General features: G+C 35.5%; 1 protein-coding gene, 1 long non-coding RNA gene and 2 pseudogenes across 2 annotated transcripts; 1 reads left to right on the forward strand and 3 right to left on the reverse strand.

Annotated features, from left to right (window-relative positions):
* The first annotated feature begins 10935 nt into the window (after positions 1–10935).
* LOC116017802 (proteasome subunit beta type-5-B-like) lies at positions 10936–15360 on the forward strand. Its single transcript, XM_031258439.1, has 7 exons — positions 10936–11191; positions 11325–11454; positions 12001–12107; positions 13171–13305; positions 13389–13492; positions 14328–14428; positions 14594–15360. The coding sequence occupies exons 1-7, from the start codon at positions 11075–11077 to the stop codon at positions 14707–14709; spliced, it is 810 nt and encodes a 269-aa protein (XP_031114299.1). The 5' UTR covers positions 10936–11074; the 3' UTR covers positions 14710–15360.
* Positions 15361–21152: 5792 nt separating this feature from the next.
* LOC116017177 lies at positions 21153–22933 on the reverse strand. Its single transcript, XR_004097854.1, has 2 exons — positions 22640–22933; positions 21153–22286 (listed from the first exon to the last, which is right to left on the reverse strand). It is a non-coding gene; the product is annotated as an uncharacterized LOC116017177 (long non-coding RNA).
* Positions 22934–26871: 3938 nt separating this feature from the next.
* LOC116015984 lies at positions 26872–49170 on the reverse strand (annotated as a pseudogene).
* LOC116017175 lies at positions 31207–32104 on the reverse strand (annotated as a pseudogene).
* Positions 49171–72089: the final 22919 nt, after the last annotated feature.

Raw genomic sequence — 72089 nt, forward strand, 5'->3', positions numbered from 1 at the left:
CTTAAAGCAATGACATTTTTTTGAAAACCTTGAAGCAATGACATGTAAGTTTAATTTTGTCTCTGCTCTTCTTTTTAAGTTCCACATATCCCAAGACTCTCTTTTCCTTTCACTTGCGTGTGAACATATACATATATGTATGGTTATTGAGCTTCCACGCGTCCCTTTGCATGTGCATATGTACGTACATATATCAGACAATATATATGCATCAAAGAGGAAGTTTTGATAACATATACGGAGTATGTAAGTACGTACATACAGCGTGGCCCATCATCGTTCTTCTAACTCACTTCTTGTGTGTATGTAATATATATATATATATATATATATATATATATATATATATATATATAGCCCATTAATCCATGTGAGGATATATATACATATATATGTATATGTACTCCACTGGTTTGAATTGAAATTGATGATGGGTAACATATATATATATATATATATATATATAGTAATTCACTAGTTAATTACTTGTGTATTACGTGAATATATATATACACTATAAACACAAGCATGTAATTAGCTCTCCGATTTTATTCCCACATATTATGCACACGCATATAAAATATATATGGTGTATATATATGCGTGGTATATGTATACATATAACATATACGAAGTATTATATAATCGAATGGGGTAGCTCAAGTGGCAGGTGAGTTTTCTTTGTGAGGAAAAATTTTGGGAGATCTTGGGTTCAATTCCCACAAGTGACGTTTCCCCTTGGGCTAGCTCCCGTGTACATGCGAAATATTTTTCATGGCAGTTTTCTTTCGAGCCTTAGCCTTAGAACTTTTTCCAAGCCTTATATTTCCTTCACAAACTTTCTGACTTGAATGTCCACTCCTCAATTGGATCTAACAAGGACACCCATAGTGTCGAGCGATGAGGCTGGAAAAGAGTGTCACGCTAAGAACCCCAGTCACGACATTGCCATTTGAGTAAAAATTGGACTTGACATTGAAACTCAGTCGTCAAAGACATGGGTTCTACGACCTGACCTACACCATGTGAAATGTTCAGGCATACTCCCAAATTTACGGAGATTCTTGAAGGTGAAACCTCATGTAACCAGTACCCTTGCTTTAAGAGTGAGTTTAACTCCATCAAGTGATACTGAGAATGGATTGAGGTTGTACTCAGTATACGTACTGTAAGGAAGCCTCGACACTACAATTAGTTTTTAACTCGTGCTAATGAGTTTTGAATAATACATGGAAATTTTGACTCATGCCCGGGAATATCCTTTAACTTCCTTTAAAATTTCACAAAGGGTTTGCCCCTTTATCAACTTACGGGTCGAAAACGCATGTGATTGTATCGCTGAGGCTATTGAAAATTTAGTCAAGACTGAGACTGCAGTTTCAAATGCCGAGGTAGAAGTCTCTCGCACTCAAGAGCTGACTGTGTTGACGCCTGAAGATGAAGAGAGCCTGAGCTAGGCGAAGGGGAGCTTAGAACCATGTAGAGATGACATGCTTAGTTTTAGGCTTTTGTTGACTGATGTTCTGTTCCTTTGGTAGCAAGACTTTAGCCGTTTTTTTCAAACTCTTATAGTTCAATGCTTCTCATTTGTGAGCTTTTCCTTTAGTAACAACTCATACATCTTTGCCTTGATCCATTGGATGACTGTCTTGATATACCACACTTGCAACATGAATTGGATTTGTTTTTGTTATGACTGAACTTAGATAATTTGATTTCTAAGCTGCCTACGTACTCCTATGAAGGAGATCAAGTCAAACGTAGTTCATATGATTTTTTTTAAAGTAAAGCCGGTCACAGTTTAAACTCGTGCGGGCCAAGAGCGCCTATGATTTGTGCCCACCCATAGACAAAGCGAGATGCATTAGCAGTTTAACCACGTGCTGCATTTTTGGTGGATGAGTCATTCATTAACTTTCTATGACTCGCGTCGAGATACAATTGCTCGCAGCCCTGTTTATAAATATTCGCACAGGTTTAGGGGTGACATAACCCAACCCTTTGCGTACATGGGGCTCTTGTTGATTTGCCTTGCCTCTGCCACCGGCTTCGGGGATAAGCGTTCCTAACTTCCAAGGCTCATAAGGATTATAGCCAGCTTTAGCTAGAAGCTTATAAGCATTAGGGTCAAAACCCTCAGTACGCTTGGTGGGCAAGACTTGGTTCGCTTCATCTATTTTAAGTGTGTCAATTCTTGCAAGCGGGAAGATGAGCTTTGTAGTGTGTTGATCCACTTCCACAACTTCCTTTCCCTTTGACTTTAGTTGGGAATGCGGGTTGTCATTGCTTTTCTGGGCATCTTCCACAAAAACCTGTTTCCTTATGTAGAACTTTGCATCCGCAAAGTAAGACTCAGCCTCTGCGAACGGGCTTTCATCGGCGACTACCTTTTCAATCACACCGTTCTTTTCATACATAAAGCATTGATGCCAAGACGAGGGAACCACCCCATTTTCATGTATCCAAGGCCTTCCGAGTAACAAGTTATAAGATGTCCTTGCATCTATAACATGGCAGACGACACTTGAACTTAGGCCTCCAACTCTTAAGTCGAGGTTGATGACGCCGATTGCTCTCTGCCCTCCTTGGTTAAAGCCTTGTATCATTAGACGGCTTTGGACGATATCATCTGTAGATCCACCAAGGTCTTTTAGGGCTCGAAGGGATAAGATGTTGACTGCTGAGCCTTGATCCACTAGAATTCTTTTGAGCTTTTGCCCCCGTGTGTAGCCTTCAACAAACAGTGGGCGATTGTGTGGCGCACCTCCAAGTAACAAATCTTCATCCTTGAAGGTAATTTCTGCGGAGTAGGAAGCTGCCCTATGCATTTGCACTTCCTCGTTTTCGGTGTGTTTAGGAGATGAACATTCTCCTACATCCACTTGCCTGTCATTAGTATTTAGGCAGGAGCTAATATTGCCTGCCCCTTGTAGATTAAATCCCTTAGGCATATATTGAGCCAAAGGAACTAGTGCTCGTGGCTGCTTGACATGCCCCTTCATCTTTGATCTACGGGCATGACCATTTGTTGACTTTTTTGCAACCCAATTATTCACTGTGTGCCTTGGATATCTCACAGGCCTCACAGGCTCACTTTTCTTCTTTCTATGAGTGACAATCACCCATTTTCCTTCATATGTGCTATCATTTTGCTGTGGTTTTGAACTTTGACCAACAACACGTTTAACCGTGAACGGGAGTGGGCGCTTTCGTTGCCCTCCATGTTCCTTCTCAGTACACAAAGGAGCAAATCGTCCAAGTGTAATTGAGATTTGATTCGTGCTTGCGTCGGCATCAGCAAGCTCAATTTTCCCATCTCTGGCCAACGCCATAACATTATCCTTGAAGATGAAACACTGCTCAATCGGATGACCCAGAACGCGGTGATACTTGTAGTAATTTGGGTCATTCGCCCTTGAAGCCTCATTAGGGCGTCTCATCTCGGGCAATTCAATGAGCCTAAGTTTGAGTAGCTCATCGAACATGGGAGATACATCAGAATCCAAGAAAGGATATGTTTTCTCCTATCTTTCTTCAAGAGTTGGCCTCCTACCTCCCCTTGACAGGCCAGAAGATGATCTCGGCCTAGGCCTTTCATTTGCTTTAGTGAAGACTGTCATTGGTGTAGCCTTCACAGTCATTGCTTTCTTTTTCTTGTTTTGGAAAGGGTTTATTACCTCTCTTGAATTCTTGATTTGTAGGAGCTTTGGAGGAGTTTGGCAAGTTTAACACATTGAGCCTTCCTCTAGCTTCGATGCTCAACTCCATGTCGTGAGCACGACTGGATAACTCCTCGAAGGACTTTGGCTTGATCCCTTGCAGGATATAGGAGAGTCCGAAGTGCATGCCTTGGATGCACATCTCTATTGCAGAACTTTGGGATATCCTCTCCTTGTAGTTTAGGCACAATTCCCTCCACCTTTCAATGTAAGCACTCGCACATTCGCCTTCCAACTGGACAGTGGTGGTGAGTTCCAAGAAGCTGACCGTTCTCCTTGTACTATAGAAGCGGGTTAAGAACTCACGCTCCATATCGTGCCAATTATCAATGCAGCCGGGCTCGAGGTCAGTGTACCAATCAAAAGCAGTTCCCTTTAAGGAACGGACAAACTGCTTTACCAACAGGTCGCCATAAGTCCCTGCATCATTGCATGTTTCCACAAAGTGGGTAATGTGCTGTCGAGGATTTCCCTTACCATCAAACTACTGGAACTTAGGAGGTTGATAACCAAAAGGCATTTTCAACTCCTCAATCCTTTGCATGTAGGGCTTAGCATAGGAATATGAGGCTTGGCCTCCATCTAACTTGCCTTTGATAGCTCCCATTATGTAGTCGTTCAACTGATCCACCGGTATCATCCCTTCGGTGATTGGTATAGTTTTCTCAGTTGCAGGCAAGTGAGAAGTAGTTTCTCCCACTGCAGGGCTGACATGAGGTTGTGATTGCTGAACAACCTCTTCTTGCCCCTCGGGCTGCTTTCCAGGAGCTCGACTTCTCTGTCCCTCCATGATGTTCCCTACCCTATCATCAAGGGTGTTGATTCTTTTATCGGTGTTAGTTGCCATGGCAGGCATGACATTGTAGACATGCGTCCATTCGGGCGCAGCCTTCCATAATTGTGACACCCCGGGTTGATCAACCTTACAACCGGGAGCATCACCGCCACACCTAGGTCGAACCCAGCTAGCCTTTAGCGGTTCATCACTAGGTGCACAGGCTAATTTTCATTACCTGACTCGACAACAGTTGAGGTATAAGTTAAACATTCCAAACATACACATACTTATATATATATATAAGTTCATAGGTGTGATAACGACATCCTTAGAACCCCAAAACATAAGTTAGATATATATACATAATCACAATGCCAAGTTTGGCAATTGATCTACTAAGACTACTGCAGAGTATGTACACAAAAAGAGAGTTTTAGACTACCCCGACTTGACCTCCACTACCTATCAGATCATACGATACACTGGGATCTCAAACTCTCCCCAAACTAGATGCCATTCGCCCTCCAACCACATAAGGTGATCCAAGGAGCGATCAGTGACAATGACCATAGACCATTCTCCCTCGGGAGGAGTGGGATCCCAGAGATATGGGTAATGTACAATGAACTCTAGGGGGTTGCTACCCGGTAAAACTTCTATTGGGTAGTAGCCTCACCGAGCCGGATGAGCATCTACCAGAGACACAAGAGAGCTGGATAGTGAGAAGGAACCGTCAGGAGCTAGCAGAGTGTGGCCGGGTACGTAGGGGTCCTCCCCTATCATATGCTGTACATAGACTCCATATCCAAAAACTGAGCCATTATAGTTCGGTGAAGTTACCGAACTATACGACTCATTGCTGGAGGACATTTGTTAAAGGGCAACAATGAAGCACCCATTAGCACGACGGCTAAGTAAGAACCTGTAAGCCTCTCATTTATAGGTAAAGATGATTTAACTTACCAAATGACTATAGCATAGAATTTCCTAATGACTGATATGCTTTCATGCTTGTAAATTGCGATAATATAAACAAATAAGCATAAATTTAATCATATTCACATTACACACACGAATTTCCACAACCATACCTAACAACTTCACTATATCCCAATTCTCAGACATCAAACGTCTAGCTTCTTGGAGCTAGCATCACCCATCTCATCATAGACATTGATTCAACCATTACTTATGAAAACTCGACTTAGTTTCATTTCAAAGTATGAGGCCTTATAGGAAATGTTGAATATTCCTTGTCGGTTGACCGAATGAACCTGGAACTTGGGCTTGCGATCATTACCCAAATTCTCTTCTCGGTCCCTTGGACGAAGGTTCATTAGAATGGCCCCTAGTGTGGCCCCGCCTAGGTCCATTAAAATGACACCAACCCGGAGACGACGGAGTCAATACGCTTAAGTGTGCACACCCCCACAGTCTAGCCATACATGAGTGACGTAGAGACTCGGCGAATAGACTTCGCCAAAGTACGAATACAACCGTACATATATCAATGACGACCTTCGGTAATTATAGCCCGAGGTAAAAAGACAACAAGGTCCTCGTAACTTCTTGAAACTAAGGTTTTATTCATTTTAGACATTAACTACTCTTGTTCCGACAATACGCTCACCTTCCCTACTCATACACTCTTCAACATGTAGTACATAAGTTCACATATCACGACAACAACCAACATGGCATGATTACACTATCAAATTCTTTCCTATGCTTACCACGCACTTTATTAACTCATTCACGTTCACAACACATAGTTCACATACACTACCTATACCTATACATATATAACATTAACATACCTATACTCATATATATCATATATATACGGTATATAATATAATATATATCGATAGCATGTAATTGGTAATATAACATATAATATAGGTATACAAAAGGTATATGGTACATGATATGATGTATATGGATAATACATATATTTTACAACATAATATATATATGTATTACGATATATATATATATATATATATATATATATATATATATATATATATCATCATATATATATATTATACCACACCATAACAACACACAGTGATATATATATATAATACACAATATGTAATATATATATATAACCCACACACACATAATATATATATAATACACACACACAGTACATAATATATATATATAGATATATATATCACACACTACACATAATATATATAATACACACACATACTAATTATATAATACACACACACACATAATATATATATACTACCCACACTACATAATATAATACTACACACACACGTATATATATATATAATAATATCACACACACTACTATATTCTATGTCACACACACATACACATACATATCACATCATACATATATATATACTAATTTATGTGTACAACATGTCCAATACACAAAATATTCACAAATTACATACAACTTCATGGATTGGAAATTAATTCACCAATTACCTACTTTGAGTAGCTATAATTCCAACTTGAGGGGTAACTTACCTCAATCTCACTACGAACACAAGAAATTCGAAGATTGAAGCTCGGGATTCAACCTTTGCTCTTAAAATCCTAACATAGAACACAATAATACAAATATGATTCAACAATTCTACCCAAAACTATGAACTAGGAGTAAAAATATAACCTTTAACCGATTAAATATAAATTTTACCGAACAAATCGCGATCAAAGCTTGGAAACTCTCTCTCTCTCTCTCTCTCTCTCTCTCTCTCTCTCTCTCTCNACATAATATATATATGTATTACGATATATTATATATATATATAATATATTATATATATATATATATATCATCATATATATATATTATACCACCCACACACGTAATGTATATATATATATTACACACCCCCGTAACATATATATATGTATGTCACACACACATGTAATATATATACATAACACACACACACGTGATATATATATAATATACACATATGTAATATATGTATATAACCCACACACACATAATATATATATAATACACACACACACGTACATAATATATATTATATAGATATATATATCACACACACATACACATAATATATATAATACACACACATACGTAATATATATAATACACACACACACATAATATATATATACTACCCACACTCACATAATATATATACTACACACACACGTATATAATATATATAAATATCACACACATACACCATATATATATATCTATCACGTCACACACACATACACAATACATATACACACATACACAATATATTTATATATACTACTAATTTATGTGTACAACATGTCCAATACACAAAATATTCACAAATTACATACAACTTCATGGATTGGAAATTAATTCACCAATTACCTACTTTGAGTAGCTATAATTCCAACTTGAGGGGTAACTTACCTCAATCTCACTACGAACACAAGAAATTCGAAGATTGAAGCTCGGGATTCAACCTTTGCTCTTAAAATCCTAACATAGAACACAATAATACAAATATGATTCAACAATTCTACCCAAAACTATGAACTAGGAGTAAAAATATAACCTTTAACCGATTAAATATAAATTTTACCGAACAAATCGCGATCAAAGCTTGGAACTCTCTCTCTCTCTCTCTTCTCTCTCTCTCTCTCTCTCTCTCTCTCTCTCTCTCTCTCTCTCTCTCTCCCTCCCTCCCTCTCTCTCTCTCTCTCTCTCTCTCACGGCAATTAGGGATGAAGATGAATAAATGGAGTTAATCCTCATCTTATCACATTATATTATATATATATATATATATATATATATATACGAAATAGGATATATAATAATAATAATAATAATAATAATAATAATAATAATAATATAATATATGGATACTTATCCATCCAAATCTATATAATAATATAATATATGGATACTTATCCATAATTATATATAATAATAATATTACTAATAATAATAATAAAATATGGATGAATCTTATCTCATAAACTTGGTACCAAAAATATTAATATTAATATTTTGCACAAAATAATCCTTTGAGATAAAAATTTTACAATAGGTTAATTTCAAACAACATCTGGACCCCTTTTAAAACAATAACTTGATTTGAAATACGTTGGTCCAGAGTTCGCGAAACAACCTTTGTTTTGAAAGGTACATAATTATAACGAAATATTCTTGAAAATGTTTGGATTTAATAATAAATCCGAGATAATCTTAATAAAAAGAAATTTTTGGGTTTAAAATTTCGGGGTATTACAATAATGGATGTGGTGGAGATACGGGGGAAGTACTCCCACTACTAGCGTTCCCCTGCATAGAAGTTGGACTACCACCAGCGGTAGCTCCCTTAAGAGAGGGCGGACTCCCAACATAAGTAGTTGCCTTTGGGGCAGCTGGGGCATTGTCGATTCTCCGAACCACTCTTCGAGCCATGTCAAGAGGTTCGAGCAGTTGGACCCCCGAGCTCTTGACACGGTTCCTGGTCAGCGGACATTGCGCCTTCTGAGCAGCGCTAGAGTCGGCTAGAGGCGTAGACTTAGAATGGGTAGCCTGGGCATCTCCTGAACATGGGGTTGTTCGATGCCATTGAAAAGGTAGCGGGTAGAGGTAGTTTAGTAGTAGAGAGATGAGAGGAAGAGCTGTCCCACTGGGCGTGCCAAAATATGTAAACGCGAAAAACTTGAATTGTATATATTCAAAATTCAAAGTATGTCGGTTACAATGAAGTATATGTATCAAACGAAAAAGGGGTACAATCTCTGTATAGAAGTCCTCTGATTCTCTACTAGAAGTATGCTGATCGGAAGTATGCCTAGTTCAGAATATGTTGAACTGGAAGTATGCCGATTGGAACTGTACTGAATTCGGAATATGCCGAATTAGAAGTGTGCTGAGTTGGAAGTATGCCAACTAGAAGTGTACCGAGTTCAGAGTATGCTGAACTGGAAGGGTGCGGAGTTGGAGTATGCCGAGTTGAAAGTATGCCAGCTGGAAGGGTGCCGAGTTGGAAGTATGCCAACTAGAAGTGTACCGAGTTCAGAGTATGCTGAACTAGAAGTATGCTGAGTTGGAAGTATGCCAACTGGAAGTGTACCGAGTTTGAAGTATGCCAACTGGAAGTGTTACTTTGTGCAAATAAATTGCAAGCGTACCCCTCGGTGCAAATACATTGCAAGCGTGTTACAAACAATATTCTGGCAAGATTTCGGCAGAGCTTCGGTATGCAAATATTTAGAGCTCCATTTCTTGAAAATGAAACCACTATTTATAGTGGTGAGTTGGTAGGAAAAATCTAACCAACTCTATCCATTTGGATAATTCTCAATTTAATTTAATTATTTGAATTAAATATGAGAATGTATCGGGACACTATCACGTCCAGATTCATGATTTTATATTTTTTGAACCAATTTATAACATCCACAATTTCTTCAAAATTATATAATCCACATATAATTCTTGATGGGCCAAACCAAGTCAAAACCCGCTAATTTAAGCGGCCCAATTAATCCAATTAGCCTGGTCCAACTCAATTAAATATATCCATCAACTTAGGCTGAACAACCCAACATCCAATTACTTTTAATTAATTAATTAGACCAATTAATTATTTAATGGATCATTTAATTAACCCAATTAAATAAATATCAGCCCAATTTAATTAATTAAAGCAAATAATTTAATAAGTGATTATCTGTCACGGCCCGATAACACACAAATTAGTCCATTTAATTTTCATTGCTAACAACCGCCTCAATTTCTTCTAACCGCCTTAACTCTACAATTAAGTTTGTTTCCCAATAACTCTTTTGGTACAATCTCAATTTTACAAAATATATTTACATATAAATTTCAACAACAAGTAATTTCTACTAAAAAAATTGAAATGTTAAATTTACTTAACTTATTACTGTATAAGTAACATTCGTGCATCGCACGGGTACAATACTAGTTTTATATATAGAGAAGAGATTTATTTAACTTATAATCCCTCCGTACTATTTTATTGTGTCAGAATAATGAAGTTTGATCGAAATTATTTTTAATTTATTTTTTCATAATGTTAAGTTTTGTATTTGTATACAAAATTTATATATTTATAAACTACACTAAAAATATTATTAAATATAAAATTAAATCTAACAATAATTTAAAAATACTAAAGAAAATTAACAAGAAAGAAATATTCCTAATCCTCGTTCCCGTCGAGACGAAAATAAAAAATTCTATCGAGAACGGGACAAATTACCATCCTTAAATTAAACAGATGGGTTCACTCGTTTTGATAGCTCTAATCATTAATTCATTCTCAGAGTGTAGTGCAAAAAACCTCTTGTTCATATTCTCACATTGTCTCTTAGGTTGAGTCGAGACCTTCATTTCATTAAAACTCTATACTTTATTAGTTTTAAGATTTCTACTCCATTTTAAAATATTATTGTAACTTTATTTTCTTAAACTAAAACTCTCTCCTCTCGTACGTTTTATTCTCGATATCCTTGATTCTTGTACCGTGAGTGTGCAAAATTGTTTCAATTCAATTCTTAGATTCTGTAAAAGGTCGTAACAATGGCGAGAATTGATTTTAGTGGGCTTGAATCAACTGCCCCGATTCGCGGGGAGAGTTCCGCGTTGTTTGATAGGATTCCCAGGGCCCCATCTTTTCAGATTCCAAATATTACAGATGTGAGTTGGATTTTAGCTTTATTTTTATGTTTCAGTTGCATTTTCTTGGGATAGAACTAAATTAATAGGAATGTTTCCAGTTTGTTGTAGCTGTAGTGTGATATACCTTTCCTTTCTTCTGGTGTTGTTTTAGTTTGATGGATTTCAGAAGAAAGCGATCCAAATGGTGAAGCCAGCTAAGGGAACCACCACTTTAGCTTTTATTTTTAAGGAGGGTGTGATGGTGGCAGCAGATTCTCGTGCCAGCATGGGAGGGTATATATGTGAGTGCTCTTTCATCTTTGTTTATAATTCTTTTTGGATAGGTAATTTGTTTCTTTCTGGTTTTTTCACCAAATTGCCTATAGCCTGGATAAGTGAGTTAGAAACATTGGATATATTCTAGTGCAAATTTGTATTAGTGAACTTTTGGTTTGGCACCATAACCACATCTTGCTCTGTAGGCATGAAATTTGAAAATTGTTGTATGCTAAGATTTGTGGATCTTTGTCATTATGCTACAATTTGGGAGCCTTTTTTTTTTTGGATAGTTTGTGCTTTTTACCTAAGGGTTTTGAGCAACAGGACTGAACACATAAACATGTTCTCTATATATAGTTTCCATGTATTGAATGAAAGAATGGAATATGGTTCCTTTTTTGGATATGAGCACATGAATGCCAATGTTATTACTGTATTTTGTATTTTTTATATAGCATCATCAGGTTGAACGTATCGGGTAACTATGAGTTCCGATAGTCACCAAGTTATTATTTCCCATCCATTTCAATTTACTATTCTGCTGGTTCACTGAGAATGTTATTTTGCAGCATCACAGTCTGTGAAGAAGATAATTGAAATAAATCCCTATATGCTTGGTACAATGGCAGGAGGGGCAGCTGATTGCCAGTTCTGGCACAGGAATCTTGGTGTAAAGGTATTTTATTATTTATATATGCAGGGATGCTCTTAATCTGTGTTCACTACTTTCCAGCACATTAGAGTAGCATTCCTTTGAACATGTATTGCTGTCAAACCAAGTTGTTGTAGTTTCATTATTTTTTGGATGACAAGGGAAACCCACAACCCTTTTGGGCATAGGTAAACCCCGGCATGTGATCCTAGTCGACAAAGGATCACATGAAAGTAAATCAGCCTAAGTTACCCATAGCTAACCGGCTCAAGCCAAGGGGGCAAGGATTCTAACTCGTGACCTTGTAGTTACAAGTGAGGATCTCTTGCCATCTTGGCTGGGGTTACATTGTAGTTTCATTCTTTTTCCTAATAAAGTTTTGGGTCCTTGGTAACCATTTAGGGGTTCGCATCAATTTGAGGTGCTTGGTTCAACTCAACTGGAAAATACTTGAGCTCGAATAGAGCGTGCTTAATTAAAAATTCGCTGGCCTATCCTATGACACAGGATCAATGGCTTAGTGTAAAGAAAAAGGAGGCATTTCCTAAAATACATTATATGCATCAATTACTTACAACAAGTTTTTAATTAAAGTTGTATGTTCTCATATGCATCAATATGTACTCACTGAAAGTGACACTATTTGAAGAGTGCATGTGCATGCACCTAAGATTAGAGAATGAAGTGAGAGTGTAGCTTAGCTAACCCTGCTACACTATTGCCAATTGGATTAGAATGCAATTTATATCCCCATTCCCAACTTGTTTATATGGTTTGAAAAACAAGGTTTTGACTCAACTCGTTTTCAACTTGATTGCTTATACACGTATAATTTTGTTTTTGTTAGCAAATAAACTTAAGATATTTAGAATTTATATTAAAAGTTCTATCAAAATGAAAAATAGAATTTAAAATTATCAAAGAAAGAAAAAGTTAAATAAAGAAGAATTGGTTTTTACTCAAAAAGTAAACTAGATAAATAAAATGAGATAGAGGAGTGTACTTTTTTCCTCTTAAAGAAACATTGCATTATCTGGATTAATATTTTAGAAAAGGAGCTGCTGAATGTTGGTCCTGATTGGTGTAGTGTCGTCTCCATGAACTGGCAAATAAAAGAAGAATTTCAGTTGCTGGAGCTTCCAAGTTGTTGGCAAACATTCTATATTCTTACCGCGGAATGGGCTTGTCTGTTGGAACTATGATTGCTGGCTGGGATGAAACGGTATGATAAATGAACCAAAATACGTGTGCTAGAATTCCTATTTTAGTTTGACTATTCTAAAAATTATTGCATGATGGGTGTAGGGTCCAGGACTCTATTACGTGGATAGTGAAGGTGGGCGTCTAAAGGGAAACAGATTCTCTGTGGGATCTGGTTCTCCATATGCTTATGGAGTTCTTGATAATGGGTATGTTGCTTTCCCACTCTTCTAGGATTATTATTGTTTACACCTTTTTTTGTTGTTCAGCTGTAGCATTAATGATTTCTTAAGTGATAGTCTAGTTTTCTGCTGTTAGATAATATAATATAATAAATTACTCTGCAATATTAACTCTTCGAATTCTTTTTGTCTGAAACTTCTAGACAACATTTTCCCTTCTAGTAATTATTCCATTTCTTTTTCTCTTCCTTTTATTGGCGTCACTGCTTTATTTTTCCTTCTATCTTCTTTCTTTTCTGCTTTTTTACTGAGTCAATAAATTGTCTACTAAACTTATAGCTTGGAAAAGAGCTCATACAGCCATGATGTCACTACACAGTTTGTTTAAAAGTTTCCAATGAAACTGAAGCAAGAACTGAACCCTACTGTTGAAAAGTTTTACTTTATAGACAGATTAGATTAAACTACAAAATGGGTTATGAAATGGTTCAATGATATATTGAATAACTTAAGTTTCTTTTGCAAATCAGCATATGTTGTTGGCTAGGAGGAACATAAAAAGGCAAGAAAATTTAATCAATTGGAATCATATGAAAATCATGTAATTCATGCATGTTACATCCAACTGGAACCCTTACATATATGAAACTGGGCGTTTTGTAGTTACAGTAAACAAATATATTGAGGACCTGCTTTCATTCATCCATTATCGGTCTTTGTTTCAGGCTACCTAGCCAGCCGCATTTCCCCTTTTTCAACCACAACTTTTATACTGAAGTCTTTAACATTTGAAGAGAAACTTGATTGCTTCCTATTTGTGTTTATAACCAGTACATTTTCTTTTGTTTTTTAACTTGAGTAGGTACCAGTTTGATTTGTCTGTTGAAGAAGCTGCAGAGTTGGCTAGGCGGTCTATCTATCATGCAACGTTTCGTGATGGAGCCAGTGGAGGTGTTGCCAGTGGTATGATTCTCCTCCCTTTTCTCCGTAACTTAAAACATGTGCACGCACAGCATAGAAGGACAAAACTTATTTTTTGCTAAAATCGGGGTAACTTCTGAATTGGCATTTGTGAATTTTGTGGTTGTAGTGCCTTATTGTGATAGTGTGATCTTGTGCTTCTTTCAGTTTACCATGTTGGGCCAAATGGATGGAAGAAACTGTCAGGTGATGATGTTGGAGAGCTTCACTACCATTACTACCCAGTTGAAGCAGCATCAGTGGAGCATGAAATGATCGACTGATCCTATTTGCTAAATGCCTTGCTTTCATCGCCTTATTTTCCTGTTTATGGGTGCGTGCACATTTTAGTTTAGTTGAGATGATATTAGTTGTGCTTCTTCGTTTTCCTTTCTTCACTAACCACATTTTAGCTGAGATCATATTAGTTGTGCTTCTTCGTTTTCCTTTCTTCACTAAGCACATTTTAGCTGAGATCATATTAGTTGTGCTTCTTCGTTTTCCTTTCTTCACTAAGCACATTTTAGCTGAGATCATATTAGTTGTGCTTCTTCGTTTTCCTTTCTTCACTAAGCACATTTTAGCTGAGATCATATTAGTTGTGCTTCTTCGTTTTCCTTTCTTCACTAAGCACATTTTAGCTGAGATCATATTAGTTGTGCTTCTTCGTTTTCCTTTCTTCACTAAGCACATTTTAGCTGAGATCATATTAGTTGTGCTTCTTCGTTTTCCTTTCTTCACTAAGCACATTTTAGCTGAGATCATATTAGTTGTGCTTCTTCGTTTTCCTTTCTTCACTAAGCACATTTTAGCTGAGATCATATTAGTTGTGCTTCTTCGTTTTCCTTTCTTCACTAAGCACATTTTAGCTGAGATCATATTAGTTGTGCTTCTTCGTTTTCCTTTCTTCACTAAGCACATTTTAGCTGAGATCATATTAGTTGTGCTTCTTCGTTTTCCTTTCTTCACTAAGCACATTTTAGCTGAGATCATATTAGTTGTGCTTCTTCGTTTTCCTTTCTTCACTAAGCACATTTTAGCTGAGATCATATTAGTTGTGCTTCTTCGTTTTCCTTTCTTCACTAAGCACATTTTAGCTGAGATCATATTAGTTGTGCTTCTTCGTTTTCCTTTCTTCACTAAGCACATTTTAGCTGAGATCATATTAGTTGTGCTTCTTCGTTTTCCTTTCTTCACTAAGCACATTTTAGCTGAGATCATATTAGTTGTGCTTCTTCGTTTTCCTTTCTTCACTAAGCACATTTTAGCTGAGATCATATTAGTTGTGCTTCTTCGTTTTCCTTTCTTCACTAAGCACATTTTAGCTGAGATCATATTAGTTGTGCTTCTTCGTTTTCCTTTCTTCACTAAGCACATTTTAGCTGAGATCATATTAGTTGTGCTTCTTCGTTTTCCTTTCTTCACTAAGCACATTTTAGCTGAGATCATATTAGTTGTGCTTCTTCGTTTTCCTTTCTTCACTAAGCACATTTTAGCTGAGATCATATTAGTTGTGCTTCTTCGTTTTCCTTTCTTCACTAAGCACATTTTAGCTGAGATCATATTAGTTGTGCTTCTTCGTTTTCCTTTCTTCACTAAGCACATTTTAGCTGAGATCATATTAGTTGTGCTTCTTCGTTTTCCTTTCTTCACTAAGCACATTTTAGCTGAGATCATATTAGTTGTGCTTCTTCGTTTTCCTTTCTTCACTAAGCACATTTTAGCTGAGATCATATTAGTTGTGCTTCTTCGTTTTCCTTTCTTCACTAAGCACATTTTAGCTGAGATCATATTAGTTGTGCTTCTTCGTTTTCCTTTCTTCACTAAGCACATTTTAGCTGAGATCATATTAGTTGTGCTTCTTCGTTTTCCTTTCTTCATTATAATTTTAAACTAATCATTACATAAAAAAAAATGAACCTATAAATTAAATAATCAAGAATATAATCCGTTTATAATTTTCTACTGTATCATAAGTTGTAAAAAAAAAACTGAATCATTTTAAATAATCAAAAATATAATTAAATCGGTTTTCTTCAATAAGAAAGAATATAAAGGATCATGGGCTAGGGTTAGTCAACCAAGCAGTCAGCTCAATAGTAGATGATGGGTAGTTTAGACCGTGCTCAGACTAGGCATTCGGTCTCAGCCTCGAGACCTGACCAGTCAATTGTGACGACGTGGAAGAAGGAATTAAATAGTGATCATAAGATTATAGAAGAGTGGTCAAGTCAACCTATGAACTACTTTTCTAAATATCATTTTATTCCTTAAATCACCTATACATTCCAAATTAAAATATTTCACTCTACCATAAATACCCGATTATCATAAGGCTATTCTTATCCCTGCAAATATCTCTCACTTTTTAAAATGGGTCTTACTTTCACTTCATCAAATTTGCAAATTCTCTAATATTTATTCTACATCTCTGCAAATCTTTCTCGCTCTAAAAAATGGATCCCACTTTCATATTATACTATAAATATAATAATATAAATGTAATAATAAAAACTCAACGGGATAGCTCAAGTAGTAAGTGAGCTCTCTTTGTGGGGAGGAATTTCGGGAGAACCTGGGTTCAATTCCCATAAGTGATGATTCCCCCTGTGCCTCTTGACCGTTAAACGGACATATAATAATAAAATAATATTAAAAGAAATAAAAGCTACCAAATTACTTCTCTCTTGCCACATCATTTGGCAAGGCATTCATTTTCCAGGGTGGGGTTAGTCTAAGACTCTATTATGTTCATATTATACTTCTTCTACTATAAAAGGCCATAGTCTATGACTAAGAAAGGGGGAATAGAGCACACAATTGTACATATATAAAATTACTTACAAAGATAGTGAATTTTTACTTATACCGTTGAAAAAGTTTAGTGATTTTTTCCATTTGTTGTCTACATTAAAGTTATTGTGTCTATTTATTTTTCTCTCAATTAGAGTATGTTAGCCTAATGACTAGACCTAGCAATTATAGACAGGACCTGTTAACACGACACGAAACTGGATAAAAAATAACGGGTTAGTGTTTAGCCTTAAGATGTCTTGGGTCGTTAATGGGCTGACCCGTTAAGGATTCGTTATGTTTCGTATCTTAATTGGTCAACCCGTTAAACCTATTAAGAACCCGTTTAACCCGTTAATATTATCGTGTTAACCTGTTTACACGAACCCGTTTACACAAACTTGATTATAACCCGCTAAGAACTACTATCATGTAGGTAAGAACCATTGTCATGAATGAGATTACAAAAGATATCATGAACATGACTAAGGATGAATTTACTATATTAGGACAAGATCCTACACCAATTATTAATTTTCAACAATATGAAATTTGAATTTTATTGTGTTCAATTTTATTGTAAAAACTAGTATGAACTTCTTTAATTATGATTTTTAGATGTTATTTTATCATTTTATGAATGTTATAAATTGAAATTTTTTTAGTTTATTTAATGGATTGAATTGTAGATTTTATTTATTTATTTTTTATATAAGTTAACTTTAAATTTTAGTTTTTAAATATATTAATTGGTTTAGCGGGTTTAAATGGATTTCGTGTCATATTTTGTCGACACGATCCAAAACTTGTTAACAAAACATGTCTATCGTGTCAACCCGTTTAACCCGTTAACAAATCTTGATGAATGTATTGTGTATATCATTAGAATAGGAATACAGTAAGTACATAAATACAAATAGAATAACACAAGAACCATAAGTCTAGGAAGACTAAACTACGAGAGTCTTGTTACACCCCCTCAAGTTTAAGGTGGTAAACACACAACATTAAGCTTGACCCGAAGCAACTCAAACCGCTTAACAGATAATAGTTTGGTAAAGATGTCAGCAATCTGATCCTGCGTAGAAACAAAATGAACCTTAAGGTCACTAGAAGCAACTTTATCCCGCACAAAGTGATAACCCACTTCAACAAGTTTCGTTCACACATGAAACACCGGATTGGCACAAAGATACATAGCTCCCAGATTGTCACACCATAAGGTGGGCGGAGTAGATAACGGCAGCCCAATCTCATTCAGAAGTGACACAACCCAAGTAACCTCAGCCGCAACATCAGCAAGACTTTTATACTCAGCCTCTGTCAACGATCGGGCCACTGTCCGCTGTTTCCTACAGACCCATAAAACCAAATTGTCACACAGATAGACAACAAACCCACTGGTAGACTTTCGATCAAGCACATCACCAACCCATTTCGAATTAGAATAACCATGCAAAATCGAGGCCAGAAAAGGACGCAAACGCAAGCCGAACTGAAGCGTAGCCTTGACATACCTCAACACTCGATTCAACATGACCCAATGCGAAATAGAAGACGAGTTGATGGACAATTTTAATTATCCTCGCAAGTGCACGAGTCAATTGTAGTGATAGTGTGCTTTAGCAAGGGTCGATCCCATAGGGAATTGAAACAATGCAATTTAAAGACTTAAAATTAAAAGAGTTTTTTTCCCAAAATGGTCCCTCGACTATTGCTCATTCTCAATTTTGCATTTTGACTTTCAATTGCACCTAATGTGGTCCCTTGACTTTCAAAACTCACCCAATTTGGTCCTCCGTTACATATTCCGTCAAATCAGTGTTAAAATGGAGGGCATTTTCGTCCATTTACCTATTGTTAGCCTAATAAACATTGAGAAATAGTTGAGGGACCGTTTTGAGAATAGTCAAGGGACCATTTTGGGAAAAACTATTTTATTTATTTCATTTTTGTTTATTTTTATTTTTTAGACTCTATAAAATTAGAATTTCTATACATTTTTTTTCTTACAAATATAAATACTTAAAATCGTGCAATCCATCCTAAAAATTTTTAACTTTTTTTACAGACTTTTTCCCTCTATCTAAATATACAAACTATTCCTATGCAGATTTACAATAAGTTTCGTAAATTTTATAAATACTCATTTTTTAAGCATCGATTAAAATAATTCTTAGTCACATCCGTAATACTAAATATATTACTTTGGATTTTTTATAAATAAGATATAATATTATTAAACTCAAATAATTAAAAATAATGTGCGCACATCACAAAAGATTTTATGATTGACTTAAAAATTAACTATAAATTTTATTGTTGAATACAAATTGACAATTATTAAACATTATTTTTAATAATTATTGTGTCCCGTGTAATATACTAAAATTATTAGGTAGGATTTTTATAATTAAGGTATAATTTAATTAAATCAAAATTTTTAAAAATAATGTGTCCACATTACAAAATAAATTATACTTGCCTTAATAATTAATAATTAATAAAAAAAAATAAGAAGAGGAAAACATATAAAAGATGTCATACAATATCTTAAATAATGTAAAATAATATAAAATTTAATAATTACTTCGAAATCAAATACAGAAAATATTGCAGGAAACATTGACGAGATTTTACTTTCGGCTCACCTGAGAAGTTTACTAGAAAAATTTACCTTTTGGTCCAATATTTTCCCTACATTTTACACTATTTGGGTGTCTACGCTTGAAAAAAAATATTAATTTTCAATGGTAAAAATAATATTTAATGTGATACATAGTGATTGATTGTCTATGAACATAAAAAATTAAAAAAAAAGAAGAAGTATATGAGTATTTATGAAATTTACGAAACTTATAGTAAAACTTCATAGGAATAGTTTGTATATTTAGAGGGGAAAAGTCTTAAAGAAAGTTAAAAATTTTGAGGTTGGATTGCGCGATTTTAACTATTTATATTTGTAAGAAAAAACTGTATAGAAATTCTATTTTTATAGAGTGTAAAAAATGAAAATAAACAAAAATGAAATAAATAAAATAGTTTTTCCCAAAATGGTCCCTCAACTATTTCTCAATGTTTATTAGGCTAACAATAGGTAAATGGACGAAAATACCCTCCATTTTAACACTGATTTGACGGAATATGTAACGGAAGACCAAATTGGGTGAGTTTTTGAAAGTTGAGGGACCACATTAGGTGCAATTGAAAGTCGAAATGCAAAATTGAGAATGAGCAATAGTTGAGGGACCATTTTGGGAAAAAACTCAAATTAAAATAACAAACTTAACAGTTTAAAGTGAAGCCGAACTAATAAAATAGCTTGGAGAAATAAAAAACCAACAAGAACGAGATAGCAGGTAAGTAACTAGCAGGGAAAACAATAAAATAACAACGAAGCAAGAGAGCGGCTAATAAAAGAATAAAGGCTAGGAACATGAATCAATTACCACTACTAATTATGCATTTTAAGTCTACTATTGCCAACCAATTAATGGTTCGTTCTAACTGCTATATGACTACTACGTATGGCGTTCAAAGCAAGTCACGTGCTTTAATCACCCATATGCTTAAGACATTTATTCGAATGATTAAAACCCATTAAGCATGGAAGAACTTACGGAATACCCGGGTTATGAACCAATCAAACAGTTCAATAAGACAACTAAACTATTTATCTTTTTATCCTATAGAGCTTGGAATTAATAGGCATGTGATAGCGTAAATAGAACCGGGGGTTACGATTACACTACGAATACGTACGTTTGTGAATAAGCGGGAGAGCGCTCGTAGCTCAGCCGGTCGGTCAATCGTAGGGCGACCGGGCAGTCCGAGGTTGAGTGGTATCCCGAGTGATAAGTAGTTACGAGCGGGTCGCTTAGAACAACGCGGGTTGCTATTGTAGGGCGATCAGGTTGCAATTACAGAGTGGGAGTTACGAGTGAACGGTTATACGGGGTGTAGACCGTGATATAGATTGACGTTGTAGGGTGAGATTACAAGTAGTGAGTAGTAGTAGTTACAATCAGATAGAGATGAGAAGTGAGGGGGAGACCCCTTCTATTTATACTAATCAAGCCGGTCTACGCATTTAATGCACCGGCTGTAAGTGGCTTGACGTGGCGTCCTCTTGTTGGCTTGGTCAGGCGGTCACTCTGCAGGCTACGGGTAGGTTGACTGGTCAAGGTTGCAGCGCCGCAAGTTGTCAATCGCCGGCCTGCAGGCGCAAGTTGGACTGCTTTACTTGTTGTGTAAGATAAGGTTTCAGCTTGTAGGTTGCGTCACATTGTTGACCAACCGGTCATCCTTTGGTAGATCGATCATCCTATGGTAGACCGGTCGGGTGTGTTTCCATCGGGGCGACTCCAAGGGTGATCCGAGAGCATTTTTGTCACAAGGCCTATCGATACGGGCGGTACGGTTGATCACAAGTGATTTATTCCGGTCGGGTTGATGGATATGACGGACTAGTCGGGTGACTTCTTGTCGGAGCGGCTATACAGGTTAGTCTTTTATGCGTATTTACCCATCACGAGTCCCCCACTTCTTGAATCCACGAGAATCGTTGGGTTCGAGAAGTGAGAATAATTTCCTTGTAATTTGTTCCAATTAGCTTGTCACGAACAAAGTTCCACTCGGTCGGTCTACCGTAGTCTTCCCAGTCGGTCTACAGTAGTGTTCCCAGATGGTCTACAGTAGTGTTCCAGATGGTCTACAGTATTATTCCCGGTCGTTCGTCATCCAGCTGGTAATTCCAGCTTCCAATAGCATGTTGAAAATTTTTGATCGGACAATTTTTTCCTTTCATTTTCTTGTTGCTCCGTCCTTGCAACCTCGATTGGCCAACCGCACATCTGCCCATCGGCCAATGACTTTGTCTTGATTACAAGAAGTCTCTGTTGACCCCTTCACGTGTCGCTGGGTGGGAATAACGCCATGGTTTTATCTCGAGCGTAGTCTGGTGGACCGCCTCCTGTATTTATTCCGGTCGGGTTGATGGATATGACGGACTGGTCGGGTGACTTCTTGTCGGAGCGGCTATATGGGTCAGTCCTTTGTGCGTATTTACCTATCAGCATGGTATATACTCAATTAATTTTCTCATAGATTAACCTGTGCTAAAATTGGCCAGATTAAAGCACAATTAATCACAATACAAAATTATAGGATAAAACATAATTGATTTGGCAACATTAAAAACCTAAACTACTGCAAAACTTTCATAGTACATATATTATTCACGTCCCTAGAAGTAAATAAACTAACAACACATTCTAGAGATAAGATCCACAATTAAAATTCATTTATTTAAGCAAATTAGCCAAATATATAGCAATTGAAAGGTTGAAAAGAATGAAATACTAGCAATAACAAAGGATAGAAAAGAAGAAATTATTATGCCAATTGCCTATGGATATTTACGCCATCTTCAATCTCCCACCGCTGCGACCAAAGTACCAAACAAAGAATCTGCTAGGAATTTGCTGCTTGCCAAAACAATCTTGCAACGCCGACTGAAATTTACCCAAAGCAGAATTGTTGTTACCAGACGCCAAACCGCCAGAACGACCGCCGCCTCCGGAATTGCTCCCGGTGAACTGATGTTGTCTTCTACAATTTGGCCGCAATTTATACTACTCAGCTCCACGCAACCGTCACCGCTGATGAGTCGGATCTCCCAAAGACCGGGTTTGTTGCCGTTTGTAGCTCCTTCGATTTCGCTAGTCTCTCGACCGGTTATTGACAGGCTATTATTTGCGATTGACTAACATATTTTATTATTAACTAAACTAACCTACTACTAATAATAATAATAATAATAATAATAATAATAATAATAATAATAATAATAATAATAAAAGCCCAAACTTAATTTAACACCAGAACTTATTAATAATAAGAGAAAAATACACAATTAACTAAATATTATCTTATTAATTCTAACAAAGTTATATTAAAAATAATAAAATAAATAATGTTTATCACGAGTGCATGTGTTGACACAAATAATTGATCGCATAAGAGAGATCAGGCTTCGTCACAGTCAAATATTGCAAAGCACCATCAAGGCTCCTGTACTGAGTAGGATTATCAAACAGAGCATTAGACATCTCAGTTAAGCGAGCTGTAGAAACAAGTGTAGCAAGAGACTTACAGTTTACTATTCCAGCACGATTGAGAATATTAGCCATGTACCTGCGCTGAGAGAGAATAAAACCACCATCAATTCCAAGAAAGAAATTCGGAGTATCAAGGTCACATATCTTAAACGTAGAGGTCAAACGCTACAAAAGCTCAGAAACAAGTGACGAGTCACTACCTATCACGAGAATGTCATCAACATAAACAAGAATAAACAGTTGAGACCTAGCAACAGACCGATGAAACAAAGAAATATCGGTCTTAGAGGCCTTGAACCCAACCGAAAGCAGAAAGTCATGTAAGCGCTTGAACCAAGGCCGTGGGGCCTGCTTCCGACCATAGAGAAAGCGCTGAAGAAGACACACATGATCGGGAAAACGAGGATCAATATACCCAGGCGGCTGCTCATATATACGGTGTCCACCAAGCGCTCGTTCAAGAAAGCGTTGTGAACATCCAGCTGACGGAGAGTTCACCCACGAGATAATGCCAAAGAGAGAAGAACGAGAACCGTGGTAAGCTTAACCACCGGGCTAAAAGTATCGAAAAAATCTTCACCTGTAACCTGATTAAAACCCTTCGCGACCAACCCCGCCTTAAACCGCTCAATAGACCCGTTGGCCTTTCTCTTTGTACGGAACACCACTTACAACCCACAATGTTCATATCCGGTGTGGCCGGGACCAACCGCCAAGTCTGATTGTGAAGAAGCGCATTGAACTCCTCATCCATGGCAGTATGCCACTCAGGGTAAAGAACCGCCTGAGAATAACAAGTAGGACCCTCACTAGCAGCCAACAACGCCCGTAAAGGCGAAGAATGCTCCATGTGACGTAGACGACATAGGATCGAAGAACCAGCAGCCCAGGGCTCAATAGAGGTCGTAGGAGGCATAGGCAAAGACGCAGTCACGGGTGAAACAACCAAAGAACCAGCACCCTAGGCTCAATAGGCTGACCATGGAAATCCTGCACAACAGAAATACTAGCCAAAGGAAACACATTCTCGTCAAAGTGGACATGCCGACAAATAAAGAACTTATCCATATTAAGGTCCATGCATCGATACCCACAAAAATACAAGGGGTAACCTAGAAATACACACACACAGAAGACTAGAAAGCAAACTTGTGTCGATTGTATGGCCGGAGGTAAGGAAAACACAAACACCTAAAAATCCGGAGGTGAGAATAAGACGGGACAGATTGAAACAATTTTTGAAAAGGACTGTCCATTTGAATAGCAGAGGACGACAAATGATTAACCAAGTATACAACAGTTTCAAAAGCATAGTTTCAATACTTTAACGGAACAGACCCTTGAGAAAGAAGAGCAGGCCAGTCTCTACAATGTGCCTGTGTCACCGCTCAACTAGCCGAACTAACACGGGGTAAAGCAAAACGGGAAGATTTCCCTAACTGACAGAACGCACATAAATGAGACGAACTAACATCAAATTTATTAACTGAGCAACTATGTAACACTTTATGCAATACCCAAAGATTCAGGTGCCCCAGACGATAATGCCAGACACTAAATGGAGCACGGGCGGATAGAAATGCAGTAGGCGGCGACGAAGACACAGGAAGACGTAGTGTGTATAAGCCCCCCAAACTCGGCCCTCTAAGCAAAGTGGTTTTGGTGACGATGTCTTTAATCACAAAAAAGGAGGGGGATAGAATTCAAAGACAACATGATTATCATGTGCAAACTTTTGAATAGTAAGTAATGAACTAGACAATTTAGGAACAACAAGAACATAAGATAATCTAAGGGACCTAGGAGCAGAAACATGGGCATGACCAATACGAGTAATCGACAAACCTTCGCCGCTACCAACCCGAAGAGAGTCAATACCATGATATGACTCAATGTCCACCAAAGCATCCTCTGTAGGCGTAGCATGGTGAGTAGCCCTGGTGTTCGGAAACACGACGTAGAAACAACAGAATCGCTAGAAGGTAGTGCGACATCTACGTGAACATGAGGGGAAGACGACGCCTCAAAATAACGTCGATAACAGTGCACTACTGAGTGTCCATGACTCCTGCATATTTGGCAACGAGGACCGCAGCCTCCGCGACCAGTCTGCCCAATATCACCCACAATGTTGCGACCACCACCGCACCAACCACCGGCATCACCAGACTGCTGGCCTCCACCTGCACGCCGTGACACCATAGCCGTTGGCTAGGAATGCACCGCAGGTAGAACATCATCACTGCAAATAAACTGTTGAGCACACAACATATTAGAGAGCTAGGCAATGGTCACCGGAGAACCGGTAGTAACCAAGGAAGATGCCATAGCCCGGAATTCCGGTTGCAAGCATCTGAAGATGTACAGGTTCTGCGTGTCTAGCGTCACCGGCTGCCCCGCCATCGCGAGCTCCTCCCCCAACACTTTCGCACATCCCAGGTACTCTGTAGGCGTGTTGTCACCTTAGCGCAACTCCTGCAACTGAGTAAGAAGACCAAGAGAGCGAGCCCGAGTCACCAACCCAAACGCGTTCTCAATCTCCTTCCATAGCGAGTGCGACGTGGCGTGGCCGGGAGCAAGGTAGAGGACTTCCTCTGAAAGTGATGCCACCAACACGGATAGAACCGCCTGGTCTTATTGAACCCAGGCACTTGTGGTAGAATCGTCGACCGACGCAGCACCTCTTGTAGCAGCCACCGGTGAGGACGGGCAAGGTTACGTGCTATCGACGTACTTGAGGAGACCTTGACCACGAAGAAATGGCAGAATTTGAGCGCGCTAGTAGAGGTAATTCTTGGATGAGAGCTTGAGCGAGACAAAGTGATGAGCCGATGAGAGCAACGCCAGAGCAGGCACTGGTGGAACCGGAGACATCGTGGTAGTGATCGTTCGCTTAGAAGACGCATCGGATTGCACATTGGAAGCCATCACCAGAATCGTAGATAGCGTATGATACCGGATGAATGTATTGTGTATATCATTAGAATAGGAATACAATAAGTACATAAATACAAATAGAATAACACATGAACTAGAAGTCTAGGAAGACTAAACTACGAGAGTCCTATTAATTGTGTTCGTGTTAAAAATTTGAATTCGTTAACCTTAACGTATCATGTCCGTGTTTAGCTTTATCGTGTCGACACGTTAACGACTCGTATACACGAATTGTCAGGTCTATACTAATGACGGACTACCTCATATATAGTTATAAAACCAACATAAAGGAATTTTAAATTTGAAAATCGAATATATGAAAAAAGAACAAAATTAAATTTGCAATAGGTAGTACTCGGATACTACCCGTAGGCCATAAGCCATAGTACCCTGCACTAGCTAATTTGGAACTAATTTATGTATTGTCTTAAAAAGTTAAAACGAATGAAGGAGAACCTGGAATCGTAGATATAATAGTCATCTCCATAAACGGCACGCAACGATGTACACATTATTGTGTATAATAGTCTTCTTGGTAGCATGTATATATAAGACTGCATTCTTCTTTTTAATTACAATTCAGAAACTTTTTCCACACCTTCATACAATATTGTTTAGACATTTGTAAAGCAAAGATGTACACATTATTGTTTACCAAAATAAGATTCCTTTCTTTAGCAAGGATACAAATTAAACAAGCCAAGGCAAATCAATTCAAGACATTGACGCAAAGCAATATAATCTTTAGTACATTCATAGTCATCATAGTCACTGTCAATGTCTAGAAACACACAACAATCCTTAACACATTTCTTATTCCTTCAAAAGAATTAAAACCACACTCATCAGCTCAATTAAACAATCAAGACAAACAGAAATTCAGGAAGAGAAGTTGTGCAAGAAATTCAAAATGTGCGTGTTGATTTCATGAGGCTTTTCTTCATGGATGAAATGGCCAACACCTTCCAACACCACCACTTCCTCTAACAAGGGCACATCTCTCTTTAGGCCACCCTTGTGTATATACTCCTTGGCACCAGGGGCATTGTAAGTAATGTCCAAATCACCCACAATGAACTTCACTGGTACCATCACCTTTGCTCCAGTCCAGGCTGCACTCAACTCCCAATTCATATCTAGTGCTCTATAATAATTCATTCCACCGCTGAAACCTGTCTTCTCAAACTTTGAAGTGTAGTAATCAACATCATTTTCTGACAACCATGAGGGCAATTCATGGGTTGAGCCTTCAAATAGTTTGCCTTTCGGTAGGTAAAGTGGATTGGGACTGTCGTATGTTAAGAAACATTGAAGGACTTTCTTAGTGCCAAGTACAGCAAACTCACCCTCTATCTCTCCACCCTCCTGCAACAACATATAACAAACAAAATTCAAAAGGGCCCATTGTTTATATAGAAGACAAAGATTAAAATTAAACAAAAATACTTTTGTATGAGTTCAAGAGAAATTTAAAATTTTTCAGGCACCTGCCAATCGAACAGAAAACGCAATTTTATTTCCTTATATTTGCATAGTAACCAGTGCCATATGTCAAATCTACACTGACAGCACGATAATGCATTACATGCCCCTTCTGACTTTCGTCCAATAGAGTGCAATTTTTTGTTGATTTGCGTATTAACAGAGTTTTTCTACCAAAACAACACGCAATGGGACCAATTAGAAAAGCTAATTAAATCACAAAAGATTTAAGTCATAGACTTATAGGTCCATTAACTATTATGCTTTTTTACTCTTGATATTACTAAAAATTTATCTTTTTAATTCTAAAATATGTCGCATTTTGTCTTAATGAATACTAAAAATAACACATTCTCAATAGTAAAAAATCCAATTTGATCATTTTTAAACTAATAAACCAAACATTAAATAAACACAATATTAAGGGATACAATATGAAATTAACCTTAACTATATTGTCTGCACTAGTTTAGTGGTCATCCATGTCTAGTATGAACAACTTCAAATAAAGAGATAATTTGTCTTTTGTCTAAAATCTAAAAATATAATAAGTCTAAATCCAAGTTATATCCTTAATGTATGCCCGTATTTTTAATATTGACATTTTTGTACATTGTGTTTTTAGAGTTGTACTATACATTTTTTTGGACAATAATATCCCTACTGTTATAACCCCCATTATCTTTTTCATTATTGTTACTATACACATGCATCCACAATATCTTTTATTATATTCTTCAATGGTAAAATAATATATTTAGACACTATATATTGAAGTAATATAATAAATAAATTTGATTTCGTCTAGAATTTAATTAGTAAGGATTTGTTAGTTATTTTCTAATTTTATGAAAGCAAAACACTTATTATAATTTTATAATTTTCTATGTATTATAGGTGGTAAAAAAATAAAAGTGAATCATTTTTAATAATCAAGAATATAATCAGATTGGGTTTCCCTCATTAAAATATATAAATATAATCAGACTAATTTTAAACTTGAAAATCAAATGTATATATAGAAAAAAAAAAAAGAACGAAATTTGAAATTAAAAATCAATAGTGGTACTCAGCTATAGTCGTTATCTTATGAATCATAATCCACGCATGTGGACCACAAATAAAACTTGCAATATTATTTGTCTTAAAAATTAAAATGAATGAAGGAGATGAGAACCTGGAATCGGCAGATATAGTAGTCATCTCCATAAACGGCACGCAACGTTTGGAGTGGCTTGCTCTTAGGATTTCTTGGAGTGAAACAAACGCTCATGTTCACCAAAGCTTTCACTTTATCGGGCCTATACAAACACAGAGCCCAAGCCATCATAGCTCCCCAGTCGTGTCCCACTACGAACACCTTCTCTTCATCTTCTGCCGCCACGGCGCTTATGAGCGCCACCAGGTCACCCACCACGTGGAGACTCGTGAACTTGGAAGGGTCATCGGTGGGAGCTCCGGTGGTGTCGCCGTAGCCGCGGAGGTCCGGAGCTACGGCTCGGTAGCCCTGCGACGCTATGAAAGACATTTGGTGGCGCCACGTGTACCAGCACTCAGGGAAACCGTGGAGGAAGAGAACCACCGGACCTTGACCGGCTTGGGCGACGTGCATGTTTATTCCGTTCACACTTACGGAAATGTGTTCTATTCCTTCCATATCTCTCTCTCTCTCTCTCTCTCTCTGCGTAAATCTTTCTTATCGTGTGGGAGGTTAGATGTAAACAAGCACTTAATTAGCTTTAATTTATAGTACAGATCAGAGCATCTTTGTTTTATAGTAAAACGAAAGTAGTAGTTCGGTCAGAATGATGGATGGTTTAATTGGCGAATAACTAACAATTCTCAAAAAAGCAACAAATCAAAAGCAAAACCAAACAAAAACGTAACTGTGATTTCTCTTTAATTTGGTCAAGCTGGCAATGTGAACGAGTCTCAACCCCCCCCCCCCCCCCCCCNTCAATGGTAAAATAATATATTTAGACACTATATATTGAAGTAATATAATAAATAAATTTGATTTCGTCTAGAATTTAATTAGTAAGGATTTGTTAGTTATTTTCTAATTTTATGAAAGCAAAACACTTATTATAATTTTATAATTTTCTATGTATTATAGGTGGTAAAAAAATAAAAGTGAATCATTTTTAATAATCAAGAATATAATCAGATTGGGTTTCCCTCATTAAAATATATAAATATAATCAGACTAATTTTAAACTTGAAAATCAAATGTATATATAGAAAAAAAAAAAAGAACGAAATTTGAAATTAAAAATCAATAGTGGTACTCAGCTATAGTCGTTATCTTATGAATCATAATCCACGCATGTGGACCACAAATAAAACTTGCAATATTATTTGTCTTAAAAATTAAAATGAATGAAGGAGATGAGAACCTGGAATCGGCAGATATAGTAGTCATCTCCATAAACGGCACGCAACGTTTGGAGTGGCTTGCTCTTAGGATTTCTTGGAGTGAAACAAACGCTCATGTTCACCAAAGCTTTCACTTTATCGGGCCTATACAAACACAGAGCCCAAGCCATCATAGCTCCCCAGTCGTGTCCCACTACGAACACCTTCTCTTCATCTTCTGCCGCCACGGCGCTTATGAGCGCCACCAGGTCACCCACCACGTGGAGACTCGTGAACTTGGAAGGGTCATCGGTGGGAGCTCCGGTGGTGTCGCCGTAGCCGCGGAGGTCCGGAGCTACGGCTCGGTAGCCCTGCGACGCTATGAAAGACATTTGGTGGCGCCACGTGTACCAGCACTCAGGGAAACCGTGGAGGAAGAGAACCACCGGACCTTGACCGGCTTGGGCGACGTGCATGTTTATTCCGTTCACACTTACGGAAATGTGTTCTATTCCTTCCATATCTCTCTCTCTCTCTCTCTCTCTCTGCGTAAATCTTTCTTATCGTGTGGGAGGTTAGATGTAAACAAGCACTTAATTAGCTTTAATTTATAGTACAGATCAGAGCATCTTTGTTTTATAGTAAAACGAAAGTAGTAGTTCGGTCAGAATGATGGATGGTTTAATTGGCGAATAACTAACAATTCTCAAAAAAGCAACAAATCAAAAGCAAAACCAAACAAAAACGTAACTGTGATTTCTCTTTAATTTGGTCAAGCTGGCAATGTGAACGAGTCTCAACCCCCCCCCCCCCCTCACACACATATGACCCCACTTCAAAATGTGGTTCTAATGTGAGTTGAATACACATAGCCCGCCTGACAGTATTATTATTTTGGAGTTAATATATCCATTGATCCTCCGAGTATTAGCGATATACCAGTGGTGGTCCTTCGTCTTTAAAATGACCGGGACTCGTCCTCTATCTTTTTCAAAATAACCATCCATGATCCTCTCTTAGAAACGGTGTCAAACTGACGTTAAAAATGAGGGTAAACTTGTCATTTTCATGTATTTCATGTTTAAATCTATAGTTTTCGCCCACTTCTCAACCCTAACCTCAAGTTTTCCAGTTCTCTCGCAAATGGAGGCTTCGTATGGCAAACAATTACCTTATAATCCTTCTTAGATAATCCATCTTGATTCGTAGCTTCACTGGTTCGTCGAGCAACATCCTCGTCAACACACCACTTCAGTGTTGGCAGCCAACTTCGACAAGAGGGAGGGAGAGAAGAGGGGGAAGGCATCACCACCGCCAGATTGGTGACAGCTTTGGATACTCCCTAGCTCCAAATATTGTAGATCCAACTCTGACATTTGTACTGCCCATTTCAATTGCAAGTTTAAAGTCACCGGACATGCCCATTGACAGCTCACACTGCTCTTCAGCTATTCCAAGTGCCTTGCATACCTCACTTCTACAGTTTGCTAATGTCTTAAAATTCTCAGGGGTCGAAGTATAGTCAAGCATTCCTATTGTCATCAAGCCACGGAATTCAAGATTCGGGCAGCTTGAACTAATGTGTTTGACAAGGTCCACACACGCAGATGGTTCAACACCATATTTAGTTTCTTCTCCACTTGTATTTATTACTTGAACGAAAACCTTCAATGGCTTCCTTCTGGAAGCTGTGGAGCTTTGTCGACGAGCTCTTGGACATAATTTTCACCGAAATTACGGTGGCGAGAGTCGTAAACTTGGCAGATAAGGGAGGCTGGCTTCGTCTTGCTCACGGCAACCACCCGAATCCGGTCGGATTGGCGGTCGCAGCATTCGCCAGCCTGCTTCACCCGTTGCAGAACCGATCGTAGCGCCATAGATGTCACGCCGTCTATGGCGGAAGAGGCCATTCCTGATGCTGACGGTTGTGGTGAATCTTCCTTACCTTCTTTCTCGATCTTTCTTGTTACTGTTCCTACTGCTTCTTGGTTGTTCATTTGGGCGAAGGAATTGAATTTGGGGGAAATTCATCCATGTCAATACGTCATATAGCTTAAAGGATTAAATAATTGTAATACCAATTTTGCCCTCAACAATTAACGTTCAATTGACACCCAACCTAACGGAGGACCACGAGTGGTTATTTTGAAAATGACAGAGGACGAGTCCTGGTCATTTTAAAGACGAGGGATCACCACTGGTATATCGCTAATACTCGGAGGACCAATGGAGGTATTAACACCAATGGAGGTATTAACTCTATTATTTTGTCATAAAACTGAGGCAAATTTTACTTTAAACCATAGTTCAAAACAATTTCTCTTAATGAAAAGAAACAATATTCGTTTCGTGTAATTTAATTCTGTTTATATATATATATAAACAGAATTATATATATATATATATATATATATATATATATATATATATTAGTTTTATTTTAGGACAACTAAAGTTTTATTTTGTTTCAAACAAAAGTTTCATTTGACATTATACATACAGTAGTCATATTGCAGTGAGATCTTTTTTTGAAGAAACTAATTTAAATTAATTATAATTTAATTACGACTTCATTTGGATAATATATACTCAAATATATGAAACTATTTTTCAGTTTCATTTTAATTATATATTACAACAGAACTAAAGTATTATTTTGATATAACTACAATTTAATTTGTCAATATACACTCAATATGTGAGACATGAGACATATTATTCATTTTCTTTTTATACATATTGTAGTTTCATTTCAGCAAAACTAAAGTATCATATATTTCAGTTCAACTATAGTTTTAATTTATTTGACAACATACGCTTAGGGTCACACTTGTGTGAGACCGTCTCACATGCAAATGTCATACTTATATGTGCAAGACCGTCTCACATGCAAATGTCATACTTATATGTGCAAATGTCATACTTATATGCTCAAATATAATACTATGTACTAATCTGAAACACAATTTTTGTTATTTATAAGAGAAAAAGTATTACATTTTTCATAATAAGTAATGTTGACAAGTACCCTTACTTATAAAGGAAAATATAATACTTTTGAGAAAAAATGTAATACTTTTAAATCGAAATGTAAAAGTATTATATTTTCCGTTAAAAAAGTATTATATTTACCCTTATAAGTAACAAAAATTTTATTCCTGATTAGTATTACATTTAACCATATAAGTATGACATTTGTGCGTATAAGTATTAATTACATTTTCATCTTGATCCAACCCAACCCGTCTCCACGGTGAGACGGTCTCACACAAGTTTTTACCATACACTTAATATGTGAGATATATTATTGAGTTTCATTTGATAATATAAACACAATATGCGAGACAAGTTACTCAATTTCATTTTTGATACACTGTAGTTTCATTTTGTTCTGAACACACCAAAAATACGAGATTAGTTTTATTTTGTTCTGAACACACCAAAAATACGAGATTTGTTAAAATTTAACGATTGGCACCATTTTCGGATCATGATCGTACTGTATTACAATTGCTAAAGATATTGTTTAGCAAGTGAAATTGTAATTGATTAAATATTAAATTTTGCGTCACTAAAAAATAGAGACATTTCTTTGAGACATAAAAATTTATTTTTAGAGTAAAACTACTCAATAACTCAATTGCATTTCTTAAAAGTTTAATTAATATGTGAATTTTATTAAATTTATTATCGAGTTGGGTAATCATAAGTAGCAAATAAATATAAGGAATTTTATAATCACATAAGATATCAACATTGGTATGTACCAATCGTTATACCCTGCACCACGGTGCACATAGCAATGTGCACCACGTACATAAACGATGTCGTTTCGATGTTAGTGGACGCGGACGCGAATGACTACAGGGAATTCATAATCTATAATACACATAATCATTATCTATAATACACAGAACGTTTGCCTAGAATACACAGAATGTTTGCCTAAAATACACAGAATATTGACACAAAATACACAGATGTTAGTGGACGCGGACGCGAATGACTCCAGTGAATTCATTATCTAGAATACACATAATCATTATCTAGAATACACAGAACATTTGCCTAGAATACACAAAATATTGATACAAAATACACAGAATTCATCATCCTAGCATTCGAATGCACAAACACATCACAACCTATGTTAATAACATAAATACACAGAATATTGGCACAAAATACACATAACTCATCCTCCTAAATTTCTCAAAAAAAAAAGAAAAACTCATCCTCCTAAACATTCGAATGCACAAACACATCACAACATGTGTTACTAACATGAATACACAGAACGGTTGTCTTGAATACACAAAACGGTTGATACACAGAATGATTGCCTGGAATACACAGAATATTAACATAAATACAGAGATTGGCCGAAACGGGAAACATGATTTCCAAAAAAACGCGCGGTTAATTTACCATGCTCAAAACGACGTCGTTAAAAAAACGCGCGGTTAATTTACAATGCTCAAAACGACGTCGTTAAAAAAACGCGCGGTTAATTTACAATGCTCAAAACGACGTCGTTTACGTACGTGGTACACATTGCTATGTGCACCGTGGTGCACAGTATAATTTGCCTGTATGTACACTCCGGGAAGCCGTGGAGGAAGAGAACCACCGTACCGGACCTTGGCCGGGTTGCTTGGGCGACGTGCAGTGCATGCTTATTCCGTTCACACTTAAGGACCATAAGATATCAACATTGGGGGACCATGCCTATTTTTGTATCCCACTCAAAAAACCACCTCAATGGTGTTTATGACTCCGGAGATGTGTTCTATTCCTTCCATATCTCTGTCTCTGCGTATTCTTTATTATCATATGGGAGATTAGATGTAATATATGGATCACTTCTTATCTGTAAAGTGAAAGCAACTTAATTGCGTGCCACTGTTTACCAAAAAAGGATTCCTTTCTTAAAAAAGCTAAGAAAAAAAGAAAAACGCACATACAAGCATGCAAGTATGGCAAACCAAAACATTGAAGCAAAGCAATATATCCTTATTAATAACATAGTAATCTTAGTCATATTCATTGTACGTCCAGAAACACACAATGCAACAATCCATAGTGGAGTACATTAATTTCTTACTTTAAAATACCACGTACTGCACGCACAATAATTAACCAATTCAAAACATCAATTTCACAATTAAGAATCCTAAACGGAAGAGAAATTCTGCAAGAAGTCGTAGATATAAGTGTTGATTTCATGAGGCTTTTCTTCATGGACAAAATGGCCTACCCCTTCTAACACCACCACTTCCTCTAATAAGGGCACATCTTTCTTTAGGCCACCCTTGTGTATATACTCCTTGGTGCCAGGAGAATTGTAAGTAATGTATGTCCAAATCACCCACAATGAACTTCACTAGTACCCTCACCTTTGCTCCACTCCAGGCTGCACTCAACTCCCAGTTCAGATCTAGTGCTCTGTAATAATTCATTCCAGCGGTGAAGCCTGTCTTCTCAAACATGGAGACATAGTAATCAACATCATGTTGGGATAACCATGAAGGCAAACTTTGGGTTGGGGCTTCAATTGGTTTGCCCTTTGGTAATTTAGGAGGATTTGGGTTGTGGTATGTTAAGAAACGTTCAACAACTCTCCTGGTGCCAGCTACAGCAAATTCATCCTCTATTTCTCCACTCTCCTGCAATAACATTATACTAGTGTTTTACCCGTGCGGTGCACGGATAAAATTTTGTTATTATGAATTTAAATAAAAAAAATTAAAAATACAAATATATTAAAACGTACAATATAATAATATAACTAAGAAAATTATACTTAGAAATTAAAAAATGTACATTTTAAATTTTGTATATGTGATTTTAAACTTTAATCAGACACATTTTCTTATATAATTGTGTAATACAGTGTATATACAAATAATATTTATTAATATGTATATATGTAAATTCTATAATATAATTTCTGTAATTATAATTTATATTGATATATTATAATTAAAATAATTAAATTTAGAAATTTAAAAATAGCATTTTAATTTTGTATGATTAATATAATGTATAAGTATATGTATGTATGCATTTTTTAAAATATAAATACTTATGAATACACATTTTGTTAATTTTATAATTTTATTCTTAATATATTTTATATTTTATTAATTATAATTAAGAATATTACATTTACAAATTAAAAGAATTTAATTTTTAAATTTATATGGATTAAGGTAGTCCCTAACTATATTACATATTTAGACAAATTTTTAAATATTTTTGAATTTTTAATTAAGAGTATGAGTTTAGACATATTTTAAAATAATTTTTTTAATAAGTAACCATTGTAGTAATTTATAATTAGCGTGTATAATTATGTCAGTAATCACAATTCTATAAAAAAAAAGTGTATATATTTTCATATTGTACAAAATACTATAAATATAATATATGTCTACATAAATGGATAAAAAGAGAAATTGATATTTTTTTATTATATAGATATTTATAAATATTATATAATTTTTTCTTTGCATGAAAAAACATTCTTATTTTAAAATTTTACATTGATATCTGAGTTTTATTTTGATATCTACTTTGGTGATATTTTAAGCTTTGAGCAACACTTGTGTGAGACCATCTTAGGGGTCACTTGTGTAAGACCGTCTTAGGGGTCACTTGTGTGAGACCGTCTTAGGGGTCTCAATCCGTAAGACGTACCAGATCTTTGATTAATAGGTCGGGTCTTTGACATCGTTAATTAAAGATCCGACCCGTCTCACAGATTGAGACCATGAGACGGTCACACACAAGTTTTTGCCTTAAACTTTTGTTTGTTATCATAAATAGTACTCTATCTGTCCCATTTTACCTATCATATTTACTATTAATTGGTCAAATCAATTCTTTCTTTATTGCTTATATTCTTTAATAATTTTTTATTATTTTTAAATTTATTTTTTTGTGTTTAATAGTACTTTTAATGTAGTTTCTAAATATGTATAAATTTTATATATTAATGCTAAACTTAATATTATGAAAAATTAGATTAAAAATAACTTCAATCAATCCTCGTTAAACGAATCAGACAACCAAAATGGGACAGAGGTAGCAATAGATATCTGGAAACCATTTAGTTTTGTTTCTAAATATTTTCCAACCCCCGTATGAAACGTTTGAAAAAGAATTATTTCAATTGTCGTATGTAATTAGATTGATTTAATATGATTGTATGTTAATTTAATACATTAAAATAAAAATATCAATATAGGTGTTATTTAAAATTTCTTAATTAGAACTTTTTATTAATGGTATATTTTTATATATTAATTTTATTTGTATATAAAAAAAAATTGAAATTAAGTTGAAAAAGAATATACTGAGTATTAGTTTAGTGTACCTTAACAGGGTGTTTGGTTGGAGGGAATTTAAATTCCATTCCCACTTAATTCCACCTAATTCCGAAGGCAACTAAATTCCTTTGTTTGGTTGGAGGGAATTGCAATTCCGCGGAATTGCAATTCCCTCATTTTCATGGAATTAGAATCCCATGCCCCCCCTTGGGATTTCAATTCCATGAATTTTAGGAATAAAAAGAGATACTCCTAAGACAAAATTACACTTCTCTTTTTTAACCTAAAATTGATGTCTGAACTTCTCTTTTAGTTAACACCATGTTTTATCTTGTTTTCTCATAACTCTTAAATATTTAAATTTGATATGTGTATATAACGTATTTATCTAAATTTTGAAAAGCAAAATTTTTCTATTTGTGCGTCGATCTATTCAAAATACATGTGCAGAATTGTTCAAAATAGTGATGGAATGGCGTGAGTTGTGTAAATCTTTATATGCAGAAATTTTGAAAGCAAATTTTGAGTTGCCTAAACTTTGAAAAGCACATTATGTACATCTTGGTTCCTGGATTAATTTTGATGTATGTTGAACTTATGAAGCTTAACATTTGATGAAGTATTTGCATGAAAATTAATTACAATATATCTAGTTCAAGAGATATGGTAGATGAGTGGTATTTGAATTTATTAATATGTTATATTTTTTGTGTACTTGTCATTTAATAATAATAATAATAATAATAATAATAATAATAANAAAAGAATATACGGAGTATTAGTTTAGTGTACCTTAAAAGTAGACCATGATTCATGGTATGATAAATATTTTAGATAATTATTACTATAAATTAAATTAACATATATAAAATTTTTATAATTATTTAATTAGGTAAGAAATGATTGAAATTTCAAATTTCAAAACAGAAGTAGTTTTTTAAGATGAGCGGAAAACAATACTTATGTTATATATATATATATATATATATATATATAGATGATTATGTAAATCTATGTTAATTTTAATTATATATTGCAATAGTATTTTAAAAAATCAATCTACAACATTTTAAAAATGAGCCAATATTATATTGAAAATGAATATAATATAGTGATTTAATATAATTATATGTTAATTTAATACATTAAAATAAAAATATCAATATTGGTGTTATTTAAAAGTTTTTAATTAGAAATTTTTAATGATATATTTTTATATATTAATTTTATTTGTATATAAAAAAATACTGAACTTAAGTTGAAAAAGAATATACGGAGTATTAATTTAGGGTACCTTAAAAGTAGACCATGATTAATGGTATGATAAATATTTTAGATAATTATTACTATAAATTAAATTAACATATATAACATTTTTGTATTTATTTGATTGTTGGAATTTTTAAATACTATAATATACATCATATAATAATTTGATTGTTGAAATTTTGTTTTTGAATATTATCATGAGAGAAATTTAATTACGTACATTAACATAATATAGTAATATTTTTTTAATACTATAATATACATCATATAGTAATTTGATTGTTGGAATTTTTATTTTTTTGAATATTATCATGAGAGTAATTTAATTACGTACATTAACGTAATATAGTAATATTTTTTTAATACTATAATATACATCATATAGTAATTTTTTTTGAATATTATCATGAGAGGAATTTAATTACGTACATTAACATAATATAGTAATATTTTTTTTGAATACTATAATATACATCATATAGTAATTTGATTGTTTGAATTTTTTTTTTGAATATTATCATGAAAGGAATTTAATTACGTACATTAACGTATAGTAATATTTTTTTTGAATACTAAAATATACATCATAGTATAAGGAATACTATAATAGATGCCTGAAATATAATTAAAATAAAAGTAATTTGAATGCTATATATTTCATTAATAAATAAGGAATCCAGGAATGGAATTGAATAAAGAATGGAATCATAATTTGAATATTTTGTCAATTTTAGCCATAAATAAGGAATGATAAGGAAGGCTAGAATTTCTGATAAGGAATTATTATATATTATTATGTTGACCGATTTCAAAATTTTTGGACTAAAATGAGCGAGAAAGCTAGTATTTCTGTTTTAATATATATATAGATAGATTAGCGCATATATATTACCGAGAAATATAATGAAAGAGGTTGGACAAAAATATGAATTTCTGTAAAAGTGGATAAAAATACAGAAAATAGTAATGGCCTGGGTTTACCGTTTTTGAAGCATTTTTTTCAGAAAAATAAAGCTTTTCCTTATCTCAAGTATAAAGCACTGAGTTCCGTACCTAAGTCTATGTATGTATATCTCAAGTATATATATATATGTATGTATGTATCATTGCGGATTGTTGAGAAATTTCCGGCCGCCAAACACGTAGGCACGGATCAGATTATATTTGCACCAAATTCGTATATAGTTTGACATAATTATTAATTAATTTAATAATATAATAACAATAAAATAGACTAATTTCAAGTATAATCATTGGATGATAATTAGAAGTTATTTGCGATTATTTTCTATAATATTGTTAATTCAGTAATTAAATAAAAATGCTAGTAATGTGAATTCATAGCGATTACATTAATAAAAAACATAACATTACATTAACATATCATAAAGAAAAGAATACAAGAAGTCGTGTTCAAGTTGGGACACAATTATCTATTATGGTTTTTTATCTGATAATTTCCTCAACGGGGTGACGATATCTCCCATAGTCCATTTCATTTTGAAACCTACTCCTTTATTGTTGTCCTTCATGATTTTGCGGCGCACATTTGAGGGTGGTAGGGTAATTACCCTACTGTTCCGATGATTCTCTTTGGTTGTCACTAGATAGAGGTCACATGCACAACACATTTTATAATAGTTTTAAATAAACACGATATGAAAAAAGGAGTCTGGGACATTTCTCTTGAAATGACATGCTGCTAAGATGTGCACGTAAGGCAAGCCGTCTACTGCCCATTCACCGCATGTGCATGGGCAGTAACCTCGTAAAGCTCAATATGGTTATTATATGGATTAACGGTGGCAGTGTACTTGAATTTTCCCCGCACTGACATCTCTTTAGAAATATTCTTTGGTCAACTTTAGCTGAATTGTAGCATTAACTCCCCGCTAGTGTGCCTATTTAAAAACATAGCAACTAACTTTTTGAACGTTAGCCGAGCAATAGCATTTACAAGTAACATTCGACAACCCTTTAATGTAGTATTGAATGATTATGAGCTATTGGATGGTATACATAATACCAAACCTGTAACCACCATCGTAAGACAATGCCGATAGTTGCTTTGGGATTTCGGACAAGTATTGGTAAGCTTGGGGCTACTGATCCTCTATAACCCTCATTGCGTTCTGGTATTCCAATCTTGTTACCGCAACACTCGCTTCCCAGATTAGTGATTTGAGCTTCTTGGTTTTGAACTTCGTCATGACATTACTATGGAGATGTCGTAGGCAATATCGGCGGTGCACGCGTGACGGATGTAATTATGTCAAGGCATTAGATGTGACATCAATGCCTAGGTGCCTGTCCGAAATTATGCATATGGACTCATGTGTTACTAGTACTTGTAAAAACCAAGTCCAACTATTACCATTCTAAGAATTGACAATAGAGTACGCCAATGGCAAAAGTTCTTTGTTTCCATTCATACTCATAGCGAACACCAAATGTCCTTTGTATTTACCATATAGATGTGTATCGTCTATGGTAATTATAGGAAAGCAATAACCAAAACTATCAATACTTGCCTTCAAAGCCCAAAATGCGTATTTGAACTCACAGTAATTAGGATCCGATCCCTTGCTGATAAATGTCAAAATGTTCATGTTTTCACATTGCATCTAAGTTTATTTTCCTTGTCATTTGTTATAATTTTACCGAAAATGTTCTCATTTGATTCATTTGTGTGTTTAAGCCCAATTCTTGGTGATTTATTAGATGAATTAAATGATTTTTGGAGCATTTGGGATGCATGTAGAGTCAATGGGAGCCAATGAGAAGCTATGAAGATGGGGGAAACACCTCTAAGAGAGCCAAATTATGGTGTTTTTAATGGTCTTGGTCATTTGGACAAACAGAGGAAAAATTGGAGCAAAAGAGCAAGAAGTTGAGATTCCCGCACAATTCGTCCATTTCTCGGTTTGTTGATCATATCTTTGCGTAGAAATGTCCAAATCAAGTGATTTTTATATCATTGGAAAACTAACTTGAAGGGCTACAACTTTGATGAAGATCACAAACACTAATTCAAAAGATTCAGGGGTGAAAATAGCCTAGAAGATGAACAATGTGCGCAGAGTGCACACTGCCTGCTGGCCACGGGTCTAGCCACGGCCGTAGCCACTAGGCAGTGTGCCTTCGTTTTCTGGCCACGGGTTTGACCACGGGCGTGGCCACACCCGTGGCCAGCCTTCCTTGCTTGTATTTAACCCCGTTTTTAGCCATTTTAACTCGGTTCCAACCCATTTTAGAACCCTAGCTTCTCTCTTTTATTTTCTTTGATATTTTTTTTAGGTTATATTAGACTTATATTTAGGTTCCTAAACATTTTGAAAGCTTGGATTGAAGCGTTTAAACTTGGATTTCAAGGATTTCATATCCATTTTCACTAGATAAGTTCTTCTTTTCTTTATTTCATTTCTTGCAATTTTACTTTCTTGTTTTATTGCTTTGATCTTTATCTTGTGTTTGTTATGGAATTCCTTGTTGATTATGAATCTTTTGATATTTTCATTATGCTTATGTGTGATTAGTTCTCCTTGGAGGGAGGTAGGGATGTAGGCTAGGTATTTGATTGATGATTTTGAATTAGTTAATGAAAGTTGAGACTTGACTTTGATGTTGTTGATTGACATGATTATTTGAGTCCCGATTAGGGAGTGACAACCTAGTCTAATTTCAAGGAGTTGATCAACCATACTTCACCTTTGAGAAAAGGGGGGTATGTGATGTTAAGAACATCAAGTGTTTGATGAAATAACTCTTAGACATTCTTGAGTCATGAGAATGTCCTTGAATGTTCTAGGAGTGTGGAATGATCTTGAGAAAGGCTTCCCTATTGTTATATGACATCTATCATCTTTTGGTCCCCAATTTGGTTTCTCTATCTTGACCCACCTTTAATTCCTATCTACTTCCACTTTCTTATCATTTGTTTTCATTATAGTGTGTGTTGTTTGATATTGTGTTTGTATCCAAATCACCCCTTTGGTTTGGCTAGATTTCCATGAGGAACATTAGTATCTTATGCTTGGAATACTAAAGCTCTACTCCTATCGCCAATCCTTGTGAGAACGATATCCGGTGTAAGGATACCCTCTTACACATCCACTCACCCGAAAGACTACCTCATCACTTGCTGACCCTGTTGTTTGAAAGTCAATAACTGACCCTGGGTTCGTTATCACTAGTGATTGCAAATATTTGGACAAGTCATCGTATCACTTATCCCATTCGCCGTAAATGTTTTGAATCCCTATTTAACGGGCGTTCCAAGCTTTCTTGTATAACACAGTGATCCTGTGCTTGTCTTTCACATCTACTTGGATGTTCTTGACCTTGTACCCAAGATAAGCGACTAATTTTTCTGAGTAAATCAACTATGAATTTGCTCGTGCAATTGCAGTCATCGCCATGGCCACTATGGTTGTAATCCACCCTACATGTGTGTGTAAGGCAATATTTTTTAATGATCCACTCCGTGTTAGTGCCACACATTTTACTTGCTGACAATGACCAAAAACATGGTTGCTCATCACTATTGTTGTGCAAACAAATTGCTTTCCAACATTTGTGATCCTTGAATGCTGTTTTGAATTGCTTCTATTCCACTATATTGTGCAAAGACACGACTTTTTTCAATTCCTTGTATCGATCAAATATCATGACAACTTGTAAAACATTTTTTATTGGACTATACCAAGACGTATATTCATCATGCTCTCTGTACCTGACCCAAATGAGAAGCCGGCATAGTAATATGGAATAACGACATTTAGAATGGGAGCTTTGCCTCTTCGCAATGGTTGTTGAGGAGTCATCTCATTTTCGTCTACCTCAAGGGTAAATGACACATTTTGAGACATACTTTGGTTTTCACCGTCTGAGTGATTAGTACTTGATTTTGTCTCCTCCTCGCTACTGGAAGTGGAAGAATCAGAATGTTGTTCCGTTTGAGCACATTGTGATAAATTAACAAATGGTTCTGATGAGCTACAAATGTTATAGCTTGAACTCCCACCCCTTACTTTGTCCACTAGAAGGTATGATAAATAATTTTTGTCATAAGCATCTACACGTCCCGACAATTGTGTCAACCTTGTTAATAAGCCCATGAAGCTTGTATTCGTTGTTGTTGTGGGTGTTACTGTAACATATAGATACAATTCCCCAAAACGTGACTTGTTACTGACAAAAGGGTATTGCACGTGGAATAAACCTTGTTCAGTGGACAGTACAATCTCACAGTTAACTCCAATATTGTGTCATAAGATTCCCACATAGGTATAGTGAAAACCTTTATAGGTCATACTCTACATGAGAAGAAGCTATTCAATCTTTCAATACTTATATAGAGCAATATTCTTCCAATGTGTCATCTGCCACAAGAAATGACAAATCAACAACTACTTCAACCTCTATTGCAACTGTTGAAATGATAGAGTAACTACGTGTTGAGTTGTTGCATGAAAATAATGATCATGATTTGAAAATTGATGCTATGTTAGAGGAATTTAAACATATATTTTTGAAGTAAAATTTAATATGATTTATTTCTCATTTTAGACATTTCAATTCATAGTCATTTCACTCATTGCATCTTCAGCGAATATATTTGTTTTCAAGAGCACATGTGATTGTGTGTTCCCAACTTTGTGTTTTAAAAGTGAATAACAGCCAAAGACCTTGTGGTCTAGTGGCACCCGATATCCCGGTTTACACTCCCACATGGATGATGGGAGTGGGTTCGAGTCTCAGTGGAGGCAACTGTTGCTCTTTGTGCTTCAGTAGGTTGAGAAAGTAGTTATGAACAGAATGAGAACGAGAAAGATTCGGGCGGTAGACGACTTGAGAAAGTAGTTATGAACAGAATGAGAACGAGAAAGATTCGGGCGGTAGACGACTTGCCTTGCAAGCACGTCTTAGACGAAATGTCCTAGAATCCTATTATCGGATATGTTATGCAGTAGACGACTTGAGAAAGTAGTTATGAACAGAATGAGAACGAGAAAGATTCGGGCGGTAGACGACTTGCCTTGCACGCACGTCTTAGACGAAATGTCCTAGAATCCTATTATCGGATATGTTATGCAGGTGACCTCTATCTAGTGACAACCGAAGAACATCATCAGAACAGTGGGGGGGGGGGGGGAAATTACCCTACCACCATCAAATGCGCACAAGTTGAGGACACAACAAAAGAGTAGGTTTCAAAATGAAATGGTCTAGAAATGTCCTAGATCCTATTATCGAATATGTTATGCAGGTGACCTCTATCTAGTGACAACCGAAGAACATCATTAGAACAGTGGGGGGGGGGGGGGTAATTACCCTACCACCATCAAATGCGCACAAGTTGAGGACAACAACAAAAGAGTAGGTTTCAAAATGAAATGGTCTAGAAATGTCCTAGACTCCTATTATCGAATATGTTATGCAGGTGACCTCTATCTAGTGACAACCGAAGAACATCATCAAAACAGTAGGGGGTAATTACCCTACCACCATCAAATGCGCACCACAAATTGAGGACAACAACAAAAGAGTAGGTTTCACAGTAGGGGGTAATTACCCTACCACCATCAAATGCGCACCACAAATTGAGGACAACAACAAAAGAGTAGGTTTCAAAATGTAATTACCCTACCACCATCAAATGCGCACCACAAATTGAGGACAACAACAAAAGAGTAGGTTTCAAAATGAAATGGACTATAGTAGACATGGACAAAGTGTCCCAAGTTGAACATGACTTTTTGTATCCTTTTCTTTATGATATGTTAATATAATGTTGTGTTTTTTTAAGAGTTAATGCCGTATGAGGTCCTCTGAGTATAGTGGTTTTGTCACGTTTAGTCATAAACTTTCAAATTGACTACTCGTGGTCCTTCGACTTTCAAATTGTCACCATCTGTGGTCCAAGTAACCACCCATTGTTCTTCAACTTTCAAAATTTAACCAACTCTGGTCCTCAGGACCATGACTGGTTAAATTTGATAGTTGAAGGAACATGGATGGTTAACTTGGATCGCGGATGGTAACAATTTAAAAATCGAAGGACCACGGGTGATCAATTTAAAAATTTTGGACTAAACGTGACAAACAATATATTTGGAGGACCCTTGATGGTATTAACTGTTTTTTTTAATATAATCGCTATGAATTCAATTCACATTACTACAATTTTTATTTAATTACTGAATTAACAATATTCTAGAAAATAATCACAAATAACTTCTAGTTATAACCCAATGATTATACTAGAAATTAATCTATTTTATTGTTATTAAATTATTAAATTAATTAATAATTATGTCAAACTATATATGAATTTGGTGCAAATATAAATACCCCTTTGGGACACATTGAAATGGTGGAGCTCTGATCTAGATTCTCTTGCAATAATACTATCACCCCATCTTAATATCTTTTTAAACTTGTTTTACGGTTGTGTTGGCCTGCAGACTGGCCACCCCGTGACCCTGAAATCAACACACACACATATAATCAAAAATATAATCTATTTATAATTTTCTGTATCATAAGTAGTAAACAAAAAAAAAAGTAAATCATTTTTAATAATTAAGAATATAATCAAATCGGGTTTCCTCGTTAAGAAAGAATATAATTGATCATGGGCTAGGGGAAATCAACAATGCAATTAGCCTAACAAAAAATGATGGGTAGTTTAGATCCGTGCTCATACAACGTACTTGGTCTCGAGACGCGACTAGTCAACGGTGACAATGTGGAAGAAGGAATTAAATGGTGATCACAAGATTATAGATGTTTTACTCTACTATAAATATCCGATTACCATGAGACTCTTTTAGGTATATATTGCATTTCTTCTACTATAAAGGTCATTGTCAATGGGGAAAGAGAGCACAATTGTACATGTATAAAATTAATTACAAAAATAGTGATTTTTACTATTTGGTGTCTACATTAAAACTATTGTTTTTATTTATTTTTCTCTCTCAATTAGGTTTTGTTAACCTTATGATTGACTAACTCATAGTTATAACTTATAAAACCAACATAATATAATTATATATGAGAAATTTTAAATTTGAAAATAAGATGTACAAAAAAAGAAAGATATTTGCAATAAAAAATGGGTAGTACTCGGATAGTACCCGTAGGCCATAGGCCATAGTACCCTGCACTAGCTAGTTTGAAATTAATTTGTGAATTGTCTTAAAAAGTTGAAATGAATGAAGGAGAAGCTGGAATCGGCAGATATAATAGTCATCTCCATAAACGGCATGCAACGTTTCAAGTGGCTTGATTTTAGGATTTCTTGGAGTGAAACAAACGCTCATGTTCACCAAAGCTTTCACTTTATCGGGCCTATACAAACACAGAGCCCAAGCCATCATAGCTCCCCAGTCGTGTCCCACTACGAACACCTTCTCTTCATCTTCTGCCGCCAAGGCGCTTATGAGCGCTACCAGGTCACCCACCACGTGGAGACTCGTGAACTTGGAAGGGTCATCGTTGGGAGCTCCGGTCGTCTCGCCGTAGCCGCGGAGGTCCGAAGCTACGGCTCGGTACCCCTGCGACGCTAGGAAACACATTTGGTGGCGCCACGTGTACCAGCACTCAGGGAAACCGTGGAGGAAGAGAACCACCGGACCTTGACCAGCTTGGGCGACGTGCATGTTTATTCCGTTCACACTTATGGAAATGTGTTCTATTCCTTCCCTATCTCTCTGCATAATCTTTCTTATCATGTGGGAGATTAGATGTAATTAAGCAGCTAGCTTTATAGTACAGATCAGAGCATCTTTGTTTTATAGTACGTGAAACGAAAGAAAGGAGTAGTCCCGTCAGAATGATGGATGGTTGAATTGGCCAATAACAATTCTCAAAAAGCAAAACCAAACAAAAACAGTGATTTCTTTATGGTCAAGCTGGCAATGAGAACGAGTCTCAATCCACATTTATCAGGATAGACATGATCGACACCACATTGAAATGTGGTTCTAATGTCAGCTAAATACGCATAGTCCGCCTGACATTTATATTATTATTATTATTATTATTATTTTTCGTCATAAAATTAAAGATATTGTTTATCTCTAAGAGTAATACTACTCAATTGCATTTTTTAAAAAAATTTAATTAATAAGTTGATTTTATTAAATTTATTATCGAATTGGGTAATCATAAGTAGTAAATAAATATAAGGAATTTTATAATCACATAAGCTAGATATCAACATTGGTATGTACAATCATGAAGCAAAACAACATTTTTTTAAGATAAAAAATTAATTTAATAATCAATTTGGTGAAGAATTAGGCTAGAGATTGGTCATAAGTGTACTCAGTTGTAATATTGTGGACCATGGTCCAAAAATGGCACCGCTTCTTTAAGTAAAGAAATAGCTGCCATCACATCTTAATGGAGTTCCGTAAATGAAACTACAGTTCATCTCAAATAATATTGCATCACATTTATTTTTATTTTATCAAATGAAACTGTATTTATATCAAAATGAAACTGTAGTTGTGTTGAAAGGAAACTGCCGTGTATATAAAATGAAATTGAATAACAGTTTCACATATTTGAGTGCATAATGTTGAATGAAATTGTAGTTATATAGAAAAGAAACTATAGTTGTATTGAAAGGAAACTGTAGTGTATATAAAATGAAACTGAATAATAGTTTCATATATTTGAGTGTATAATGTCGAATGAAACTGTAGTTACATTGAAAAGAAACTGTAGTTGTGTTGTAAGGAAACTGTAGTTTGCATTTTGTTCACAAAAATAGTCAAAATAGGGTGTGAAAAGTGGTTTAGAACTAGAGATATCAGCCCACTACCTGAGCCTCGTCACTAGCAATCGTTATGATCTTACTATTCATCTTGGTCAGGGTATGGAAAAACCTTCTATATGTAAGGATAGTATGTGTAGTTGCACTATCCACCAAGCACAATGTCGATTTATGCTCCATTGTTTCGACAGTAATACAATTCGTAGTGTTGTTATGTGGACACGCCAATATATTCAATCACGACATTATAATAAAAGAAATATATATTGTCACTAAAACAAACAAAAACATATTCATAAAATGCCAGAAAATAAAAAAACATCCATAAAATACCAAAAAACAAAAACATTCATAAATAGCCATAACGTGATCACACATGATCACCATAATCCTCAAGTTCATACTTCAGGAGATCATCATCATCATCACTTATTATCGCATTTGCTTCAGGCAAATTGGTATTGACATGATAAGATTCATTCATTCTTTAACCATTGCTTGTCATCTTTCTTCTTCATCCTTTGATATATGCTTTAACCAAATACCTAGGTGTGCGGCACTTACCAGACCAGTGCCATTCACATCCAGACCGATAGCAAATCTTCTTCTGGCTAGAATTTTTCCTCGATAACCCTTGATCACCCTGTTTCTTGTTTTGGGCCTGAAAGCCATTGTTGTTACCTCAATCTCTACTACCACGGTTACTTCGATCGCGCCTACTACCACGACCGCTTCCTTGGCCCCTTCTAGAGTTACTCCTCTAGGCAACATTATGTGCTTCATGCACCCGTGCAGAACTAACCGATCGGGCATTATGGTTTTTCATCAACTACTGGTTGTATTTCTCAGTCACAAGGAGTGCTAAAATCAGTTCAGAATGCTTCTGATAATTCTTTGTGTTGTACTGTTGTTGGAGTACAAGGTTACCCGCACGAAAAGTTGACAAAGTCTTTTCAATTAAATCAGTCTTTGAAACTTCATGTTTGCAGAGCTTCATTTGTGAGACAATTTTATGCAGTGCTGAATTTAGTAAGTTACTGACTTGTAATCTTGGAACCTGAGGTTCAACCAGTCAAATTGTGCTTGGGGAGGTCAATTGATGACTACTATTCAAAGCGGTCCTTCAGGGACTTCCATAACACTAGGGGGTCTTTCTAAGTCAGATACTCATATTTGAGATCGTTGTTCAAGTGGTGGCGTAGAAAAATAAGAGCTTGTGCCTTTTCTGGGCATCAGTGCTCTGTAAGTAAGTAACAATAGTTCGGCTCAAATTCTTGGATGTCAAATATATTTGAATATCTAGCCCTCAAGTTAGATAGTTGCTACTGTCAAGAGCGATAGCTCAGTGGACTCACCTTTGGCAATGGAAGACATTATCTACGAACATTTAATTTTTACACTAATTGCGCATACTTTGAATGATAATCCATATACTCATGCCAAGCAAAATTTATATTAGAATATCATCTCAGATTCTCAATTCGCATATCAGAAGCTTAAAGACTAGCAGAAAGTAAACCACGAGTAACCAAAACATGATTTTAAAGCATGGTAACCAGACAAACAAATAACAATGGTTCTGTATATGCAATTTTTGGTCATATATATCCTACTTGCATATAAATATATAGTCTATACAGTATGATATATACTATATATTTTGTTAATGGTCGGATTGAGATATATATGTATATATACGTATGATATATCATACTTGACAGAACTCACAGAAGATACACAAATTATAAAATATGCCTTCATATATGATTTATGTCTTCCTCACCACTTTATTAAATCATGGACCAGAAAGCACAGCAAATATATATACCATGGACCAGAAAACACAGCAAATATATACCAGTACTATATATGTCGTACACTCGTACTGCAATATAAAAGTACCAGTTAACTGCTAATAAACAAGCCGGCGGTGGTTTTGGGTGGAAAGCAAGAAACACGTTCTGAATAGGTTTGCACAGATCCAAAAGCTAAAACAAATATACTGCTACTCTATTTAGTGATATGATTCACAACATACGTACGGCGATGCAATTTAATTACGTTTAAATAAATTGCAGAAGAGTTTAATTTCATGGTCTATACATATATACAGTACATAGTACAGCATTTCAAAGGGATCATTGATTTTGAAGATTAGGTGAAATCATCAGCATGTAGAAGGCTAGGGAGAAAACACCCTTAGAGGATTAAAATAAAATAAAATATATTGTATACACACAGGCACATATACTATCACTCGGAAACACCCTCTGTATGCATATATGCACATATACGATTTTGGGAAAAAAATATATATTGAAAAAGAAACGAGCATACAGTTCACGGGGGAGTATAGCTGCAATTCATGCTGATAACGTGATGATTCCGGCCTATTCTAACTCTGCTCTCTAAGATGGTAACACTTTGATTGCAAGTTGTATGATTAAGTAGTGATATATCTGGACGTAGAGAATGATAGGTAAAAGCCAAAATGGAAAAGACTGAGAGAGAGAATACACACTCCCACATTCTCATGCATCTGCCTTCTATGTGAATACAATATACATTCACTAGGAAATAGACAAAACTGGATTTAGTTGGATAATGGCCATTAACTACAATGAATATACATAATTATTTATAACTTCTTCAACCTTATTGTCTTAATTAATTAGCCCTAATTTCATAATTGATATATCCCTAATTCTCTAAATCTTCAATCTTTATCTTTTTGTTTTTTGTTTTTGTTTTTTTTTTCTTTTTGTATTTTGTGTATATTGTTTGTATTGTGTGTATGTTGCCAGTAAATTAAGTATTCCATAATCCAATTTATTGGTTTAATGATTAGTCCACTATTATAATCAAAGCTTAAGGTAACAACTTAATATGGTAATTAAGGTATATAGCGTATTATTATTATTTTTTTTATGAGGTTTACTCCTCACCCTGTGTCCCTAGCCGGCAAAGGATCACAGGGGTTAAACCAGCGTAAGTTACCCATAGCTGACCGGCTCAAACCCAGGGGTTTGAGGTTCGAACCTACGACCTCTCAGTTGTAGGTGGATCTCTCTTACCACCTGGGCTGGGGTCACCCCCAGGTATATAGCGTATTATTATCCAGGAACATGATTGAATCTTCTTCCATCTTTTAATTTTTACCTAGATTATTAGAACCCTAGATGAATTAAGGTATATAGCTTAGTATTTTCTTTTGTTTATTTTTCTTTAAATCATTGATACTTGTTGTATGCTTAAAAATGATGATTGAACTTAATAATGAGTTAATATAAACTTATATTGCTCTACATATTTCATCATTTATATGATCGATAATGAATATGATAAAGACGAAATTTGCCACTGTAGTCTAATCGATCTATTACAAACACATTATGACTATTCAGTTATTTATTAATTTAATTTTCGTTGGTACGGCAACTTTCTGGTATTTGATAATCATAAGTTAACGTTGATTAATCTAGTAATCAATTATTGTATGTTACATTGGATCTTATTTGGAAGAACTTGTTGATCCAATTGGAATAATGACTCCAAGTTAATTATAACTTAAAAATTTCGTCTCTGTATCTATCTATCACTGTTGCAAAAATCCCCGCCTAGACACTAGGCGCTCCTGGACCGAAGCGAATTGCTCCCTAGGCGTCCGCCTAGGATGCCGCCTAGCGCCTAACTTGGCCGAATTCGGCCTAGTTAACTCGCCCAACTCAGCAGAGTTAGCCGAGTTAACTCGAGCGAGTCGGCCTTCTTAATTTTATTACATTTATGTATATTTAAATTTATTTATTTATATAAGAGAAGTAAGAAATATATATATATATATATATATATATATATATATATATATATATATATATATATATATATATATATATATATATATATATATATATATATGACATACCACACACATGAATTAATTTTTTTTTTATAGGTCGCCGTCTAGAACCACCTAGACCGCTTAGGCGCTAGGCGCTAGTCTACTACCCGACTAGCGCCTACTGCAACCATACTATCTATCAATAAAAATTTTGTTGATTTGATAAATTTGAGACTTTCAACATAGTGATATACTTTAATTACATGTTTGGTTCATGGAATAGCTCAGGAATGAAATATCATTCTTTGGAATAGACCTATTCCATTGTTTGGTTCGGTCATTTTGTCATGCAAATAACATTCCTGTGAATGAACTATTACCTTTGCAAAGGGAATTGCTATTCCTAGGAGTTCTTTGGTATTAGTTATTCTCATTCTCTTGGAATAACTTTTATATATTGCAAATACTAAAAATACCCTTTGTAATTTATTTAATATTTATATTTAATAAATATAATGTATTATATAAATTAATATATATAATTAATTATAATTTTAATTACCTATCATTAAATATATATTTAAATAAATAAATAAATAAATATACACACACACACGTTTGTTTATTTTTATCTAAGTTGCATGTCTTTATTTAATAACTCTTTAATATAAATATGTATTTTTATTATAATATGAAGTAAAAATAATAATAGTAATAGTAATAATAATAATAATAATAATAATAATAATAATAATAGGAATGAAAGATGTTAACCACATATTCAAACTCAAAAAACTTAGGGTAGGAGTTAATATATATATATATATATATATATATATATATAGAGGGATGCACTCCCATGCGACCTGCCACCCAGGTAAGAAATGAGAACGCTTCACAGCCGTCCACGTGTCCAGATCAACGAATCAGATGCAATTTTAAAAAAATGACGTGGTGACATTTTCGTAAATAACTGGAACTTTGGTGCACCTAGTTTCACTTACAAGTGCACTTAGTTTCACTTATAAGTGCACCTAGTTTCACTTACAAGTGCACCTATTTTCGCACTTATTTTCACTTACAAGTGCAAGTAATTTACCTTATTAATATTCATGCACATATTTTCGCAAATACTTTCACTTACAAATGCAAGTAATTTACCTTGTTAATATTCATGCACATGGGTGCAACCTAGGTGCACCTAGTTATAACATAGGTTGCACCTAGTTATAACATTAGGTGCACCTAGTTATAACATTAGGTGCACTTAGTATTGATGCTCACTGTACAATTCACTTGCACCTATAATATATTTTACTTGCATCTGCAATATATTTTACTTGCACTTGTGCAAGTAATTTACTTTGTTAACATTCATGCACATGATTGCAATTTATGTGCACCTAGTTATAGCATTATGTTCACCTAGTTATAACATTAGGTGCACTTAGTATTGACGCTCATTGTACAATTTACTTGCACTTGTAATACATTTTACTTGCACGTGTGCACCTATTTTCACTTGCAGGTGCAAGTAATTTACCTTGTTAACATTTATGCACCTGGGTGCACCTATATGCACCTAGTTATAACATGATGTGCACCTAGTTATAACGTTAGGTGCAACTACATTCCGGACACGTGGCGCGCTGTGATTCATCCGCATTTCTCTCCTGGGCGGCCAGTACGCATTTGAACGCGATCCTATATATATATATATATATATTGCGCGTTGATTTGATGACTTGATGTAATTTAATGGTTGAAAAAAGGCCGCACGGTCACACCTAAAGAGCAGGCCACACTTGAACTATATATATATATATATATATATATATATATATATATATATATATATGTTACAAAACGCACCATTCTACGTACTAAAATGCACTAGAGTACTGATAAAACACACCATTCCACAATATAACCAAATGCACCTATTTACTTAAAATTCATTACGTAATAAAACACATCATTCTACATATTAAAATGCACCACAAAATGCTTCATGTCAGATTATAAACATACACTACACTATTTACACATTAGAAAACATGTGCTAAAATATGCACCACAACGTGTGTTAAAATGCACAATTCCACTTATTGAAAGTCCTCTTCCCAGATTATAAACATGCATTATTACACTTATTAGAAAACATGTGTTAAAATACACAATATTCTACGTATTAAAATGCACCAGACGATGAATTAACACACACCATTCCACCACACAATTACACACCATTCTACGTATAAAAATGCACCAGCAGATGGATTAAAGCACAGTACACCATTCCACAACATAGTTAATGTACCAACATACGTAATAAAACGCACTACAACATGTATTAAAACGCACCACACCATGTACTAAAATGCACCATTTCAATATAGATAATAAAATTACCAAAAAAAAAAAAAAACACCCTCACTTAACATGTGCGAACTGCAATTGCCACCATTAGATTAATTCAATTGGATGGCACATATTCAGTCGCATGACCGCATGGGGTGACCATGCTGCATATGAGTCATATATATATATATATATATATATATATATATATATATATATATCAAATGCAGTAATAGGCTTCAGATAAACAATGTTGTTTAATCTTAGCCCTTGATCTAATCAAAATCAACAACCTAGATTGAAATAAACTTTAAAAAAATGCAATGGCAATTTGTTATGTTTTTTTTTTTTGCGTATTAGTCAAACTTAAGGTGTGTCATTCTCGATATTAAGGGGCGTCGTTTACCTTCATAAGGTGCGTGGTTTCTGAGCTTACGGTGCATCAATTCTTCAGGCGACGTGCTTAGGTCATCAATGACGAAGCCAAGAGGGTCCCGGCCGGGCAAACGCGCTGGAGGCTTGCTGTCGGCTTCGGAATAAGGTCCATTACGCTGTTTCCAACTTTTTTTTCCATATTTTTGGTGTTTTATTGGCTTATTCTTGATTGTTTTTTTTTATTTCCACCATGGGATGGTATTGCATGGGTGTTTTTTTTTGTAGTGGTGGGGGGCATTGTTTTTTTTTTTTAGGGGTTTAGGATTTCTCATATTCTTTATATATATTCTTGTCGGTTTTTTTCAAAAAACTGTTAGGGTCGTGTGTTGGGTATTAGTTCTATATTAAAGGGCTTGTTTTGTTTTTAGTATACCCTATGATAGGGAATATACCACGGGGATACGGTCCTAAGTACGCTATACGTATGTCCAGTGTACTATACGATATTAGCGTATAAAAGGGTGTTTGCGCTTCATGTTAAGTGGAGGGAGCCCTTTCTCTCCTTCTCTCTAAAGAGACCTTAGAAGGCCTAGCTCTCTCTTCTCTCTAAAGGGCTCAAGATCAATAAATAAAAGAGATGATTTGGCCTAATTCTTCCTTGGATTTCATACTTTACATACACTGTAATACAATTTGAGGAATTAATCCTTATCAAATGGCGTCGTCCGTGGGGAACGAGATAAAATGCCGTGTTCCTCTAGTTATCATCGGGGGTTTGTTTCTGCATTCACGACGAATCTGATTTCGCGATTCCACCGCCTGCAAGAAGCCAAAGCCTAGAAAATTACAAAAAATTCCAGCACAATGAGGAAGAGAATCAGAATAGCAGTCTAGTTTCTCCTCTATTGCATGCAGCGTCACCAACGATCCCCTCTTTCTCGCTCATATGTTGGCAGGCCACCACACTACCGTGGTGTCTTCCTTCGCCTCCAGTTTGATCTTTAGCGAGAGGAGTTTGGAGGGTTGGTGGCAACATGCAAATAACCTCGCAAGTTATAAACACCAGTATGCTCATGAGTTTTTCATTTCCATATTCGGTGCATTTCATGAAAGCTTGTGGCTTCATCACAGTCACCATCCTTTCTGCTGTACACGAAACATAGGGTTATCAAAGAAATGAAAAATCAAGAAAAGTATACTGCAAGGCTCCTTTCTCATTGGCTGCATGTGGCGGTGAAATGAGAAATTCAAGACAGTGGAGGGAGAGAGAAACGGGAAAAGCAGATTAAAGTAAAAAAGGAAAAAGGAAAATGGAGGCGCCCCTGTTTCGAACCCCTCAACATGTTGGAGAGTAGAAGCATAAATGCTGATATACTAGGGACTTTATTGTACTTTCATCTATTCTAGTTTCCTTCTTCTCTTTTGTATATATTCACCATTCACCGTGTATTTCCTCTCTTCTGGTTAATGAAACAATTCACCATTTTCAGTCTTCACTTCTCTATCTCTCACTTTGCTTGGTACCTCCACATTCCATCATGGTATCAGAGCTCGCCGGTGAGGGAGCTTTGCAGCTTCCGGCACCGGCGAGTTACGCTGAGTTGCGTCGCGTTCGTCTCCAACGACAGATCCGTAGAAGATCGTTACTTCGCAGAGGAGTAACAAGATCGAAGTAGGATTTTCTTCAAATTTCCTCCTTCAATTTTCTATTTCCACAGTTCGGCGAAGATCGGAGCATAGTGCTCTTCTTCCAATCAAGCACTTCACGGAGCGTGAAGTTTTTGAACAAAATGCTCTTCCGTCCCCTGTTTACAGTTTTCAGTCGGAGCAGATCCGAAAGTAGTTCGAGCAAAGTGTTCGATTATCCTCCATCAGTAGCCTTCAACCGTAGTCCCTGGAGCAGATCCATGGAAAGTGTTGGAGAAAGCACGAGCACAGTGCTCATTAGTTCTACATCAGTGGCCATTGTAGTTCACGGAGTAGATCCGTGGAGAGCACGAGCACAGAGTTCATTAATCCTTCGTCAGTGGCCTCACAACAGTATGTACGCTAAGGAGGATTCACCATTAGCCTTGGTATGGATTCAATTGCCTTTTCTACCAATTCATTTGTTTCAATTTGATATGATAGCTGCAATTTGTGAACCGACTGGGAGGGAGATTGCCCTAGGTTCTGCAACGATTCATAGAACAGAGTCAAATTTGGCCAAAGTAAGAGTTGAGATTGATGTATCGAAGCATGTGAGTGAGAAAATATGGATTGAAATTGACAGTGACCGGAGAGGTTTCTGGCATAATATTGTAGTGGATGTTAGATGTTTGGTTTTTGATAAGAAAGTGAGTCACGCCTCAGGTGGCCTGACTCGAGTTGAGAAAGATAAGATTGTTGTGATTCAGTTTCAAAATTTTCCTCCTAAGACTGATATTGAGCACATCATAGTGGCTTCTGACTATACTCAGATGGATAGGATTTTGAAGGAAGAGAGGACTAGCACTACTCTGATTAAGTCTTGTTCTGCTGTGAAAGGAAGTGCCATTGAAGGAGAAAAGGAGATTTTAGTTGAACTTGAAGAACAGTTATTGAATATGTGATTTCAAAGTCTTCACCAAAACTACAGATATATATCTTCAGCATTAGAATATAGTGAGAGTGTTTCATCAGGGAGTGGTTCAAGTGGACAAGAATGTGGCAATACACTTTCAACTTTGAGCTTTGGTACTGTTGTAAGAGGGAAGGCAGGAGAGAACTGTTTTGCTAATGTGCATGATTTGAGGCTTTTATGTAATTGGCATTTGCAATGGTGCTTTGTCAATGCAAAAACTGATAGTGCTTACTTCAAACTTACAGAAACAGCAGAGTGGAACCTATACAATGCCCAGTTGGCTACTCCAACGTTGCTGCATTCTGTTAAGTCCAAACAAACAGAGTTGTTTTTGTTGAAACAAAATTTTAAGTTGTATCATATTTGCTCAGTTGTTAATATGGTGCACGAAATGGCATACAATGAAGTACCAGATAATCAAATTTCTGATGGAAATATGAATGTTTCAAAAACTAGTATTGTTGCTGGGGATTCAGAAATTGTGTTTGAAATGAAGCAGACATTTGAGAGTGTGGCAACAGAAGCTGTTAAGGATGATACTTATGTTGAAGTTGGCACCTTGGCTGCAAAAGAAAATTCTGAGATGATTTCTCATAACATAGAAAGAGAGGTTGCTGGGGATATAGCTATGTTAAACCATGGACATTGTGATAATGCTATAAACTGGGTTGGTGGATTGCATATGGTTTTTGCTATGTGAATGATACAGTGCTTGCCATATTAGAGCTCCTCAAAATGCATGAGCAGGTTCTCTATATAGACATTAACATACATCAGATGGTGTTGAAGAGGTGTTTCTGTTGCCAAAGTTTTTGAACAAAATTGTTTTCACTGCTTATGATCTGCTTGGTGCAGCAAGTTGGGTCTCACTTTCACTCTAAGCTGGGCATACAAACTTGCATGCTCCAGCTTACCGGGGGTGTTGGAGAGTAGAAGCATAAATGCTGATATACTAGGGACTTTATTGTACTTTCATCTATTCTAGTTTCCTTCTTCTCTGTTGTATATATTCACCATTCACCGTGTATTTCCTCTCTTCTGGTTAATGAAACAATTCACCATTTTCAATCTTCACTTCTCTATCTCTCACTCTGCTTGGTACCTCCACATTCCATCAGTCTGGAAGTGTCTTCGACAACATGAAGAAACCTTTCCAACCTCCCACGACTCTTCCTGTTTGTCTACATTTTCTCAAAGCAAAGTTGATCCTTCGAAGCGGATGCTTTACTGTTTACCATCTCCGGCGTTTTTCTTGAAATAAATTTCAGTAGCAGAAAGGCATACGCCACAAGAACCTTCTACTCCGGAAACTCTAGCTTCAAGATCAATGATATATACGACCTGCTGCATCAAAGGTTAAAGATCTGATCTAAAGAAGTTAGAAAATGATGTTTTTCACTTCAAAGAACTCTTCCTTGATCATGCACGCGAAGATACCCCTATCTTGACACGTACTCCTGTGCAAGTGAATTTATATTTACTCTTCAAATTTTGTTAATGATGGGTGAGGTGGCAGACAAAGTTGCATGGAATTAAGGAAGATGTCCCTGGCATGATTTGTGCATTTACGAATTGCCATCATATTTCGTTTGTAAATTGTACTTAGCATAGTCCTACATAGTAGACTGTATAGGCTATAGTGTTATACTTATAAAATTGTACTAGCTAGATTAAATGTAATAAGCCCGGTTAGGTTGGTTTTTCCACCACCGGCACTCTAAGTCCGGTCAGGTCGGTCCATCCACCACCGGCATTGTAATCCCAAGGTCAGATACTCGGTATAGTTAATTACGACGGCGGTCGGAAAAAACGCTACGACTGCGGTCAAAAAAAACGCAACGGGAGCAAGGTGCCCGTTTATGGTCCTCGGACCGATTTTTGTGGGAGTAAGGTGCCCACTACGGGAGCAAAGTGCCCGTTTATGGTCCTCGGACCAATTTTTGTGGGAGTAAGGTGCCCACTCCGGGAGCAAGGTGCCCGTTTATGGTCCTCGGACTTATTTTTGTGGGAGTAAGGTGCCCACTACGGGAGCAAGGTGCCCATTATGGTCCTCGGACCAATCTTTGTGGGAGCAAGGTGCCCAATACGGGAGTAAGGTGCCCCCTCGGTCCTCGAACCGATCTATTACGACGGCGGTCGAAAAAATGCTACGACTGAAAAGTCAGAAAAAACTACGGGAGTAAGGTGCCCGCTCGGTCCTCGAACTGATCTATTACGACGGCGGTCGGAAAAAACGCTACAACCGAAAAGTCAGAAAAAACTACGGGAGTAAGGTGCCCGCTCGGTCCTCGAACCGATCTATTACGACGGCGGTCGGAAAAAACGCTACGACTGAAAAGTCGGAAAAAACTACACTCTTTGCACCGAGGAGGAATTACCCTCGTTCGCTTTGCTTTATAAATTGTACACGGTCATATATATAAGATTAGTCGTGTGCAAAGCCCGATTAGGTTGGCATTACCACCACCGGTGCCTTAAGTCCGATTAGGTTGGCATCACCACCATCGGCGCGATGAGCCCGAGACCATATCTCGGCATAAACCCTACGTAGTAGGCAGTTAAGTCCGGTTAGGTCAGCATTACCACCACCGGCATTGTAAGCCCGGTTAGATCGGCATCATATCGCCATCACCGGCACAGTTAGCCAGGGACCAATTCTCGGCATTAAGCCCTACGAGGTAGGCAATTTAGCCTGCCAGGTCGGCAGTCCGCCCCGGACAAATCCAATCCCCTGATTGGTGAAACCCGATCCCTAGATCGGTAAATCCGATCCTTAGATCGGTAGAGTTCGAACGACCCCTGTAGTCCAAAAGACTGTGCTTAAGGTTGTACTCTTTTTCCTTGACTAGGATTTTTTCCCGTTAGGTTTTTTCTTAGTCTAAGATTTTTTAGCGAGGCAACCAGCATAAGTCACAGACTATATGGTCAGCTTTCCGCCCGAACTCTTCCTTGTTGGCGCTTGAAGTTGTGCTCTTTTTTCCTTGGCTATGATTTTTTTCCCACTGGGTTTTTTCTTAGCCTAAGGTTTTTAACGAGGCAACTAGCGTAGGTCACGGACCTTAGGGCTAGTATTCCAGTCCGAACCCTTCCTCATTGACACAACGTTAGGGCACGGACTGAGGGGGCTACTTGATAGGGAATATACCCCGGGGATACGGTCCTAAGTATGCTATACGTATGTCCAGTGTACTATACGATATTAGCGTATAAAAGGGTGTTTGCCCTTCATGTTAAGTGGAGGGAGCCCTTTCTCTCCTTCTCTCTAAAGAGACCTTAGAAGGCCTAGCTCTCTCTTCTCTCTAAAGGGCTCAAGATCAATAAATAAAAGAGATGATTTGGCCTAATTCTTCCTTGGATTTCATACTTTACATACACTGTAATACAATTTGAGGAATTAATCCTTATCACCCTAGATTGTTTGTTTTTTTGTTGTTTCGTTTTTGTTTGTTACATTGTTACTGTCGCATGATTTTTTTTAAAAAGTCATGTTAGGTTGGAAATGTTCGAGCTCCCGGTATTTTTGATAGAATTTGGGTAAAAAGAATCACAGTGTAATTTGTTAAATTTTAGGTAGGTCATTGATGAAATTTGTAATTGTGAACATTGAGGCTACAAGTTTCTCAATCTTTAAAGGTGTCTTCATACTTGGGAGCGAGTCTTCACACTCTGCAACAAATCTTGCATGTTTGTGTCATTGCATTTCTATCACGCTTTCGAATTGGGTGAAGAACCCTAACAACAAACCATGATCGTTGATGCATGCTCCAAATAGTCTGTTCTCTGCCTCGGATCGTGACGTTGTTCGCATTAGGCCACCCATAAAGACATCATTGAAATAGGCCTCTATCCAATTTGATCGTCCCTCATACAATTTTGTGAACCACCGATGGTCTCCTAGCCCGTACTCCACCATGACTGCGTCCCAGTTTATGTCGAACTCTTCACGTCCCAATGTTTCATTCCACACCACTGCATTTAATTTCTTTTGGAAGGTTTCGTCTTTTGCTAATTTCCCTCCCACCTTTTAACCCACTTTTGACGTGATGCGCCACATACTAAAATGGTGCCTTGCTACAGGAACACTTGTGGAATTGCTTTCATCATTGCAGGGTCTTGGTCTGTTATTATACAGGTAGGTGTGTGCCCCATACAACATTTGAATGTATTTAGAAGCCAAACATACAAAGGTATATCTTTCTTTGAAATTAGCCTTGCAGCAAAAGTCACGCACTTCTTGTGATTATCAATCCCAGTTAATGGCACGAAGACCAGCTTGTACCTGCACACAGCTCACATTTAGTATATATACGATTGGGCACACATTTTTAACACAGTAAGCACACATCTTATCTTATCCAGGCACACATAATTCACAAAAATGGATTAAACAAATTTTAGTATATATACGACCGTGCACACATTTTTAACACAACAAGCACATAAATTATCTTATCCAGGCACACATAATTCACATAACAGGAATTTTAAATCAAATTATTTCTAACATGTTCGTGTGGTAAGTTGCATTAAAAAACACCATATCTCTAAACTGTTAGTAGTTTATCTTTGCTGTTGGATCAACCCAATACACCCTCCATAGTTGGTTCTCTTCGTCCACATCGTAATCAAATGTATACGTAGGAAACAATTCCTGTTTCTTTACGTATTTGTTTATCACTACTTGTGCATTAGCCTCATGTAGGTGTGCATGTACATCTCTCCTGCAATTTCTAAACTCAACACATGTTGCCCCAATATTATCGAATCCTCCTGTCAGTTCATTATATAGCTCGAACGCTTTTGATGTTCCTATGTTCGCATTTGCACAGACTACTATGAATGCCTGATGACCCATATCCAACTTACAGTTTATCCATAGGAAGGGTCTTCCCAACTGTGAGCATAAACGGTGGTTGTGTGCCTCTTGTAATACGTTCACCGCATAGTATCCATCTTTTTTACGCTTAAGGCTACATCTTGCCTTACATCCCACCGGCCCGATTTGACACGAGTCGTCGTGTCTTTATCTCTATTGTGGTGTCCTCACTTGTGACTTTATTCCCTCCGTTTGTGTTCATTGTGTGCCCTTCCCTTGAACAAAGCAAATATTTCACGCCAACGTCTCCATCTCGGGGCTTTCTCATTGTGCTGCACCTAACAACAAAACCTACCACGGCTGCACCGTTTGTAAAACTGGACCCCTTCATCTACTATTGCAAATCTTTGACCGAGTTATGGTTTTATTATTTCTTCACATTCTGGTATACATTCGTTAGTCCCTCCTTGGCAGAGTTCATCCTCCCACTCTTCACTATTGGAGTGTTGCCCGTCTATTTACGTTGGCACACAATAAATCAAAAAAAAAAAGCACATATTATATCCATAAGTGGCACACAATTTATCAGTTTAATGTCTGTAGTATACACATTCATCATATGTTACCATATATTCATACGTTTTCCTGTCACCACTCTAAGCACAAAATTCCATTTTTTTTCAGTATCTAAAGAATGTAATATGATTATTTAATCACTCAAATCAAATTCAAATACCATTTTTTCTAATCTAAATTTTGCAATATTGTGATCTTCAATCCTTTTCATCTTCTAATAATGAATATTCAAACGCACCACTTTCGTGTATGCATAACTATACACGCTTAGAAAGGTTATTTGTTGTAGTTAAAAACCTTGTAATAAAATTAACCGTTTGTACCTGTGTAATTCTGTGGGCATACAATATTTGCAATTAGGGCACACAATTAATTCGCACTAGGCACACGTTATACTCGGAGTGCCCTAAAGTATTTCCACGCATTTTTCAACGAAACACTAATAACTAACTTATGGCAGAGGCAAAATACAATTTTCGGTGCATATAGGTCTGAATCATGCGTACCTTCAAACATTGCCGTTTCATTTTTCCCAGTGGATGCATCACCCATTGTGTGCTCGGAAAACCTTTCCAATTCTTCGTCCATGGCATTCTCAAGACTATTGTGAACGTTGCTGTCCATAGCATTCGCACAACATTGTTTTGGTGCTCTCCCTTTCCTATGCATGTCGTGATTTTATACCTTAATTACAATTCATGTCTGAAATTGTAATATCTTCTGGACCTGGTCCAGTTGCTTTGACAAATATAGTTTAACCGTTATTCTGTGAAACCGAGACCAAACTTAGTGGTTGATTGCCGATCCGTGTCCAGAATTTCATCAAGTGCTGATGTGGTATCCATTATCTGGATCCGTTTCTTGAGAGTATTCAGTTCCTGCTTTAGCTTGACCACTTCTTGTTTTAGCTTGTCTTCTTGTTCAGAAGCAGCTTTGAGTAGTATGTCTCTTTCATATATTTGGTTTTTGTACACTTTGCTAGCATTTTCTAATATCCCTACCTGACTACATAGAGAACAATTAGCTCTAAGTAAACATTCCCATTTGGGAGACAACTTCTTATACTCTGTTTCATAAGAAAAAACAGGAGTTTCAAGTTCTTCTGCCGAGTCGTAGTCACAGCCTTCCGAATAAGCTACATCTTCATCTTCATCTTCATCTTCTGGATCAGTTGCAATCCTGGCCGTGAACGCAACGAAGTTGCCAGAAATTTCTTCTGCATCAGCTTCATCGTCACTCTATGTTAGTGCTGCCATTGACTTTTTCCTTCGTAAGTAGGTGGCACATTCAGCTTGAACATGTCCAAAACCTTCACACTCGTAGCACCGGATGTCATTGTCACCTGTCTTTTCTCTAGATTGAGTTGTACGTGAACCAAACGGTTGAGTTGTACGAGATGCAACAGGTTTATAATTTGATCCATTCGACTTTGAATTAAGTTTTGATGTATTTGATCCTTTGAAGTTTTGGGATTTGTTCTGCGGAAGCTGTTCTTTTGTGTGACTTGTTTTAAGATTTTATTGAAATGTTTGGTTAACAAAACTACTGGATCATCATCATTGATTTTGTCTAGATCTGATTCAGGACCCTGTTCGTCAGCTGTAAAGGCAACATTCTTTTGTTTTCTAGAATGGTCAGTCAATATTTCCATTTCATAGGTTTTGAGATTACCCATTAGCTCAGCCAAGTTTTGGTTTTCCCACCCGGGGTGTTCCTGTATGGCAGTTACCTTCATTCTGAACCGAGGCGGGAGAAAACGTAGAACTTTTTTGATTAACTTCTGTTGCGAAAATGGTTCACCTAGAGTGACTGCACGATTAGCTATCTCTTGAACTCTTTCATTGAAGCTAACGATGTTTTCATCTTCATTCATTTGCATATCTTCAAAGTCACTCTGGACTAGTTGGAGCTTGGACTGCTTGACTGAAGTAGTGCCTTCATAAGTTGTTTCTAAAATCTCCCAAGCTTCTTTGGCAGTGTCACAACCTGTAATCAAATTAAATTGGCTTTCATGAATTAAGGAAAAAATAATATCAAGAGCTTTAGCATTATAGCTCGCTGTAGTTGCTTCGGTGGCAGTCCATTCAACTTCAGGTTTCATCACTTTTGGATCTCCTTCTTTTGCACCATCTTTAGTAGGATGCTCCCATCCAAATAGCACAGTTCGCCATACACCTTGAGCACGAAGATGCATTCTGGTGCGGGCTTTCGAGTAAACATAATTGTCTCCGGTTAGTTATGGAGGAGGCATGTGCTTATCCATCCTAAAGTACTTAACGCACAGTGAAATACCAAGACAGAACCAAAACACGAAAAACAAAAGCACACGATGAACTCGTAAGTTCAAGAAGCACGATTTTGAAGCCAAATCGGTTAGACTAATAATTTAAGTCCCCAGGCTCTGATACCAATTGAAATTGTAATCGTGGGTCTTGAATGTACGAAAACTTAAAGTTCTACTTGATTTTAAAACCAGATTATCTTTTCCTTTAATTAGTTTGATTTAAACATAAAAAGATAAAAGATAAAAAGAATAGAACCAGGACACAGCAAATAATTACGCAGTTCGGAGCCAAATCTCCTACATTTGCGGGGCACTCACGACAGCCCAACCCACTAGATGTTTACCAAGATTACAGGGAGATGAAATGCTAAACATACACAAGGTCCAAAACCTACTACATCAACATTCATCAAACAATCTTCAAAATATCTTCAAGCTAAGTGATTGGATTCGTGCAGCCTCAACACGCCTGAATCAGCACCAGGCCATGAACCCAAAATCCAGTAGTAAGAACACAGATTATGCTGGAACACTGTCAGGAAACTCTTTAGATTAATGTATCTCGAAATTCTCACTAGTAAGTTGTCAAATAAAGCTTCAAACTCTATCCTTTATATAGTAATGTCACTTAACAAACTTTCCCAACTATTAGCTTGATATTCTCCTCTGAAAAGATACTGTCCACTCATTTAAAACCAAACCATAAGACTTGCTGAAATAAAACAGACTTTGTTAGATAAAAACGTTGGGATCACTGAAGCTGTTCCAGAAATCGCGAGTTGTGATCCAGAAGCATAATGAGCATTGAAATAGTCAACCTAATATATGAACTAACTTATATTAAAAGAATAAACTAACCTAAGGTTTGTCAAATGATTAGCCAACACTAATGTGCATCATTTGTGCACTTACAAAGTCTAACACTATCTTTGTTAATAAAAAGTCTTCCATAATTATAATTCGTGGAAAATATCTTCTTTGCCATTAAACATTATTTTTAGGCACCATTACCATAGTAGTTCAATCCCCATCTCAGTCGTTTATTCTTTTTGATTCAATGGTAAGATTTGTCCTCATAATCCTCTATTAATATGTGTCTCATGTGAACAATGTATATATATGGATATAGATCATGTAAAAATAGTTGTTCCTGTGAAAAATAAGAATAAATCTCGATCATCCATCTAAAAAATGAATGGAAAGAGATTTATACTTAAAAAGGCTGGTAATATTTATATAATTCAATATTAAAATTTGAATGAATAAATCATGTATATTATACTCAAACCAATACGTGTTAGACTTTCAAATTTTAAAAAAGATGCATATATAATAACCTTCTTTAAATATCCATGTGTATTTTTTTTTGAAAAATATCCATGTGTATTTAAACGAAAGCAATACATGTTTAGACTAAAACAATGAATGATGTAGGTTTATTTTAAACTGATGCTCTTGTAAATTTTTGCAAATTTTCCAAAACGATGTTGTTTTTACCCCAACACTGTGTTGTTATACTTTTTTTTTTTTTATAACATAAATGATGCAACCTTTTTATTTAAACTTCTAATGATTTTTCTAAAATGATATTGTTTTACTCCAAAGCAATAATGTTTTTCTCAGAATTATGCTTCTTTTTTCACATAAATGATGCAACTATTTTTTATTTAAACGACTGCACATTTTTCAAAACGGTACTATTTTACCCCCAAGTTATTTTCACAAAAGCAATGCTTTTTTTTTTTCATCTAAATGATCCCATTCAACTTTAACATATCTATAAAAAAAACTGCCACAACATTTTTCGTTTAAATACCGATCTCATCCGCCAACTATTTTAAGACGAACATCCAATATTTATTCACATCACTCATAACAGAACCTCTTCTCACATGAAATCAGCCCTCTATGTGTGTGTTAGCACATACGTATGTGTGTTTCTAATAAATTTTACATAATTTTTCTTTAAAAGATAGTGATGTTATTTTAAAAAATACATTTTTAAAAAATAAAAAATTTAGATAATTCTTCATGTGAAAAATGAATTAAGAAAAATTAAATATTAATGAGAGAGGTAAAAAGAATGTTATTTTTGTAAAATAATAAGTTTATTAGCAAAAATAAATAAAAATTCGGAGGTTATTTTTCAAAATGCTATAGGGATAGTGTAAAATAACATATTATTTAAAACTCACTTTATCTATAACTTATATTAAATTATAAATTTTAAAACAAGCTTTGCCAATTAAACTTTTGTAAAAATTTTACCAAATTTGATTCTTTTTACATGTGACAATGTAATACTTTAAACTAAATTCTTTGAATAATAATAATACTAATAATAATAATAATAATAATAATAATAATAATAATAATAATCTATGTCTATATCTATACTATATATAAAAGTAAAATCCTCCTATTTCATTTTCCTGCCCAAACTTTTGTAGTCAATTAATTAAATATTTTATTGGTCAAATAATTAATAAAGCTTATTTGGTAAGAAGATGCAAAATGGAAATTAACTAATATCTATTAATTAGTAATATTATATCTATATTCACGTACCAATCTACATACACTTATAATAAGAGCCAATAATGTTAAACCCTTAACTGTGGAACTAAAAAAATGTTGGTGTAATAGTCTGCTATAACATATTGTACTTTGTGTTTTCCTTATTGTGAAACCTCCAATTAAATTCCTAATATATCCTAATCTTTTATAATTTTACCAAATTTTTCCGTTAAATATAACGGAAGTTTAACATTAAATTATTTAGGCAATTTGTTTCTTTATTGCAGTTTTCAAACAAATTGGCAATATTTTATAATACAATTCTGTATAGATTCCTAACTTAAAATTAGAATATTGAAGTTTTAATAAGATTCTATGATACAATTTTGTATATATTCCTAACTAAATCATTATTCTACCCAAAATAACAGTATATAAATCCCTCATCTTATCACTGTTATTCAGCCAAAACTAAACCTAACATATTCTGCAACACACCATCTACTTTACTTGACATTCTATAGGTATGATTGTCAAAATATTATCATGCCAATTCTATTATTTGTATTTGTACTCATAATGATTACATTTAAAAAAAAATCAATGATGGTATACTCATTAATTAGTATAACTTAAATATCGTTATGTAAATATATCTATTGTATAATCTGTTCATCTATACTTGTATCCTTGTATGTAACGTTGTGGTACGTTCTCATTATATTCCTCTTAATCTACACATTTTAGTTACTCCTAACTCCCTAATCTATGGTTTTTGAATTTATGTTGTGGTTCCCATTATATTATTTCATAACATCATTTATGAACATATTTTCCATGACACAAGGATATTAGTAATGACAAATGCAGTAAAGTTAATTGATATTAACACACAAACTGTGGGCTGGAGTTGTACAGTTCATGTCATTAAGAAAAACGAACCAAAAAACGCTATTGAAATGCTTGAGAAAAAGTATATGCTCATCGTACTTGAGGATGAAACAGTAAGTAAATAGTAAAATTTTTCTCCTTTTATTATTATTATTATTATTATTATTATTATATTTTTATTTTTATCATTATTAGTATTATTATTATTATTATGAAGATGCATGCTCTCATTCACCACCAACATCATTGTAAATGCTATATCTATCAATAGTGTTTGATAATGACATTGGAATGTATGATATCACTTTACAACCCAACAAATGGTACATCATCTCAAATGTCATATGGTCAAACCTGTCCGGACGAACTATAAAGTACTTGATCAGAAATACAATTACACATGAATTTTAAATGGTCGGACCGATGCCCAAACAAGTGACAATGATTACACGCCATTTGCTCCCATGTAAGTGGTTTATTTGTTTCTACTTATTTTAGTTGCAATTTAACTATTTATAATTTCGTTATGTTTTATTAAATATATAACCATCGAGACTATTTCTTGGATTTTTATTAATTTAGCATTTTTTTCTCTCATTATTATATGACTACTTTAACCAATTAAGGAATACTAATTTAAAAATACGGATTGGGCATTGGTTTAATCGCGCAACGCGCGTATTATAACTAGTACTATTAATAAAAGTAAAATCCCCCTTCAACTTTCCCGAACAAACTAATATTATTAATTAATTGGTAAACAAATTAATAAAGTTTAATTGGTAACAAAATTTTATTTACCAAATTCTGAGAATAATTAAACCATTATAATTGTGAGAATAACGGAAAAAAATTCTGTATAATTTTAGAAGAAAAAATAATTTATTAATTATTATTTATACCAATAATAATAATTCGATACTTATCTATACTTCTATATCTATTCTACTATTAATAAAAATAAAATCATCTTTTGTGAAATTCCCGCTCAAACAATAGTAAAGATAAAATGGAAAAGAAAAACTGATTTTACTAATTGATTGAAAATATAAAAAGATTCTAATGGAAAAGGAAACATAAATTAGACAAATTGGATATTACTAATTGACTGAAAATTATTTTAAAATATTTAACAAAATTAATTACACTTTCCTTTTGAAAACTTTAAATTATTTAAACTTTAAAAAATTAATTAAACATGAGTTTTTAGATTTTTTATAATAATTACAATTAATTCATTCAATTATGGAGGAGGAAGAAAAAACTAAATTTGATATGTTGAAAAGGAATATACTTTAAGGTATAAAAGTATAATTGTACATATATTAGTGTAATTGACTAATAATTATTATGCAGAATTAAGCTAGGCATTGATCGTTGAATTTATTTTTATAATAATTATAATTTAATTATTTCTCATTTATCCATATTTATTTTAGTAATAATATAATTACATAAGTCATATTACATATGGATCTTTTAAATATAATTGTATACAAATATTATTCAATTAATTGAGTAATACTTTTGCACTAATCTTATAATCAAATAAATGTTTTTAATATTAGAATTCTTATAATTTCATCTTTATTTTTATTATCTAAATATATAATAAAAAATTTTATCCGTGCATCGCACGGGTAATTGGACAATTATTTGCTCTAATTCAAGCAAGGAAAACATCAGATAATATAATTGATCCAACAAATTTCATCAATTGTATATTAATTCAAATATTCTTAAAATATTATAACAAATTCATTCCGTGCAATGCACGGGTGAAAATACTAAGTAATAATTAATAACTAAATAGGATAATGACATTAATATCATTATCTATTTCTAAAATAGTTTTTAAGTTTCACATAAAGTTTGAAAATTCACTTTCGGAGCACTTCAACAAATTATACCTTCGCCAATATTTTTGACTTGAATCCATTGCATACAATTTTTTTAGTGTGGCTATTTGCAAGATATTACAAAAAAATTTTACATTTATTAAATTGTATTACAATTGCTAAGTATTTGATTTCAATTATAATTTCTATTTTGATGTTTGAACAAAACGCCTATTAAAAAATCTTATACACAGTAATTTTTATTATATGCAAAATAAAAATTGACACGTTAGTGGCATCCGGTGTCCCGATTAACACTCCCACATGAATAATGGGAGTGGGTTCGAGCTATGAACATACTACATTGTAACAGAGTTAGTAGTACTCAAAAAAAAAAAAAAAATTGACACGTTTGAAGCAAACGCCTATTACCATTGACAAGTTTCTTTTAATTTATTTTTTACAACCATCTAACTTGCACTAGTTGGTGTGTTCAATTCATTGACCATTTTACTATATTAGGTTGTAGCACTGATCAAGTGGTTTAATCAGCACTTTTCCATGAGATTATGAGAAGAAATATTCAACACTTAGCATAGAATATTCCAATCTCACTGCAGGATTCCGTAGCCGGTAGGCAGTATTTAGAAGAAGAGACCAATGTTTAAAATTAGACAATGAGCAGTTTGAGAATTATGTCCATAGTTGACAAATCTCTTGTACGCACTGACATTTGTCTATGACTACTGAATTACCATGATTTGCATATATCGTTCCCAATACTCTGTCCGGTCGGGATATGGAGGGCTCATTCCAACCTAGTTGACAGCTGTTGTGCTATTAAAATATAGGAGTATTTTATGGTTTTTGCGGGGTTGTCAGTGCAAGTTTTCAATTATTGGGGACTTGAGTATTACTGGCAGAAAAGCCAGGGGTGGAGTTGAAATTATGCCTGCCTGGTTGAATATTCAATATTGGTGATCCAAGTCAACTCTTTTAAAGTCTGCAACTCTGCAAATCCTCTTCAAATTTTCTTTCCAGGCCATACCATACCTGCAAATCCTCAATGGGGAAGTTCTGCTGCTGCGGCTCACAAGATGACGAAGGAGGAGGGCCTGACATCAAATTGATTCTCACCATAGTTATTGCCCTTGTGCTGCTATGTTTCAGCTTTGTTACTCCACCAAGAGTCAGAGGTGTAATTGTTTATCGCTGTTAATTAGTTGTATTTCTTTCTGCATTACGATCTTTCCCCTTCTGCAAATTGCTTTTCTTTTTTTTGTTTTTGTTTTTGTTGCATCTTGAAATGGGTATTCATGGCCTACTTAAGCACACCTCATATCAATGCTGGTTCGCCTGAAAATGTAAAGAGCAACAGAGTTGTGTTTGATGTTAATAAAGCATACATCTTTTTCCTTCCATTTGAATCATACGTATTCCTTTTCTTTTATACATTAACGGGGCGTTTGGTTCGGAGGAAGGAATTAGAGGGG

The sequence above is a fragment of the Ipomoea triloba genome, chromosome 4 (genome assembly GCF_003576645.1).
Source record: "Ipomoea triloba cultivar NCNSP0323 chromosome 4, ASM357664v1".
NCBI classification, from domain to species: Eukaryota; Viridiplantae; Streptophyta; class Magnoliopsida; order Solanales; family Convolvulaceae; genus Ipomoea; species Ipomoea triloba.

What these genes read in the sequence shown, in the direction of transcription:
- LOC116017802 (XM_031258439.1), top strand. Translation starts at nt 11,075, where the DNA reads ATGGCGAGAATTGATTTTAGTGGGCTTGAATCAACTGCCCCGATTCGC. An exon ending in ACAGGAATCTTGGTGTAAAG is followed by an intron (nt 12,108 to 13,170) that starts GTATTTTATTAT and finishes TGATTGGTGTAG; the next exon opens with TGTCGTCTCCATGAACTGGC. An exon ending in CAGTGGAGGTGTTGCCAGTG is followed by an intron (nt 14,429 to 14,593) that starts GTATGATTCTCC and finishes TGCTTCTTTCAG; the next exon opens with TTTACCATGTTGGGCCAAAT.